The 72089-nt window shown below is 38.1% G+C and overlaps 1 protein-coding gene across 4 annotated transcripts; it reads right to left on the bottom strand.

Annotated features, from left to right (window-relative positions):
• Positions 1-43461: 43461 nt before the first annotated feature.
• LOC141500447 (peroxisomal coenzyme A diphosphatase NUDT7-like) lies at positions 43462-60910 on the bottom strand. 4 transcript variants are annotated; one of them, XM_074203621.1, is made up of 5 exons: positions 60829-60910; positions 60155-60219; positions 58652-58808; positions 52836-52994; positions 43463-47539 (listed from the first exon to the last, which is right to left on the bottom strand). In XM_074203621.1, exons 2-5 carry the CDS (start codon positions 60169-60171, stop codon positions 47171-47173), a joined length of 702 nt encoding a protein of 233 aa, XP_074059722.1. In that variant the 5' UTR covers positions 60172-60219; positions 60829-60910; the 3' UTR covers positions 43463-47170. The 4 variants fall into 4 exon arrangements, with proteins under 4 accessions (XP_074059743.1, XP_074059722.1, XP_074059734.1 ...); XM_074203633.1 differs by lacking the exon at positions 60829-60910 and adding an exon at positions 60687-60706; XM_074203625.1 differs by lacking the exon at positions 60829-60910 and adding an exon at positions 60419-60672.
• Positions 60911-72089: the final 11179 nt, after the last annotated feature.

Raw genomic sequence — 72089 nt, 5'->3', positions numbered from 1 at the left:
AAAATAGAAAAGCAAAATATTCTTTGCCTTCAAAGAGCTTAAATTCTACAGGGGAAGACAGCACATATAAGGGAGTAGTATTCGTAGAATTCTCAAGTTTGGTGAGTGGAATCAAGGGGCAATCAACATGTCCTCTCTAGGAATGGTAGTATTGACCTGAGTTTTGGTCCCAGAGATAGAAGTTAGAGAAGAAAGACAGAGAGAAAGGGTATTAATTACTTACTGTGTGCCAGACAATGTACTAAATATTTTACACATATTTTATTTGATATTCACAACAGTCTCAGGAGGCAGGTGTCTGTATTATCCCCATTTTATAATTAAAGAAATGAGAACTGGGAAAATAGAAATTAAGTAACTTGCCCAAAATCACACAGATAGTGTCTGAGGTCAGATTTGAACTTAGATCTCCTGAACTTCAAGCCTAGTGATCTACCCACATTCCATTTAGTTAACTAAGGAAAAGATATAGATGTAGCAGTATGGTAGGAAGACGGTCAGCAAGCAACATGGAAGGTAGGGGTCAGATTATATAGGCCTCATCAGTGAAAAGCTTAGGTCTTAGAATGGGAGCTAGCATGTTAGATTTGGAGATGGAAGAGAAGTAAAGTCAGTTTGGATCAGGTTAGATATGGAGAATGCTCTCAGGAATGCTTGTGAGCCCAGTGCTTTTCTCCCTTCACTATCCTCAACATTCTCATCATCAACTGGATGATCTATAAGGTCCCTTCCAAATTTAAATCTACTGGTCTGTCATCATTAGCAAATTGTTGTTGTCTGTCATTAGCAAATATTCACTTACCGAAAAACTATAGTTGGTAAAAGGTAGCAGTGGAAATAGTACTAGGCTTGAAATCAGGAAGACTCATCTTCATGTGTTCAAATCTGGATTCAGATACTTTCAAACTATGGTTCAGTTCCTCATCTATAAAATGATCCAGAAAAGAAAATGGAAACCCACGCCAGTATCTTTTTTCAAGGAAACTCCAAAATGGGGTCCGAAAAAGTTATATACAATTACAAATAACTGAACAACTGTTTGGTAATGTTAAAGGATACTAAGATGTATAAGACAAGGTCTCTCCTCTCAAGGGATTAATAGTTTGGTAATGAAAGACTCAAAAAAGACTCCGGAAATCCTAGGTTGCATTACCACTAACTTTATATGAAACTTGGACAAGTAATTCTTTCTAGTCTTAGTTTCCTCATTTGTAAAATATCGGAGTTGCATTCTAAGATCTTTAGCCTCCCTTTGATGCCTAATGTTTTGTGTTGTAAAGTGCATTACAGTTCCAACATTCTATGTTCTGGACTTTGATTGGAAAGACAGAATGTGTGCATAAAGCACAATCCAAAGTAATTCAATGCTAAATATATAACAGAGACATTAAGACCTTCAAGAATTATCTTAGAGATTGCTCAATGTGTGGTGGGTGGTCTGAAGAAGATGGGTCTTCAGTTGGATCTCAAAGAATAGGGAAAACTTAGTAGAGATAAAGAAAATTGAACAATGTGAATGGCTGCCATTCACACAGTATGATCAGAGGATGATACTCCTTGTTAACTCTTTGACTTTCCTTGTCTACATTCTCTACTTATTTTTACCCTGTTGTAAATTAAGACACAAAACTGAGATGTGGGAATAGGAGGACAACAGATGTCAGTGGCCCCAAGAAGGATCTCTCCTACAGCGAGGTTGCAAGCAGTTAACAGTAGAGAGCATCCAGGCCACTGAGTTCATCTTACTTTTTAGTCAAAGAGTTAAATGTGTTAGAAGGAGAAAGAGGATCAAATGAGTTTTTACAGGATAGAGCAGTTTGGTTCCAAGAAACCACTTGCGGGGCTTTCTTTGTGTATCTGTGACTAGGTTTTCCCGCAGGGCATGGCTCTCTGGTAAAATCTAGTAACTTTGCTACTGTAATATTCTAACTTCTGTTTACTTTCTTCTAACTTCCCTATTTCATTCCTTCTTCCATGTTTTCCTGATTGTGGACATTTTCCCCCAGGGTCCTGGTTTTCCTAAGGGTTAATTTGAAATATTAGAACTGTCCTGATTTCCCTCCAGAGAACATGTCAGAGAAGACTTGCTAAAGATAAGAGCTTAGACCCAAAGGAAGAGTTTGGGTTGCTCCTTCCTAAGAGAGCCCCTGTTCTCAATGCACACTTTTTTCACCAAAATGAATGGAACTTACATTCTTTTACAAGAACAGGTACCTCTGAACAGTGACAGAACAGCCAATTAACTAAGAGCTGCCAAAGTGAGATCCTTCCTATTCTAGATAATTTTACCCCCTGGGATTATGGAAATGAAAAAATTATCATAGGATCTCTGAGAGTATATAGACCTATTTACATCCCTCCCTTTCTCCAACTGAAGAAAAAATTTAGGCACAGAGAGAAGTAGTCTGTCCAAAGTCACACAGGAGCAAATCTAATCAGATCTAGGTCTGTCTCCTTTTTAATTTCATAACAATCAGTATAATTATTCCCAAGCATATAATTTTTTGTTTTTAATTTTAAAGAACTCTCATTTTAAGTCTATAGCACTTATCTGGGAGTCCTTTATATTTAGAATAATATGGTATCAACCTGTTTTATAGCTGCTGAAAATGAATCCCTGAGAAGTTAAGTGACTTGCTTAGAGGTCTGATATCTAATCAGGGGCAGAACTGGGATTTTTGATTTCACAGACATTTTGACTGAAAATTCAATGGTTTTTCCCCAGAGGACATTGCCATTTAGAAACCATCCCTTTTCTCTGTGGAGTTTCTATTTACAGATGAGAAAACTGATCACTAGAGATGTTAATTAGCTGACCTAAGGTTACATAGTTAATATTGACAAAGCTGGGAATCTTTTTTTTAAGTGATAGTTTCCAGATTTGGTTATAGCTCATCTCTAGTCTGAAATTAGCTAAACCATTAGCCATTTTCTCTCAGTCCAGAACTCAAGGAAAATGCTGCATCTGCTCAGAGACAGAGAAATAAGGCCCTAGAGAGGAAGGCAACAATTGCCATAGCAACAGAGATGTGTTATACAGAATACTAATGTTCTCAGAACGCCTTTCCTCCAGGAACTATAAGGGATTCAGAACAAGCACAATCATTACAGTTTAGGAATTTTAAATATTTTATACCCAGATTTTCTACTCTGCAGCCAATAACCAGGAATTCCATTTTCCAATTGCTTGATTAGAGAATAATGAATACCCTTTGAGCTCCCTCAGTCCACACATAGGTAATCTCAGTCTGCTTCTTTTCATCTGCACATGCCCTGGCTTCTAATCATGGAATCTCAGAATTGTAGCTGGTCTACTCTCTTTTCTGATACTGGAAACTCTTCTGAAAACACAATGCCACAGAAAGAATACTGCATTAAGTGTTGAGAGTCTAGTCTTAATCTTAAGTCACCACGTGACCTTAGATAAATCATTTCCTTTCTTCCTTTCTAAAACAACAAAATGGTTGACTTATGCTATTTCAGCTCCAAAATCCTTTTCATGTCCTTCTTCCTTCTCTTCTTCTATTTCTTTTTCTTCTTCCTTCTTCTTTTCTTCTTTTTTCTTCCTCCTCCTTTCTTCTTCTTTTCTTCTTTTCATCTCAACAAAAGAAATTCAGTCTCAACTTGAATGCTGCTTACTTGATATACACGTTACAGATATGCTACCATGGTATGAAAAATTACCCCAACTCATTTCTATTTTGTATATACACACTCAGTAAATCCCCTCCTGCTCTCTTGATCCCTAGATTTCAGATCTTTTCTAGAAAACTCCCTAATTTCACCCTATGCACTCATTCGGACTGCTCTAAGCTCTCAATAAGCTTCTTTGTATCTCTGAATTTCACAATTTTCTAAAGAGTAGTTGCTATACTTTCTGTTATTAGCTGTCCAAGACCCTGGGCACCAGAGAACATCTTTTATATCATTGTATAGACTCATGCTTGAACTCAATTATAAAGCATTTCTCATCCAAATGAAGTCAGATCTAAATAATTGGGAAAATGTCAAATGCTCATGATTAGATGAGCTAATATAATAAAAATGACAATTTTACCCAAATTAAATTACTTGTTCAGTGCCATACCAATCAAACAGCTAAGAAAGTTTTTTTTTGAACTAGAAAAAAATAGTAAAAAAATTCATCTGGAGCAACAAAAGGGGAAGAATAACAAGGGAATTGATGAAAAAAAATGTAAAGGAAGGTGGCCTAGCTCTACCAGATCTAAAACTATAGTATAAAGTGACAGTCATCAAACTCCCTGGTATTGGCTAAGAAACAGAATCAGTGGATTAGGATAGGTTTTAAAGAAACCACAGTAAATGACTACAGCAAACTACTATCTGACAAACCCAAAGACATCAGCTTCTGAGAACTCACTATTTGATAGAAACTGTTGGGAAAACTGGAAAATAGTATGGCAAAAACTAGGCATAGATCCACATCTCACACCCTTTACCAAAATAAGGTCAAAATGGGTACAGGATTTAGACATAAAGAGTGACATCATAGATAAATTAATAGATCAAGGAATACTCTATCAGATCCATGGAAATGGGGATAAATTTATAACCAAACAAGAATTAGAGCACATTCTAAACTGCACAATGAATGATTTTGACTGTATTAAATTAAAAAGTTTTGCACTAATAAAATCAATGCTGCCAAAATTCGAAGGAAAGCAGAAAGATGGGAAACAATTTTCACAACTGGAGTTCTTATAAAGGTCTAATTTCTAAAATATATAGAGAATTTGCATTAAATTGATAAGGTTACAAGTCATTTCCCAATTGATAAATGGTCAAAAGACATGAATAGACAATTTTCAAATGGAGAAATTAAAGCTATATATAATCGTATGAAAAATGCTCCAAATCATTATTGATTATAGAAATGCAAATTAAAACCACAATGAGGTATTATCTCACACCTATTAGATTGATCAAGATGGAAAAAAGGGAGAATGATCAGTGTTGAAGAGGTTATGGGAGGACTGACATTACTGATGGAGTTGTGAATGGATCCAAACTTTCTGGAGAGCAATTTGGAACTATGACCAAAGAGCAATAAAACTGTTCATAACCTTTGACCCAGCAATTCCAATTCTAGGTCTATATATCCAGAAGAAATTATAAAAAAAGGAAAAGTCCTACATGTTCCAAAATATTCACAGCAGTTCTTTTTGTAGTGGCAAAAGAATTAGAAATTGAGGGGATGCCCAATTGGGGAATGATTAAAGAAGTTATGGTACATGAATAAGTATGGAATACTATTGTTCTATAAGAAATTATAAATGGTTGGACTCTAGAGAAACTTGGAATGAGTTACAGGATCTGATGCTGAGGGAAGGGAGTAGAATGAAGAAAACAATGTACACATCAAAAACAACACTGTGAGATGAATAACCTTAATGGAAGCAGCTCCTCTCAGCAGTTCAGAGAGCTAGGACAACTGTATTGGACTGACTATGGACAGTGTGATCCTTATCCAGAGGAAGAAAAACAAAGCAAAACACATATACATAGGGGTGGCTAGGTGGCACAGTGGATAGAGCACCGGCCCTGGAGTTAGGAGTACCTGAGTTCAAATCCGGTCTCAGACACCCAATAATTACCTAGCTGTGTGGTCTTGGGCAAGCCACTTAACCTCATTGCCTTGCAAAAAAACCTAAAAAAAAAAGTAAAGAACACACACACACACACACACACACACACACACACACACACACACACACACAGACAAACCTAACCCCTTCATAATCTGATGAACAGTATATAAAAATGGTCTTCTTATGTATCTCTTTCCCTTAATCCTAATTCCTCATACCAAAATGCTAACCTGTTTGCCATTGAGGGGAGGGTGTTGGGAAAGGAGGGTGGAAGGAAATTTTGTAACTTAAAAATATACAGGTGGATGACAATAAATAAATAAGAAAAGAATGAACTCATGCTAAAGGGTTGGTTGGGCTAGGTAGTCTCTGAGGTCCCTTTCATTTCTGAGATTTTAGGATTTTTTGACATATTTATAGTATTCACAATCACAATTTTTTGACATATTTATAGTATTTACAATCACAATTGACTGGATTGATGAGGAATACACTGCACTTACTAGGTGTTGATTATAAAAATGTTCAATTGGGTAAAACAAAATGCTTCCTTAAAAGCATTCTTCCATCAAGTGTTTCCTATATTTATATCAAATTCATGCAAAATACTATAGTAAATCATAAATCCAGACCCTAAAGAGAACTCAGAAAATGCCTAGGCAATACTCTTATTTTACAGTTGAGAAAACTGGGTTTTAGGGAATCACAAATGTAATCTGTCAGAGGTAGTTTATGAACTCTTGACTCCTAATCAATTATTCATTCTATTGTATGTACCATGTTTCCTCAACAGAAGTAACAATATAGATAACATTAGAAATTTGAAGACTCTGATTATTAAGATCAAATGAGGCATAAAACAAAGATATATATTTACACAAACGGTGTTCCACACAATCATGAAGGTTCAGCATAGAGACTAATTAAAAAGCCATTTTTTATAAATGATAAGATCCTCCAAATGATCCTCCTATTTGTGAGTGACTCTAAGAAAAATGCAGAGCCTAATAAACAAGATTAATAATCATTCAAAAGTATTTGGATAAATTATACATGTAGGAAAAACCATCTGGATGAAATAAGCTTATAACCTAGATTATGTTATATAGTGTGATGGACAACCCCAATAATTTATCTATCAAGCTTATATATCTGGAAGAGATAGGGCTGGATTTCATTGGTAAATCATAGCATTTTCAATGACCAATTCTCCCTAAAACAAAGACCCATTTAAATAATACTAATATCATATCAGTCATATTGTTATAGACTTCTACAATCCCCAAAGAACTTAACTTGATTAATTTTCAAAGGACAATGGAGAAGTGCACGGTGGATGCAAGCAGGCTACAACACATTGCAAACAAGGAATTACAAAGACATGTTGTAAAGGATGTTATCAGAAATTTATGGCTAGGAGCGGCTAGGTGGTGCAGCGGATAAAGCACTGGTCCTGGAGTCAGGAGTACCTGGGTTCAAATCCGGTCTCAGACACTTAGTAACTACCTAGCTGTGTGGCCTCGGGCAAGCCACTTAACCCCATTTGCCTTACAAAAACCTAAAAAAAAAAGGAATGTATGGCTAAAAAAAATAATGGTTGTAATGTAGCAAGAGCAAGGAACAAGTGATGAACAGTTCATGTTTTCCATTGGTATCTGGGTAAGATTTTGAAGAGAACCTAAAACACTGATTAAACTTTTGGTAAATTCATCAGAGGATCATAGATTTAGGGCTAAAACAAACCTTTAAAGCTATTGAGTCCAAATTCCTCATTAGACAAATGAGGAAAGTGAGGCGTGAAAACTTAAGTGACTTGGCCAAGGTCGCACAGCTAATAGGTGTGAGAAGTAAGATTAAACCAGGTCTTCTTGATTCCAAATCCAAGTTCTTATCCACCACACCATCCTGCCACAAGCCTTGAGATTATGGATACATGGATAAGAGTTATAAAGGATTGACCTGAATGGATGAACAATTATACAGAGTAGAGAATATTTACATTGATAAGAAAACAAAACCTTTATAGTATTTCTCATATTAAAGTGTTGGTCCTTCTATCCTTGGTCACTTTTGGAGGGTTGTGTTCAGTTTCAGGACTATATTGATTAGTTGTAGCTTATCCAGAGGAAGGTGACCAGACTGATGAAGGATCAGGAGAACATGCCGGATCAGTTGAACAAAATGGGAATGTTTGTACAGAATCATTTATTCTGAATTGGGACTTCAGAAAACATGTAGCCAATTCCTTCACAAGAATCATGTCTGCCATTACTTTAATGTATGATGATGATGATGACCAGTGGTTATCTAGTTTAAGATAGACCACCTCAAGTGATAGGGAATCTATTATGCTTTTGGAGAGGAAAATCAATCTGGAGGAGACTATCTTCCTTGACTTCACCAATACCAATTGTTGTCCAGTTATGAGTGACAGGTAGGTATTCCTTGGGAGTGGTACTATCTCCCCCAGATCTACCCCCCCACTAGACCAATGGACTTCTAGCCCAGCCCATTATTGCAGGTAGAATTTTAGTAAAGCTATCCCCATGGTCATGTAAACTAGAACTATGTTTCAGCAAGTACTATAGTCACAGTTTCTAAAGACCCAGAAAAGAAAATTGTTGCAACCAATTTATGGCATTTTAAAATAATTCTACATCAGAGACTGCCCTGATTTTGTTAGTGGAAACAACATTCAAAACAATACATTACTAAATGCTTTACCCCTAAGGACTAAGGGACTTTTCCATTTGACTTTCAGCGGAAACCTTCCATATGGTAAATTTTGAACTCAGGTCTTCCTGACCCATGAGGGGTCTAAAATTGTCTGACTGCAAGTCAATGGTACTTTATTAAAGGCTCAATGGTCCTCTCTGTTGAAATAAACTTTTAATAGTCTTCTTGATCTGAGATGGTCTTCAAGGTCTTAGTTTTATGTAGTTTAATACCCAAACAATACAGATGAAGTAAACTAAAAAATACAGAACCTCATTGGTTGATAGACCTTGCCCTTGACTCCCCCAGAAGGGTTTACACAAAATACAGAATCCAATTGGTTGACAAATGGGCTAGTGATAGACAGACCTCTCTTTCAAGAGGTCCTACCTAGTTGATGAACAGATACATGAGCTGAGTTGAGGAATAGATGTCACAACATCTACATGGGCTGATGGACTGGAAAGTAGATAGGCAGGTCACAGGCTGACAAACAGGGCTACTTGTCAGGTGCTCATGCTCATCTCCCAATATTGGGCAATAGAGAGATGACTAGAGTTGGAGGGGCAACAAAAATAGCTGGGAAACTTTCCATGTAATTGAATCACCTCCACCATGTTAGCCTTGATCACTATAACAAGGAAAAACAAAAGTGGAGGTTTTCTAGTTAAACAAGTGAACTTAAAATCTCTAGTTCACAGCTCTGAGACCTAATATAAAGAATTTATAATCATTACTCCTATGGAATAATTTTAAACTGATTAATAGATTGGAACAAAATAGGGGTTCAATTAATCATGGTGCAGTGGATAGTGTTGAACCTAGAGTAAGAAGATGCAGGTTGAAATCTGACCTCAGATTCTACTTGTTGTGTGACCCTGGGTAAGTCATTTAACCCTGTTTGCCTCAGTTTCCTCATATGTACAATGAACTGGAGGAGGAAATGGCATACTATTCCAGGATCTTTGCCAAGAAAATCTCAAACGGCATCACAAAAAGTAGAATATAAAATAATGATTTCATCCATCGATAGAGGAAACTCTCCCAATTTAATTTGGATGGATAATTGATCTGCAATGTATAATCTTATAGAGTTGGCTTGAGCACTGAGTTGACAAGTGACTTGTCCTGGTTCACACAAGTAGTAGGTATCAGATGGAAAACTTGAACCCAGATCTTCTAGACTCCAAGGTCACCATATAATATTTCTATTATATAAATAAATATATATACATATATATATATATATATATATATATATGAATATGTACATTATGTATATATGGAAAGACACTGTGACTGGCCTTGGGGAATGTGTATGTGTATATGTGTATATTTGTATATAAATAACAGTAGTAGTCAGCTACCATCATATCTTTCCAAGTTGGCAAAGCCTTCAAGCATAGTCTGAAAGTCACAGAAATTAGAGTAGTTTGCTTCAACCTACTAATATACATTCAGGGCTGTGCTAGAGCCAGGTTGGGCTCCCAATGGATTAAGTTTCCAGTATAAGCATTTACACCTCAGAAATCAGCAAATATTGCATTGATTTATTGTTTTGTTGAAAGTGATGAAGAAAATATTAATAATATGGCTAAACTGTAATAGTGGGTTTTTGTATATTTTCTTTTAAAAGAATCGATTTGTATAGCATGGGAGACACTGGCAAAGGACTGCCCAGCATGGTATGCCCTCATCAGCAGAGGTGCTGTGCTCTACAAAGAAGGCAGAATTGAAGCAACTCAAAGGAAACATTTAGAGTAAGCACCTCGGGGGTTCACATAAACTAGTTGTGTCTGACCTGTGGCAGAGGATTCCGAGCTCCTATTGGTCTGATCAGCCACAGTCACTCACACTGTAATTTGTCTCAAGCATAGTGATGTCATTTGGACATCACTATGGACAAGAAATGACCAATCTTTTAAAAGCCAGTTGTTATACCATTACCAATACACAACTACATGTACATGCATATATATCTATATATTATCCATACCAAAGATAATAGATCAACCTTCTTTCTTTTTTTAATTTATTTATTTTTTCAACCTTCTTTCCTATGAAAACTTTCAAATTTAATTTCCTTGCTTTGGAATGGTTTAGAGCCACTGAATAGGAACTGGGTTTGAGTACCAGCTTTGCCATTTAGGACTGGTCTGGTCTTGTACAAATCATGTAACTTTAGGCCTCAGTTTCCTCCTTTGTAAAATGTCTTGTGACATCTCTTTCAAGGCTCTCTTTCAATTCAAGTCTCTGATGCTTCTCAAGACTATATTATCAAGCATGAGAAGGTTGGAGAGATCAAAACAAATCATTCTGTGTCAGAGCTGAAAAGGATTGCTTATTACAAGAAGACAAATTGATCCTCTTCTTTCATGCTGTCCATGGTAAACTGAAATGGGAGGAAGGAAAGTCACTGTGACAGCAGCTGGGTCCCAACAGTCAGTAGTTTTGATAATGAGGTGGTTTCTAAATTGCAGATGACATTACAGAATCATAGAATCTAAGAACTGGAAGGTGATTTTGAAATCCCTTACTCTATTTCCTTCATTTTCAGAATAGGGAACTGAGGCACACATATATAGGCTGGGAAAGAGTCTTGACTGAAATCACATGACAGTACTGGGATTCAAATCCAGCCTTTCTGATTCTAAATTCAGTACTCTGCAATACACAACAGACATGAAAGCTGAGACAAATAATTCCTAAAACCCCCTGAATTCAGAACACAATCTAAGGCACAGAAAATGAACACTTGTACCAAATGAGTGAGGAATAATTTATTGATGTCCAGCAAGGGGGTCACAGAGTCAAAAAGTTTGTTTGGTCATATCTACATCTTTGTGACTCATTTGAAGTTGTCTTGATAAAGAAATGGAGTGGTATGCTATTTCCTTCTCCAGCTCATTTTATAGTTGAAGAAAACTAAAAAATAAGGTTTTAATTCATATTTAAATAATATATAAATATAAATGTATATAAAAATAAAATTTTAATTTATATTTTGTTTGTACATCACCATAATATCCCATGTTCCTCATTTCCCTCCACCCCCTCCAACCCCCCCCCCCCCCCCCAGTCATCCCATATGACAGATAATATTTTTTGGCAGCTAAGTGGACCGGTGGAAAGAACACTGGGCCTGGAGCAAGGAAGACTTGAGTTCAAATATGACCTCAGACACTAACTAGCTGTGTGACCCTAGCCAAGTCACTTAACCCTGTGTGCCCTCATCTGTGAAATGAGCTAGGGAAGGACATCTCCAGTATCTTTCCCAGGAAACCCCAAATGGTGTCAATAAGAGTGGACATGGGGGCGGCTAGGTAGTGTAGTAGATAAAGCACTGGCCTTGGAGTCAGGAGTACCTGGGTTCAAATCCGGTCTCAGACACTTAGTAATGACCTAGCTGTGTGGCCTTGGGCAAGCCACTTAATCCTAATGCCTTGCAAAAAAAAAATCCTAAAAAAAAGAGAGTGGACATGACTGAAATGACTGAACAAAAGTAAATATTTTTTAGAGAGAAGAAGTCAATACAACTGATCAATACACTGAAAAAGTACAGAAACATATGCAATATGTATCCTTAGTGGCTCTCCCTCCTCCAGGTAAGGATAGATTAAGGATGTCTTCTCATAACTTTTCCTTTGAGTTTCTATCATTTTCTTTTTCTTTATATGTTATTTTATTTGCCATTTACATCTCAGCATCTTTTTGTTAATTTTGATTCCACATTTTTCTACCTCTCTCCCTTCCCCTTCCTCCCCAGGACAGCAAACAATCTAATATAGGTTATACATGTTCAATTATGTTTAACAAATTTCCATATTAGTCATGTTGTGCAAGAAGAATCAGAATCAAGGGGGGAAAACATGACAAAGAAAAAACATGAAAATAAGTTTTAAAAAGGGAAAATAATATGCTTTGGTCTGCATGCAGATTCCAGTTTTATCTCTGGATATGGATGGAAATTTTCATCACATATCTTTTAGAATTTTCCTTGATCATTGAACTACTGAGAGGAGCTAAATCTATCATAGTTGATCATCACACAATTTTATCAATGTGTACAATGTTCTCCTGGTTCTGCTCATTTCACTTAGCATCTGTCCATGAAAATCTTTCTAGGCCTTTCTCAAGTTCACCCACGTATGATTTCTCATAGAACAATAGTATTCCATCATACTCATATATCATAATTTGTTCAACCATAGTCCATTAATAAGTATTCCTTCAATTTCTAATTCTTTGCTACTATAAAAAGAGATGTTATAATTATTTTTGTATATGTGGGTCTTTTTTTATGATCTCTTTGAGATATGAGTCTGTATCATCTACTATTTAAATTAGCTTCTTTGGGTAGTGCTACCACACATCATATAACAAAATGTGATGGCTTAGTGGGCTTGAAAATATGACTAAAGTCAGAATGAAAGCTGCTTCAGATATCCATTGGGTACACTGGCTTCTAAGTTACAGTAACAAATCCTTATGTTTAAATCAGCTTCCAAGTTCTGCAGTGTTTCCTTCATGTTTAATAATAAAGAACTCTCAGTTTTTATTGCAACAGATGTCTGAGTCTTCTGAGTACAAGTCAATATGAGTGAATGAAAAATAAGGCTTTAAAATAAGGGTTTAAAGTACCAAACACTGTAGAATTAAAAGCAACCAAAATTTCCCCTTTCCTCAACTAGCTTATAATCTAATAGGGGAAGACAATACATAAAGAGGAGTAGAAGGGGATGGAGAATGCATTCTAAAGATTACTTCTGAGGCCCAGTTACCCAAGGCAGAGTTCAGGTGGTTCCAGTGAGAGGTTGCTGAAAAGGAGGGCCAGAGTACAAGTACCATGGTTAGCAAATGGCTGAAAAGTCAATACATAAATAAGCTATAGGTTATTAGAAATAACCTTAATTTCTGTCATTACTAGTCTACTTAGGTGTAGATGTAGAAAATTACATAAATACTTCAGATGGACATCTGAAGGAGCTTTCATCTTAACCAGTCATATTGTCAAGCCCACTAAGTATCCTAGATTATGATGAAGAAGATGATGATGATGATATTTATCCTTCACTCTTGAAGAAGACCATGACATAAGGGAGGTGATGTCATGACAAGTCCATGAATTGGATTTGAGTGAGGGGGGACTGTGCTGTCACCAGCCTCACTTTCTTCTCCAGAGCCATCTGGGTCTATTGACTAGATATGAATCAAGATGACTGGAGATGGCTCTAAATGTGAGGCAATCAGGATTAAGTGATTTGCCCAAGGAGACACAGCTAGTAAATGGCAAATGCCTGAGGCTGGATTCAAACCCCTGTCCTCCTGACTCCAAGGTCAGTACTTTATCCACTATGCCATCTGGCTATCCCACTTATCACAGATATTTTTGAATATTCAAATGATGGAATGTTTATACTACATTCATTGATAACAGAAACTTCAGTATTTTTTAATGTTTTCTTGTTCATTTTTTTATGCTGTTGTCAACTCCACTCCCCCGGTCCCCCCAAAAAAACCCAAACACTCACAACTCCAATAGAATCTTCTGTTGTAACAACACAACAACAAAATTATAGTTCAGCCAAATAAACCACTAGTTTAGTCAAATAAATGTTTTTTAAACATCTACTATGTGCCAGGGACCAAGTTAGGTACCTGATAATGAATGATAAATAAAAATATGTGTAGAATAATTTTACATATGTGTGTGTTTTTCTAATGGTAGCCATCTCTAGATGATGCCTTTATTATATATTTAAAAGAAATAGCAAGTTGTCCATAATAGAATTGTGGTTTCATGTACAATCATTTTTTAATTATACTATATTTTAGACATATTTGTTTTATTACATAAATTAAAAATAAAATTTAAAAATATTTGGAAGTTGGGAGATGGAGTACCAAATATAAAGAATAAAGAAGACCAGTGTCACTGGACTGTAAAGTATTTGATTGAGGGCGGGCAGGAATGTGAGATGTAAGAAGACTGGACAGATTGGCAGAAACAAGGTTATAAAGGACATCAAGCATTTTAACCATGTATGATAAATGTTTCATTCCTTACTTGGAATCTATCACTCCTCTATCCAGAGGACAATGGTATGTTTCATCATCAATCCTCTGGAACTATGATTGAATAGTGCCAGATCTGAGTTCTGATCACTCTGAAGGTTGTTTAGCTGGGTGGATCTGAATGTTGTTTTCAATTTCATTATTTTACTCTATATTAGTCCATATGAACATTCTTGGTTTTTTTCAATTCTTTATATTCCTTACTTATTATATAACATGATAAAATTCCATTCCATTTATATATAAAAATACATATATATATGTATATATACATATATATGTAAAGCTAATTATCCCCCATTTTGTTTCCAGGCTTGTTTTTGGCTTTGTTGTTGTTAGTTTGTGTTTTTTTGCTACCATAAAAATTATGTTGTACATTATGGGACTTTCCCCTTTGTCTTTGATTCATTTGGGATATGTGCCAAGTGCAGATGACCTTGAATTCTCCAAGGCTTCTAATAGAATGGCCAGTTCAGCCAAAGTGGAAAGATTTTCTGGCAAAATAATGCCTCGGATTAGGCTAAGTGTGAAGAAACTCAACATCCTTAGGTTGGCTGCAAGGTGATGAATTTTTAGGTCATATCATCCCATGTAAAAGCATAAAATACAAAATGACCTTTAGTCCTGGGCAAGTCTCTTCCACTCCCACAGTGACTAGTGAAGAGTGGTAGAAAAGGGGCATAGAATATGAAGAATCAGGTTTTTTTTAGTCATCCATAAACATGTATAATTTAAATTGCTGAAATTCTTGTCCAATGACAAAGTCAACATTCTTGTGAAGGAACTGAACCATATTAGTATGGACATTCTTTATATAAAAATCAGAATGAAATTGTATCTCATTAGAAAGATAGTACACAGGTTCTCCTTGGAGAAGCAAACAAAGAAGTTGGTGAATTTGATGACAGTGCATGCTCAAAGACAACAGGAAACATTTTGTAGTATAGTTGGGCATTTTGTTTTGCAGCAATCAAGATAATCATTCACAAAAAGAATATCACAACAGTTTTTGCACCACAACTTGCTTTAGTGGATAAAAAGGTAGAAAAACTCCATGAAGAACTTGAAAGGATCCTCTAAAATAAATCAACATATATTTTGAGACTAGGTGATTTTGTTACCTTTGAAAATATGGTCTGCCATTAAGAAATGAAATAGACCAAAGGAGACTACCAGAAACCTCACAGCTTTATATTTTATATAGGAATATATTTTCCTAAAAGAGAACCAGATTATTTTGGGCCTGGTGAACATCAAAGAACTCACAGAAAAATGAAAATAACTATATCTTTTTTAAATATATAAATTTATTTGTTTATTTTTTCCCAACTACATGCAAAGATTGTTTTCAACATTCATTCTTTGTAAGACTTTGAGTTCCCTTCTCCCTCCTTCCCTTCTCTACTCCCTCCCCTTAATGGTGAGTAACCTTATATATATTATACATACATAAATACATTAAATGTATTTCCATATTAGTCGTGCTGTAAGAGAAGAATTAAAACAAAAGGGAGAAAACGAGAGGGTAAAAGTGTAAAACATAAAACAAATTTTTAAAATGGAAAATAGTATTTTTTGGTCTACATTCAGACTCCATAATTCTTTCTTTGGATGTAGATGGTATTTTCCATCACAAGTCCTTTAGAATTGTCTTTGATCATTGTACTGAATTTAAGAAGAGCTCTCTATCATGATTGATCACACAATGTTGCTGGAAAATAGACAGAAAAGACTAATTCTGAATCAAATGTCAGACCATATACTAATTAGAACCAAGTTCAGAATCATTACTAGATTAGAATATGAAATAAAGATGAGAAGATTCTATCTGCAATTATAAGGGCACTGACCTAATCTATTCAAATAAGTTTTTGATGTTGACAAAATGAATTTAATATCTTTTTCCTCAAAATCATGTCCCTTCCAAACTTCTCTATTACTGTTGAGGACATCACCATATTCTATATCACTTAAGTTACAAGCTAAGGGCTATTCTCCACACTTCACTCTTTCTCACACATCACATAATCCAATAAATTGCCAAATTCTATCATTTCAAACTTTCTCATATCCTAGCCATATGCCCCCTTCTCTCTTTTGACACCAGCTGGAATAGCCCCTTATCCCCTCAAGGCTGGGCTATTGCTAGAACTTACTGACCGGTCTCCCTGCTTCAAGTCTCTCTCCATTCCAGTCTACCCCTCCCCATTCAACTATCAAATTAATCTTCCTAAAGTACAGATCTGAACCATCACACTCTCCCTTCCTCAATAAACCCCATTCAACTCACCATCATTTCTTCTATCTAATATTAAAAATCTTTTGTTTTGGCATACAAAGTTCTTAATAACCCATGTCTCTCTTTCAGTGGGAGTTGATGAGCTTTTCAAGGGGAAGCAGTCCAGAGGGAAAAGACATGACCCAAGCTAGCCCTTTGGAATATAACATGGATGAAAATATAGCAAAAGAGACTGAGAAAGCAGTCAGACAGGGAGATGGAGAACCAAGAGAGTTTTGTGACACTACTGTGCCACTGGGGAAAAAAGAAAGAAAACATCAAGAAAAGGAGCATCTTCAAGACTGTCAAAAACTTCACAGAGGTTAAAAAGAATTAGGATTAAGACATTAGATTTGACCTTGAAGAGATGATTAGTAACTTTGGAGACACCAGTTTCAGTCAAATGATAAGACTTAGATGTAGGAGAGTTAAGAAGAGAGTTACCTAAAGTTTAACTACAAAAGGTAGGAGAGGTATGGAGGGAGAGTTATAGTGAAGGGATGGATCAAATGAGAGTTTTATGCAGATAGGGAAGATATGGACATTTTTTTTAGCAGTAGCGAAGCAGTAGATCAGGAAGAGATTAAATGTAAGAGTAGGGAAGCAGTACCTTCCCTCTATTGATTATTTTCTATTCATTCTGTTTGCACATTTATATAGCATTAAATATACATGATAATTTTTGTATATTTGAAAGGAATATAGTAGATAGTTTCATTTATAATCATCTCTTTATTGTATTATATTATGGAAAGACTTGTTTTATTTCACATATTAAAAATAAAACATCATTGAGGCTATGACTGGAAAATTATCACGTAGGCTAGTCCTGGTGCTATATATTGGTATCCTGGTGCTAAGCTGGTATTTTAAAGGAAAAAGGAAGATCTTGGGAGGAAGTCTCTCTTCTGGCTCCAGGATCATGGATTAGACAAAACCTTTCTCTTCTTCAGTTTCCCTGACTCTAAAATGGGGATAATACTAACCTTTCTCTCACATGGTTGTGTGGTCAAATCTTAAGGAACAATAAAAATTTCATCTATTGTTAGTATTTATTGTTATTGCTGTTGTGGTTGTTGTTATTTCCTGTGAAGGATGAATGGAAAGTCCTGGATAGGCTTTGCACAAGATAGAAAGGTATGGACAGATGGTGCTGGTGGAGAGAACATCTCTCTCTATGAGATCCCAGATTTTATAAGCCCGAGAGAGGGGTGATTGATTGTTATGTATTGCTGCCCTCTGCTGGTTATGGGATAGAATATAAAAGTCAGTCTGGAGTAGATTTGTTTCATGCATTGAATTAGGAATATTTAAATACTATGAGTAACTATTTTAGTCTTTTTCAGATAAGGTCCTCAATGTATGATATGCTAACTGGTTTATAACAGGGAATATAGATCATAACCATAGTAGTAGTGCCTCTGAGATAATCTATGTCTATAATATTTGTCCTTCATTTTGAGGAAGACTGTGACATCAGGGAAATGATAAGCCCATGAACTGGATTTGAGTAAGGGAGGGGCTGTGCTAAGTCACCAGCCTCACTTTCTCCTCCAGAGCCATCTGGATCCAGCGACCAGATATGAACAGGGTGACCAGGATGGTCCTGGATGGGAGGCAATCAGAGTAAAGTGATTTGCCCAAGATCACACAGCTAGTAAGTGTCTGAGGCTGGAATCAAACTCCCACCCTCTTGAATCTAAACCAGTGCTCTATCCACTGCATCACCTAGAACAAGTATAGATGTTCTGTAATTGACTCAGAGTGTAGAGGAAGTTCTTTGACCATGTGGGCATTCAGACAGGTCTGTCAGCTTCAACTACTTTCTTTGTCCCATTTGTACTGGGGGACCTTGATGACTCTCACTCAACCTTGGGAGAATGAGCTACAAGAATTCAAGAATCAGGATTCAGGCTGGGTTTTTATAGCCAATGAAACATCAATGCTCTAGGGACTCAAGGATTGATTTTTGGGACTGACCTTCTGGATTCCAACCCAGCAAAAGAGTTATTAGGCTGTCCTGCCATATCTGGATATGAACTTGGTGGGACAATGTTGTATAGAAATTGAGTCACATTTGAACCCACTTCCCCAGAGACATAGATGGTTTAAGGGAGAATATGCCCTAGAGATGTTGGAATGAAATGATTGTATGTTTATTGTTGCTGTAGTTTTGAAGTAAAAGTTCTGTGCAAGAACTACCTGTTGTTGATTAAATGGAACCAGCAGAGCATATCCCTGGCCTCTAACAAATGGAGAGGATGAAGTAGGGGAAAGCCAAACCCCTCAGATCCAGGAGGAAGATGTGGCCTTGCCTGGCTCTGGGGGAGAAGACCAGAGCATACTTGCTACTAGTAATTGCTGGTATTTCTGAAGCACAATGCAGTTTACAGTGAACTTTTATCATAATAGTCTTGTCATATGGGTAGCATGAGTATGATTATCTCCATTATATGTCAGGAAACTGAGACCCAGAAAGGGGAAGTATCAGGCCTAAATTCACATAACTCTGGGAATCAGGACTTGTCTATTCTCTCCTGATTCCAACTTCAGTGACCTTTCCACCACCCTATACTGCCTCTTATTACATCAGTGGCTGTTAGGAAAGAGATAGCACAATGAGCACTTATCCTTAGCCCTGTTGTTAAAAGTGTGTCTAAAGACTAAGGACGCAGATATGAATGTGAAGGAAGCACCTGTAGGCAAATATTTGTCTTTCTCCTAACCAATCTTGCCTCTGAATATCTGTTCAATCATGAATGTGTGATAATTCCCTAAAGGAAGCTCCATAAAGTTCAAATCTGGCCTCAGACATTCACTAACTGTCTGATTCTGGGCAAATCATACAAGCTTGTCTGCCTCAGTTTCCTCATTTGTAAAAATGAGCTGGAGAAGAAAATGGCAAATCATGCCAGTATCTTTGCCAAGAGGATTCCAAATGAGGTCTCAAAATATCAGACATGAGTGAAGCAACAACAAAAGACCCCCAAGAAAGGCTTTAATGTTCATTCCTGACCTTTTAGCACCTTCATTGCTTTTATTTTCATTTGCAAATATATTTTATTTATTTTATTAAATATTTCCCAATGACATTACATTTTTTTTAGAATTTTTAAAAATTTTGAGTTTTATATCCTCTCCCTCCCAACTCTCCTCCCTCCTTAAGAAAGCAAACAATATGGTCAAAGGATATGGGTAGTTTTCAAATGAAGAAAATAAAGCTATATATAATCATATAAAAAATGTTCCACATCATTGATTAGAAAAATGAAAATTAAAACAACTATGAGGTATCACCTCACACCTATCAGAATGGCTAAGATGAGAAAAAGGGAAAATTATTAATGTTGGAGAGGTTGTGGGAGAATTGGGACATTGATACATTGCTGGTAGATTCAAGAATGGAACTATGCCCAAAGAACAATAAAAATGTTCATTCCTTTTGATCCAGCAATTTTAGGCCTATATCCAGAATAAATCATAAAAAAATGGGAAAAATCTCACATGTTCCAAAATATTCACAGCAGCTCTTTTTGTAGTGGCAAAGAATTGGAAATTTAGGGGATGCCCATCAATTGGGGAATGGCTTAAGAAGTTATGGTACATGAATACTAAGGAATATTATTGTTCTATAAGAAACCATAAATGGTTGGACTCTAGAGAAGCATGGAATGAATTATAGGATCTGATGTTGAGCGAAGCATCAGCTAGAAGCAGCTCCTTTCAGCAGTTCAGAGAACTTGGACTACAGTATTAGATCAGCTATGGACAATGTTAAGTCTATCCAGAGGAAGAAAAACAAAACAAAAAAAACCCTTCATAATCTGATGAAGTTTATAAAAATTCTCTCTTATGTATCTCTTTCCCTTAATCCTAATTCCTTACACCAAAAATGACTAATTTGTAAACATGTTTATCAAAAACATGTATGTACAATGTTAACTTGACTGTTTGCTGCTGAGGGGATTGGGGTGGGAAGGGTGGATGGAAGGAAATTTTGTAACTTAAAAATATACATGTGCATATGGATAAAAAAAGATGCTACTCAAAAAAATTTTTAAAAAGAGAAGGTAAACCATATGATATCAATTACACATGTAAAGTCACGCAAAAATATTTTCATATTAGCCATGTTTTAAAAGAAAAAACACATACAAGACAAGAAAAATAAGGTGAAAAAGTAAGCATCAATTTACACTCAAAATTCATCAGTTCTCTCTCTGGAAGTGGATAGCATTTTTTCCCCATGGGTCTTTTGGAATTGTCTTGGATCATTGTCTTGATCAGAGTTGCTAAGTCTTTCATAATTGATGGTCCTTATAATATTGCTCTTACAATGTTCATCTGATTATGTTCACTTCACTTTGCATCAATTCACATAAGCCTTTGCAGGCTTTTGTGATTTTTCTTTTTGGTTTTGTTTTGTTTCATTTTGTTTTGTTTTTTGCAAGGTGATGGGGTTAAGTGATTTGCCCAGGGTCACACTGCTAAGTAATAATTAAGTGTCTAATACTGGATTTGGACTCAGATCCTCCTGACTCTAGGACTGGTGCTCTATCCACTGTACCACCTAGTTGCCCCATCCCAGGTTTTTCTAAAACTATTCTGTTCATATTTATTGGACAACAGTAGTCTATAGCAATAAAATACCACAACTTGTTTAGTCAATTCCCAAATGGTGACTATCTTTTACATTAACAAAAGAACTACTTTACATAGTTTTATACAAATAGATCCTTTTTTTCCTTGATATTTTTGGAATACAGACCAAAAATGGTGGTATACTGGGTCAAAGGGTATGTATAGTTTTTTTTTTTAACTATTTGGGTTAATTGTTCTCAAGAATGAGTGGGACAATTCAGTTCTACCAACAGTGCCTTAGTGTCCTTATTTTTCCAGATCCCCTTCAGCACTTGTCATTTTTTCTGTCATGCTAGCCAGTTTGATAGATGAGAGCTATTTTAATTTGTAATTTTGTAATCAATAGTGATTTAGAGCATTTTTTTTTCCATTTTGATTTCTTCTGAAAACTTCCTGTTCATAGCCTTTGACCATTTATCAATTGGGGAATGACACTTATTTTTATAAATTTGGCTCATTCCCTATATAGATGAGAAATGAGGCCTTTAGCAGAAAAATTCACTGAAAGTTTTTGGCTTTCTAATTTTTAGCAGCACTGGTTTTGTGTAAAACCTTTTTAATTTCATGTAATCTTAATGATTCATTTTATTTCTTGTAATCCACTCTCTTATTTGGCTATAAAATTTTCCCTGATCCATAAATCTGGTAGATACATTTTTCTCATGCTCCCCAAATTTACTCATGCATTATCTTGATAAATACAGTTGAGATGTTGGTTTTTGCTAACTTTCTTCCAAGTTTTCCAGTTTTCCCAGCAATTTTTTTCAAGGTGAATTCTTGCCCCTAAAACTTCAATCTTTGGGTTTATCAACAATAGATTACTATGATCTGATAACTACTGGGTACTGTGTACTGATTCCACTAATACTTTATTTCTTAGCCAGCACCAGGTTGTTTTGATAATTATCCACTTATAGTTTGAAATGTTACTGTTGTTTGAAATAAATTACTAGCTACCTTTCTTCACATTTTTTTCCATCAGTTCCCTTGATATTCTTGACCTTTTGTTCTTCCAGATGTTCTAATTCCTTTTAGTAGTTTGACTGGTATTGGTATGAAGAAGTAGATTAAGTAGAATTGTAATTTTTATTATATTGGTTTGACCTATTCAGGAGCTATTATTTCTCCAAATTTCTCTTATATAGCTGTCATTATCTCTTATGTCTACTTGTGAGATGCAACCTAATTCTGTGATTATTCACTCTTACTGGTTTGAAAAGAGGAAGACAAGGAAAGATTATATAATATCTCACATTTATATAAAACTGCTTTCTTCATAATCTCTAAGATCTAATTGTGTGTGTGTTGGTGAGGGGAAACCAGACCTGTGATTTGATCAATGAGATGGGCAAAACCAAATGGAAGTTCCCTTCACCTATACAGATAGCTAGCAGACAACTAATGGTTTCTGAGTTTTCTTGAGGGCTAAAAGACTAGCCTGAAGTAACATAGTACTTCATCTTTCTACACTGGACATTTTCAATGGATGGTACTCTTATTGTCTCCTGGTTTTCCTGAAATTTCTAAGACCTCCCTTCTTCAAGAAGTCTTTCCTGATTCTTCTTGATGCTACTCCTTCCAAGATTGCCTACAGTTTGCCCTATCTATATTTTGTTTGTACAGTCATTTGCAGGCTGTCTCCCTCATTAGAAAGTAAACTCGAGAGCAGGAACAGTTCTGCCTTTCCTTATATCCTGAAGAACCAGCCCCAGTGCCTAGCAAAATCAAATGCTTAATAAATGATTATCAATTTGCACATTCTTGTTCATTGTTTTAATTAATGATTGTTTATTGTTATTATTACCCTACTCCTTCCCCCACCCCTGGTAGAGAACAAGTAGTTTATTCCTACATGGAAATTAATGTGAAATGAAAGACTCAGCACACCTTAACAGAATTAACAGGTTTAATCAGGTTCGGTATTTTCACTTATCACTACAGTTACATAAGTTGGGAGGTTAATATTTAAATATCGGAACATTAAAGCAGCTTTTCAAGAATACAAATTGATGTCATCTTGGTTCATCCGCTCTTGGTATTCCTTCGCTGGTAGCCTGGGCCAGGTCTTCCTGTTGGTGGCCCATCTGATGCAGAAGCCAGGAACCTTTGGACACCTAAAATTTACACTACTAGAGCTAGAGACATGCATTACGGGACACAGAATCCCCTAAAACTAGGTAAGAACAAACACAAAGACAGGGGCAGCCTCATTGTGATGGCCGCATGGAGGCCGGGGGAGAGGGAGGGATGATCATCCCTCCGTCTGTCCGACGCTGGGGAGCCAGCCGGGACCCCTGAGGACGGGGTTCGCAGCTGGAGAGGAAAAAAGCCCTTTTTCTTTCTGAGTCTGCTGAGCTCTGTTGGCTCAGGAGACGGTTAGGAGTCTTTAAAAATTGAATCAACAAGAATTTATTAAGTACTCACTATGTGCCAGGCACTCCTCTAAAGTGCTAGGTATGTAAGAAAATTAAAAAAAAAAAAGAGTCATTGTGGGAGATACATCTAGAGGACAAACCCTTCACGGATGAGTCACATTTGGCCAAAAGCAGGTTCTCAAAGTCGCTACACGGCTGAAGAAGCAGGGAAAGAATAACTCACTGGGCTCCAGTGGATGTATTTTATATAACATTAGGGACAGAATCACAGCATCTTAACAGTTCAAGCAGACCTCCAGCCCTAGCCACACCCTGAACAAATATCCCATCTACGCCAAGACCCAAGAAGGGCTCATTCAGTCTCCAGAACGGAGAGGAACCATTTTAGCTTCTCAGATGATCTCAGTCTTTGCTGGCAGTCTTTACAGGGGGTTACTTTATCACCTTCTGGGACAAAGCGCCCAGTTTGGAACCGCTCCGGTCAAGGGGCTGGCACGACGCGGCTCATTCGCTTCTTCTGCCTCGGCCTCCCGCGGTCTCCCCTCCGCGGCGTCTCCCGCGACCGAGGCCCCTGAGCAGCGGGTCCGGGGCGCCCCCGGGGGCAGGGTCCTCTCCTATACATGCGGGATACACGGACACGTGTCACAGAAACGGGGCGGGGGGCCGGAGCGGGCGTTTGTGGCGGGAGGACGGAGGACGAAGACAGACAGACAGACAGACGCCCCGGGGGGGGGGGGGGGGCCCGGCCCACCGGCCGCTGCTGCCCCGCGGGCGCCGTCTCCTTTCTGCCCCCGCGCCCGTCGCCAAGCGCCTGGCATTCTCTCAGTAAGGGCTTGCCGAACGGGGTCAAACGCGCGTGCGGAGGCGGCCACGGGGCGGCGGCGGGAGCGGGCGGTGGCAGGAGCTGGCGGGCGGGCGGCGGCGGGAGCTGGTCCGCGGCGCCGGAGGGCCGGGTCCTCGGGCAGGGCAGGGCAGGGCAGGGGGGGCAGGCGGGCGGTGCCCGGGGGCCGGAGCGGGGTCCCGGGCTGGCTCCGGCGGCGCGGTCCCATCCAAGGTCAAGATGGCGGCGGCGCGGCCAAGGGCGGCGCGGCGGGGGGGCCCGGGCCCGGGAAGCGGGGCCGCGGCGGGGGCGGCGGCGGCGGCGGCATCGTCCCGAGGGGCCGGCGGCGACCCCCGGCGCGAGGAGCGAGAGCGAGGGCGAGGGCGAGCGCGAGCCGGCGGCGGCGGGAGCGGAGCGGAGCGGACCCGCGCCGAGCAGCCGCCCGGGCACTGCGGACAGACTGCGGCGGCGGGGAGGGGCGCTGCGGCGGAGGCCGCGGAGGCGCTCCTTAAAGGGCCCGCAGCCCGAGCGCCGGAGGCGGCCGGCCCCGAGCCGCGCGGCGCGGGCCTCCGCGGCCACCGTCGCAGCACGCCCCCGCGCGGTCGCCCCGGAGACGGTCGCCGTGGCGACGGGCCGGCCCTGGGCCCCGCCTCCCGGTGAGTCAGGTTCGGGGGACGTCATCTTGACCCCTCTCACCTCTCACCTCTCACCTCCAGCCGCCGAACCGCGCCTGCGCCGCGCCGTGCCCGCCGGGAGAGCCGCCTGCCCCGGGGCCCGCACCCTCGCGGCCGGCCCACCCCCTGGGGCCCGGGGCGCCGACCCGGGCGCTTCCGCGCGTGGCGTGCGCCCCATTCCACAGACGAGGAGCCGAGGCCGAAAGGGGTGAAGGGCCTTTACCGCTGCCGCGCAGCGGGGGAAGCGCGGAGATTGGAACTCGCCGCCTGGCTGCCTCCTGTAGGGTCAGAAGGCAGGTGCGAGGGGCCGGAAAGGGCGCAGGAGAGGCCCCGGGGGCCGTGAACCTGCAAGAAAGCCCGGAGGCAACTACCAGCAATCAGAACACCCCCCCCCCCCCCAGTCTGCATCAGCTTGCAATAGTAGTTTTTTTAAGGTTTTTTTTTGCAAGGCAGTGGGGTTGCCCGAGGCCACACAGCTAGGTCATTATCAAGTGTCTGACGCCGAATTTGAACCCAGGTCCTCCTGACTCCAGGGCCGGTGCTCTGGCCACTGCACCACCTAGCCGCCTCTTGCAATAGTATTTTAACTGGTCTCTTTCTCTCTCAAGTTTTTCCCCCTCTACAGTCTAACCTTCAACAGTGTGATCCACCTGCGACAGAGCTGGTGGTGTTGGAACACAGACTGAAGCACGTTTTTTTAATTTTTAGTATCTTCTCTTTTTTATTGCTCATGAGGATCTATATTTTGGGGGGGGGTTATTATGTTTACTCTTAAGCATATTTTACTAATGTATAAAAAACCATCTAACCTTCATATAGCTGCCACTAAAATAAATTCCCTTAAATTCCAGGGCATCAGTCAATAAATACATTTACTTTTAGAATAACAGATCAAGTCCTCTTTTTGGCATTTAAAATATTCACACCTTGACTTCCTCCTACCTTCTTCCTCTCCTTACAAATTACTACCTGGCAAGCAGTAAGTTCTTTTTTTTTTTAGGTTGTTTTTTTTTTTTTTGCAAGGCAATGGGGTTAAGTGGCCCAAGGCCACACAGCTAGAAAATTATTAAGTGTCTGAGTCCAGATTTGAACTCAGGTCCTCCAGACTCCAGGGCAGGTGCTCTATCCACTGCCGTCAAGCCACCCCAACAAGCGCTCTCTAGCACAGACAAATGGGCCCTGACAAACACAGTCAAATGGGTCTATTTGCTGTTCTTTACATATGACACTCCAATTGCCAGCTCTTTGCCCTTGAATTGGCCATTGCACATGTCTGAAGTGTACTGTTTTCTCACATTCACTTCCTGGAGTTCATTTCACTCTTTTGACCCTTAGCTTTTTCCTCTATAAACCAAATGGCTTTGATAGATAATCTTGAAAATCCCTTCAGTCTTCTTATTTCTGTCTTCACCGTCAGATAATCAGCTGGTATTTATCAAGTGTCTACCACATTCCAGGCACAGGATTAGACCCCCAAAGATACAAGTTCATAGAATGAAACAATCTCTTAAGATATTTGCTTTCTTTTTAAAAAAATATTTTATTGATCTTTTTAATTACCAAAATTTCTCCCAGCAGTTCCTTTCCTGTATCTTTATAAAAAATATTTTTCATAGAAAAAGAAGAGAAAAAAAAATCAGTACATAGAAAAAGCCTGAAAATATGTGCAGTGAACTTCCTGCCTTTCTTCAAAGGATTAAAGTGAGTATGCCTTTTCATATCTCTTCTTTGAAGACATGCTTATCATTTGTACTTCTGTGACATTCACTTTTTTGTTATTTTGTGCTTGTTTCTTCCATTTATGTTATGATCATTGTATATTTTCATTTCTTAACTCTGCTTATTTCACTCATATCAGATTGAATAAATCTTTTAGTATTTAACTATATTTATGATATTTTTCATTTCTTACAGAATGGTAATATTCCATTATATTAATTTAACAAATTTTTCTTACTTATTCCTGTATTTATAATATTTCTCAATTCTTAGAGAATTTTAACATTCCATTACATTCACGTAACAACAATTTAGCCATTCATAGTTCAGCATCTACTTTCTTTTCGATTCTTTTCCCTTACAATAGTGCTGCAATAAATATTTTGGTCAATAGAAAAAGGCTTATTAAGCTCTTCCTATATTGTGCAAAGTGCTGGCAATACAAAGAAAGGGGAAAACACATTCCCTGCCTTCAAGGAGCTCATATTCTATTGGGGAAGATAACATACAAACAACTACGTATACATAATATATATATACATATATATATGTTATATGTGGAATATATACACATCATACATAATGTGTATATATATATATATATATATATATATATATATATATATATATTTATGTATACCATAAATGGAAAGTAATCTCAGAGGGAAGGCTCTAATGGGGAAAGGGGAGGACCAGAAAAGGTCTCTTGGAAAAAAAAAAAAAGGTAGAATTAGTTCTGAATCTCAAAGGAAGCCAAGAATCTCAGAAGAGGCAATGAGGAGAGAGAAGATTCAAAGAATGGGGATAGCCATTGGGAGATGGAGTGTGGTATATAAGAACAGTAAGAAGTCCAGTGTTGCTGCATGGTAGAGTATATGGAGGAGAGTAAAGTGAAAGAATCTTGGAAAGGTGGGAAGGGTCCATGCATGTCATGAAGGCCCTTAAAAGTCAAATAGAGCATGTTATCCTTGATGCTGCAAGTAGGAGGGAGTCATCAGAGTTTATTGAATGCGAGGGTCAAGGGAAGAGATAGGGTCATATCTATGCTGTAGGATGATTATTTGGACAGCTTTGTAGCAGATAGATTGGAGGAGGAAGACGAGAGGTACACAGATCAAGTCTATTCCAATAAACTTGGAATAGACTTGGACTGAGATGAAGGGGGTCTGCTCCAGGTTGTAAGTTCATAGGCCACAAAGTTGATTTTTTTTTCCAAAGGAAGCAGATAGTTGTACATATTCTTATAAACAATGCTTTTAATGTTGATGTACATATTATCACTGATGATTATAGAGTTCTTGATTTTGATGTATTAGATTTTCCCTTCCTTTGAATAGAGAATTGGGGCTCCCATAATGTCAATCAAACTGTATTTGGGGGGCTTTCTTCTTATCAGTGACCTCTTTGGGGTAAAATTTCTGGGTCAGAGGATATAGATACTTTAATTACTTTATTTGTTTAATCCCAAATTTCTTGTTCTGATTCATAGCACATATCTTGGATTTTTATTGGTGACAGACAAGACTGTATCTAAATGAGCCTAGTGTAATGAATAATTACAAATATATACAAAGCAATTAAATCCTGGAATCAGGAAAGACTTCCTATTGAAGATGGTGCCTGAAGCCAGTAAGTAGATTGTTTTTATGAAAATAAAATGTCCAGTAGGGGGAAGGTTTTTGCCAGAGTTTTTAACACTGTAAATCCTGAAGCTGCGATTAGCTCCCTAGTGGTTTGGTTTTTTTACCTGTGTATTTTTGGGGGTCTTCAAAAACTGCCTTCACTCTTCCTTATAAACAAAAGGTTAATGATGGAGTTGAGGAGAACCAGAACAGATGGTAACTATTCTGCATGTTGTGGAGCTTTGTAGGCTGAATTTACAGGCCCCTTCCCATAAGAATATCAGCATATGGCAGGGACTGCCAACAACTCTGACCTGACCAATGTGTCTGATAGGACTCACTGGAGCGTTGAAAACTTGAGGGGAAGGAATGCCACTTAAAAGTGTTTGCTCTTAGACAGTTCAACCAACTGCTGATTTGTTTAGTCAAGGAGATTATTAAGGAAACTCCAGTGGCTTTCCAGGAGCTCCTAGGGTAGCCAGCTAGAGAGGCTGCTTGGCACAGGCAAATGGAGTGGGAAAGTAAACATCCCCTCTCTGGTAGTGATATGACTGTGAAAGATCCATAATAATAACATAGCTCACATTTCCTCAGCTCTGTCTGGTTTACAAAACACTTCAGTTCAATTCCACAAGTAATTGTTAAGTGTTTATTATATGATAAGTACTTTCTTCAATAACAAGAAGAAAGTAGTATAGATATTCCTGGGGGATGGAGGAGTTCAGACTTGTGATTTAATAGTAATTGCTAAAAATGAAAATATGTTTTCCATGACTTCCCATGTATAATTGCTTGCCTTCTCAATGGGTGGGTGAGGGCTGGAGGGAGGGAGAGAATTTGGAACTGTAAATTTTAAAAAGTGAATGTGAAGGGGTGGCTAGGTGATGCAGTGGATAGAGCACCGGCCCTGGAGTCAGGAGTACCTGAGTTCAAATCTGGCCTCAGACACTTAATAATTACCTAGCTGTGTGGCCTTGGGCAAGACACTTAACCCCATTGCCTTTCAAAACCCTAAAAAAAAAAGTGAATGCTTAAGAGGTTTTTAAAATTATAGTTAACATTTATAGAGTGCTTTAAGATTTACAAAATACTCTGCAAATGTTTGATCCTCATAACATCCTTGGGAGTTAGGTGCTCTTATGTTAAAAAAATGGAAACCAAGGCAGACATTACATGACTTGTTTGGGTTATACAGGTAGTTAGTATTAAAGTTTGGATTTGAACTGAAGTCTTCTTGACTCCACCCTATCCACTGTACTATCTAGCTACCTCAAAGGGAAAGCAACCCAGATGACAGTTGACCATTTGTACTTTAGAGTCCTAGAGGATTGTTTACTGCAACACCAACATTGAATGATTTGCTTTTGGTCATATAGCAAATATGCTTCAGGCAGGTCTTGAATCCAGTTGTTATTGACCTCCAGACCTGTCCTCTATCTGCTACTTCATGCTGTGTCTCAGTTCAAGAATTATCCTTGCTTTAAAGATAGAGAAATTGAGGGTTCATGGCCCATAACATTCCCAAATGCTGCCCCAGTCAGATTAAAATATAATTAGAAAACATTTTATGAATTATCAAAAATACAACAGATCATAAACAATGTTAACATGCAATTTTCCATGTCAGTATGTCACCAGGATGTATAATTATGCACAATTTAGTGATGGCCATTTGAGTTTGACATCATGATCTAGTCCATTCATGCAATAGATGAGGAAACTGAGACCAAGAGAGCACAGAGGATTTACCTAAGTATCTTCTGAGATGAAAAACTTAGCAAGGTTCACATTGCAGTTCCACTATTTAGTAGTTTTGTTACCTTGGATAAGTCATTTCCTCCTTACAGTTTATTCATTTACAATATAGGGATGAAAATATTTGCAACTATACTTCACATGGCTATAGAAAAGAAAAGTGTCTTGTGAATTGTTGAGCATTTTTTACATTAACTTCTTCTGTCATCATTCAGCAGATCACAAATGTAAATGCACTAGCTGTCAGTTCAATCCCTTTCCTGAAGACTAGAGTCATAAATATATGAAAAGAATGTGTTTTGCCTCTGTAGATTTTGTGAAACATGAGCAGCATTTTTAAAACTTCACAATGTTGTTCTTTGCCCTTAGGAACAGATTCCATTCCCTTGACTGGGATAGCCCCAGGCAGGATCAATTGTTACACCAACAGAGACAGTCTTCAGGGCAACAGGGCTATATTAGAAACTTGGGCCCACTCTGGGCCCTTTAAACAGAATAGGCATGTGATCCATTTTTAAGTTTATATTCTAACCCTTTTCTACTCGGTAATAATAATAATAGTACTATTACTACTACTACTAATAATAATGATGGGTTAAATGTATAAGACCTGGAATCAGGAAGACTCTTCTTTCTGAGTTCAAATCAAGCCTCAAGCCAGATTAGTAGCTGTGTGACTCTGGGCAAGTCACTTAACCCTTTTTGCCTCAGTTTCCTTGCCTATAAAATGAGCTGGAGAAGGAAATGAAAAAGCACTCCATTATATTTGCTAAGAAAATGCCAGATGGGGTCATAAAGATTTGAACATGACTGAAAAACCACTAAACTAAAATAATAATAGTTAATAATTGATAATAAATCCAGGAAACATTTTGGTAAATTGCAGATAGTTTCCTTCCAGATAGAGATTCTTAGACAGAGAAGGTCAGGGGAGTTACCTTAAAACATTGAATACCAGAGATAGAACATTCCTTAGACCATGGCATGTTAGAAAAGAGAGGGAATATAGAATTTAGCATCTAGAATATCAGAGTTGGAAGAAACAGTCATCTAGAGTGCTCCCAAGGTGAACCCACAGCAGAACTTTAATTTAATGGATCATTTCACTTCCTCTCTTAATGTGTCAAATTATAAATGGATCTCAAAGATCTGACTGCCATAAGCAGAATTTATTTTTTATAGGGAACTCCAGGTCATGCAGTTTCTTCTACCACAGCAGACCGATGGCTATTCCATAACTCATAATTTTAGAACAGGGGTAGGGAACTTTTTTTCTGCTAAGGGCCATTAGGATATTTGTAAACATCATTCATCTGCTAAAGTTGATTTTGGCTATCCCCAAATCCTTTCAAGGGAGTGGCATCCATCACTTGATTCATGCTCTGCACAGTCTGATATTCCTTTCTGGCATCCAGACAGTTTCTCCATCTGTGAACAAACAGAAGCAGACCCTTGACCCCAGGTCAGTAATTGATCGGGTCCTTTCCATTGTCCATCGGTCCTTCTACCTGACCATGCCCTTCTCTTCATGTTGCATAACCTTCTTAAAAATCTTTCTGTAGGTTTTAATTGTTTATCATTCAATGTTAAAAGAGTCATGGTATATAAGGCAAGATTTCATAGGGTCAGCTTTAGCATGGTGGTTCCTTTGTCAGTGCATTCTTGAATGGGTGCTCTGGCACTGTGACCCCTGAAGGGTTTGAGCCTCGCATTGGGTGCTAAATATCGTGGTCCCCTGTCCAGCAGGGAGAATGACACGGCTCAGGAGAGAAATGGGTGGGAATGCTAGCAGGACAACTAGCAGAGCCATTTATTCACAATATCAGACAGACAGAACAAATCAATGATGTTTCTCAAACTTGCACAGAATGTAACCTAGGTCAAGAAGTTTGGGTACAAGGCTATTACACAAAGTGAGGTCATGCATTGACGCAGCTGTGTTATTATAGCAGAGTTCTGTGGAAAGCCTTTTGCATGAGAGTCACCTAAGCCTGGACTTTAGTCAGCTGACCTTTCACCCAGACTTTCTCAGGCATCTTTCAACAATATTTAATCTTTGAGATAATGAGAAGTCATTGGGTTTATTGGAGAAAATGACATAGTTGAGCTTGTACTTTAAGAAAGCACTTTAGTGGATTTGTGGAGGAGGAACTGGAATGTGGAAAGAATTGAAGCAGGGAGACCAAAAAGAAGGATATGGAATTGAGTCAGTGAAAGCTTGGTTTAGAACTGGGACTATATGAGCAGAGAGAGGGGAGAGATGGTATAGAGATACAAATGGCAGCATTTGAAATATATATGAGATGACTGAGCATGAAGAGTTGAGGATAGGAATCTAGGTTTCTAGGAAGAGGAAGAGAGAAAAGAGTTGGGGCAGATTGGAAGAAAAAGGAAGATTCTGGACATTTCTGAAAATAACCTTTTTGAAAAAAGTTGTTTAGTCATAAAAAGAGCCATTGTCTTGGAGTTAGAAGACCTAGATTCAAACTTTGGCTCTGTCACTTGGCTATTTATGATGCTTTAGATTCAAACTTTGGCTCTGCCTCTAGTGGCCTTAAGGAAGCCACTATTCCCCCTGGGCTTCAGTTTCTTTCTTGGTAAGATGATGGAATTAAAAATTATTTTTAAATGTCCTTCTAGGGATGGCTAGGTGGAGCAGTGGATAGAGTACTGGCCAGAGTACCTGGGTTCAAATCCAACCTCAGACACTTAATAATTACCTAGCTGTGTGGCCTTGGGCAAGTCACTTAACCCCATTGCCTTGAAAAATCTAAAAAAAAAGAAAAAGAAAAAATGCCCTTCTAAGTAGATTTAGAAAAAAATAGAAAATGGTCCTTTATCTATCTAGAGGATTTAGAAAAATAGAAAATAAAACTAGAAAGATAGATAGATTATTGAAGTTTTATTAGTTAGCCCTTTACAATCCAAAATGTCATGGCAATAAGAATAACCAGTATAAAATTAGGGGCACTGAGATATAACAGAAAGATAGAGTCTGGAGACCTAGGGTCACGTCATGGCTCTGCCACTTGTTTACTGAGTGACTTTGAGAAAGCCCCTTTTTCTCTTGGGACCTATTTCCACCTCTGTAAAAATAAAGGTGTTGGACTAGCTGATCTCCAAGATTCTCTCAAGGTCTTGAATTACATGATGTAGGGAACCCAGTGATCAGTGTTTTAATTGAAAAGAAGGCTCTCATTCATTGACCTTGGAGAAAGTTAGAGTTTTTATAGAGTGAGATGGATACATAAGTAAATTCTATGGCATATGGCAAATGGATCCTGAGACAACACATGCACACACACACACACTCACACTTTTTTTTTTATTTTGACTATCTCTGACAATGAAAGATGGCAGGTGGGTATAAGGAAAAGAGAATTGGATTTGGAGGCTGGAAAACTTGGTTTGAATCCTGGCTCTGACACATATAAGCTATTTGAACATGTATATTCACCCTTTCAACTTGTTTGTCATCTTTAACATGGGGATAATAACAACATGTGATAAAGATGTGGTAAGGAAAAGTGCTGAATAAATATTTTAAAAATATTATATAAACATGAGCAATTATTAAATTCTCCTATCTGGGCTTCATTGCCCTCATCTGTAAAATGAATTTTTTAAGTTCTCACATTGTTAAAGAATCTAAACTAATTTGTACCTGGCAATGCCTGGAAATTAGAAAGATAGACAACTTTAAAAAATAAAAAATAAAATAAAAAATATAAAAAAATAAATTTAAATTAAAAAAAGAAAGATAGACAAATCAATACTATGGATAAATTTCTTTAAATCTATTTGCTATCCAGAAAAATGCTCATTTGACCCTAATTTTCCCAATTTCTACCACTAGTAATATAATAAATCACCTTTCCATAGTGCAATCTGACTCTCAACCAAGTTAGGGAGGGGAGGGGAAGTAATGTGCTGCATGCTGCCTCAAGAACATGACTCTGAATTAGTGTGGTGATAGAGATAGAAAATGCAGATGTGATTAAATGAAGACAAGAGTTAGTATGAGAGCTTGGGAAAGGAGAGACATGCTTGCTTTGTAAATCTCAGTCCTCTTGAAAACTGAATTGAGATCTGTGGAGTTAAACAAACTTAGAAAGAGACATAAAGATAAAGTTGGTTTTTCAGCATGTCCTTGATCTCCAGTTTACTTCACTAGAGACTTCTGGGAATTTCCCTTGGGTGAGAAAAAAACTCTCATTCTTGACTGGGAACAAGAGTTCATCTTGCTCCCATACAAGAAGTTCATTCACTTCTGTGCATTTTCTAATATATTCTAATCTGCAGAAGTTATCACATTTCTGCTTTTTTAATCTTAGATAAATGGTTTTACTCAGTATTCATTTGCATGATGTTCTTTTGTATGAATAGCATTTGGTGAGAAGTCAAGTTTGCAGATGTAAACATGGGATATTTTTTCCATTAAGAGATGAAAACCAAGGAAACTAGTAGCTTTTTCTTTGAACCTAAAAAAAAAACCCCTCCAAAAACATTCCACTAGATCAGCAATATTTGGATGGGCAGATTGATATAATTTCAATGGTATCCCTCTCTCTCTCTCTCTTAAAGGATAACAGCAATCTATCTCATTGTCCCTTCTCTTGCTTCCTTCCAAGCAGAAATCCTAGTCTCCCGTGCAGAGGGGCAGAGAGTTTTCAGAGATATCTATCAATATATCTCTGAGAACTATTTAGATATCCTTTGTAGATATACCCATCATAAGTGGGCAGCACCATATCTTACACAAGGCTTTATAAAAACATTTATCTAAATTCTCTAATTAGATCCTCATGATATCCCCGAGAAACAGATAGCATTAAGTAACATTGTCTTCATTTTACATATGTGAAAACTGAAGTTTTCATGGAGAAATGCTTTGACCAAGGTCATCCAGCTACTAAGTTGTGGAGCAAGATAGAAAGTGAGCTCACACTGAGGGGCTATTTATGATACTTTAGACTTCCCAGAAGTATTTGCATTCATTTTACTCTCTCCAAAATATCTACTATCACATTAAAAACATTCACCCTCCAAAGTCTGGATACGTAGCAGTTTAAAAAAAAAGTTTTATTTATGCCATTGCTTGGATAGAGGTTGATCAAATAATAGTTTTCTTCTATGATCCTAGGAAGTTTCCTTCTCTATTCTAATAAAGCATAATACAGAGTATCAATAAAGAATGAGTGACTTCTTTTTCTGTGAACCAATCTTATAACATAATTGAAGCTAAAGGAAAATGAATGAATGGAGATGTGCCTTCTTATGCTTAAATAGAAGCTATTTTAAAGATGGAATCACTTTTTTTTTACATTTTTTAAACTTTTTCCTCAATTACATATAAACTGAAATTTTTAACTTCAAAAAAAATTTTGAGTTTTAAATTTCCTTCCTCCTTCCCTTGAAAAGGTAAGCAATTTGATATAGGTTATACATATACACTCCTACAAAACAATTTAATATTAGTCAAGTTTCAAGGAAAGACATAGACCAAAAAAGGCCCCAAGATAATTTTTAAAAAGATTTATTTAATATTTATTTATTCTCATTTTATACAATTTTTTATACATTAATAAAATATTCTTGTTTAAGAGTAAACAAAATACCCCCCTCAAAATATAGACTCACTTGAGCGATAAAGTAAAGGGGAGAGAAAAAAATTAAAATTAAAATAAAAAAATAATAATAATTGTAGTTATGGCTAGGTGGTGCAGTGCACAGAGCACTAGCCCTGGAGCCAGGAGCACCCAAGCCCTTATCCGGCCTCCTACACCCAACAATCACCCAGCTGTGTGACATGCAAGCCACCCCAACCCACTGCCCTGCATAAAACAAAAAAAAGAAAAAAAAAGACCTAAAATAAAATAAAATAGTAATAATAGTAGGGGCAACTGGGTGGTGGACAGATCACTGGCCCTTGAGCCAGGGGCACCCGGGTCTGAATCCGGCCTCAGACACCCAATGATTACCCTATGTGGCCCCAGGCTGGCCACCCAGCCCCATTTGCCCTGTACCCCCCCAAAATAATAATAATAATAATAAAAAATGTGCTTCAGTCTGTGTTCCAACATCACCAACTCTGTTGTGGGTGGATCACATTCTTTATGATAAGTCCATCACAAAAGTTACTTCCATATTTTTCCACCATTGCCATTGCTGATTGCAACTCCCTCCTTTCATATTTCTCCACTACCATGTACTATATTTTCTCTCTCCTTTCACTCTGACTCTGCTGTAGGGTAGCTGAGTGGCACAGCAGACAGATCCCTGGCCCTGGGGCCAAGAGGCCTGGAGCCCCCTTACCAGCCCTTAGACCCAGCATCCACCTGGCCCCATGGTCCTGGGCAGGCCTTCCAATCCCAGCCCCTTGCAAGAAGTAAAAAAGAAAATGTGTTATATCTGACCACTCCCCCCCCCCCCCATGGTCCGTCCTTCATTCACATCCCCACTCCTTTCCCCTGCCCCCCCCTTCTTACTCCAGATGCCTATACCCCATTGAGTATATATGCTGGTTCTTCTCCTAGCCACCTCTGATGAGAATGAAGATTCCCTCATTTCTCCTTGTCTTCCCCCCTTCCATATCATTGCAATAGCTCAGTAATAAAGAAAAATCTTATTATATGAAATATCTTGGTCTATTCCCCCTCTCCTTTTTCTTTCTCCCATTACATTTCCCTTTTTTCTATTGACTCCATTTTTACACCATATTTTATCTTCAAATTTAGCTTTCTCCTGTGCTTCATCTATAAAAGCTCCTTCTACCTGCTCTATTAACTGAGAAGGTTCATATGAGTATTATCATTGTCATTTTTCTATACAGGAATACATCCTCATTAAGTCCCTCATATTTTCCCCCTCTCCTTCAATCTCTATGCTTCACCTGAGTCCTGTATCTGAAGATCAAACCTTCTGTTCAGCTCTGGCCATTCCAACAGGAACATTTGAAATTCCCCTGGTTCATTGAAAGTCCATCTTTTTTTCCCTGGAAGAGGACATTCATTGCTGGGTAGTTGATTCTCGGTTGCATCCTAAGCTCTTTTGCCTTCTGGTATATTATATTCCAAGCCCTATGAGCTTTTAATGTAGTTGCTGCTAAGTCCTGTGAGATCCTGACTGCAGCTCCACTGTATTTGAATTGTGTCCTTCTGGCTGCTTGTAATATTCTCTCTTTGACTTGGGGGTTCTGGAACTTGGCTATAATATTCTTGGGGGTTGGTTTTTTAGGATCTCTTTCTTGGGGGGGGATCTGTGGATTCTCTCCATTTCTATTTTGCCCTCTGCTTCTAGGATATCAGGGCAATTTTCCTGTAGTAATTCTTTGAAAATGATGTCAAGGCTCTTTTCCTGATCATGACTTTCAAGTGTTCCAATAATTTTTAAATTATCTTTCCTAAGTCTGTTTTCCATATCAGTTGTTTTTTCAATGAGATGTTTCACATTTTCTTCTAATTTTTCATTCTTTTGGTTTTGAAGTATTGAGTTCTGATTTCTCGTAAATTCATCCATCTCCCTGAGTACTATTCTTTGTCTGAAGGATGTTTTCCTCAGAGAGGTTTCTTATCTCTTTTTCCATCTGGCCAATTCTGCTTCTTAAAGCATTCCTCTCAATAACTTTTTGAACTGTTTTATCCATTTGACCTAAGCTGGTTTTTAGCATGCTATTTTCTTCAGCATTTTTTTGGATTTCCTTGACTAAGCCTGAGCCCAATTTCTTTTTCTTGGAGTCTTTAGATGCAGGAGCTTGTGCTTCCTCATCTTCAGACTGAGTGTTTTGATCCTTCTTGGGCTCACAGGCAAAATATTTCTCAATGCTGTTCCTCTTGTTTCTCTGCTTGCTCATTTTCCCAGACTAAGCCTGTTTTGGGGGTGCTTCCTGAGCTTTTGGGACACTCCCACTACAGTCTCAGTGTGTGAGGCTCTGTCCTCCCTCCTGGTCTGTAAATGACCACATGTGCCCCCCTCTGCCACAGGGCTGAAGTGGGGGGTCCTGCTCTTCTATGGGGGGGCCTAGACTGCGATCAGAATCTGAATGTGGTCAGAGCCCCAGAGTCGTGTTCCAGGGACAGAGCTCTGCAGCCTCTCTCTTCACTTCCCTCCCTAGGTTCAATGGGCTCATACCCTGTGCGCTCCTGTTTCCTGGCTCTGCCTGCTTCTGTTTACTGGATTTGGACTCTTGGCCACACTGCTGGCTGTGTGCCCTGAGGGCTGGGCTTCATGTACTTGCTCTAGCAGAGGTCCCCCGCTGTTCCCCCAATTTGTGCCTGGTACTCCACGGGGCATAAGTCAGGAAACTCCCCCACTGCTGTGAGCCATGGCTCCCAGCGCCCTGGGACTGCCTCTGGGAGGCTAAAGTTTTTTGCTCTGGCGGGCCACCCCTCCAACCCCAGGGATCAGAGCCTTTCTGCTCTTTTCAAGGTTACCTTGAGTAGAACTGCCTCAGTGGGTCCCTCTGTGGGTTCTGTCTCTCAAATATTTAGTTAGTCCTTAGTTTAGAAGTTTTATGAGAGAGCACCTAAGACAGGATCCTCTCTTGTCACCATCTTTCCTCAAGATAATTTTTTTAAAAGTTTAAAAAGAATGCTTCAATCTGCATTCAGACTCCATCAGTTCCTTCTCTTGAGGGGGATAGCATTTTTTAACATAAGTTCTTCAGAACTGTCTTGAATAACTATTTCTGAGAATAGCTATATCAATCACAATTGATCATTGTTCTGATTCTGTTTATTTTATTTTGGTTCAATTTATGTAAGTCTTCCCAAATTTTCTTGAAAGCATCCTGCTGTCCATTTCTTACAGCACTATATCAGATGTAATCCCTCTTGTTGAGAAAACAACAAGCCCCCCCCCCCCTTGTTTCCATACTAGAATCAAGGAACATTGGAACTAGAAGGGAACTCAAAGATCACCTAATCCAGTTTCTTCATTTTGTAAATCAGGAAATTGAGACTTAAGAGAGGAAAAAAGAACCTGCTCAAAGTAACAGTGAATTAGTGATATAGTTTCTAGATAATAGGCCTCCTCCATCCCAAGCAGGGTTTTTCTTACACTCAAAGCTGACTCCTATCTCTGTTTATGTAAATTAAAAAAAATGAACTTAACACACAAGAGAAAGATCATTTTTGCACATGCACAGAAGAACACAAAATAGGACTATATATGAAAGCATAAATCTCCATTTCATGCCACATTTTAGAAAGTATATAATAAATTTCTTTGATTACTTTCAAAACTGTCCTAGTCTCTGCTTCCTTAACTTCCTTCTGTTCACTTCTGTGCATTTTAGCAAAAAGTTTCAATGGCCCTTTTTTTGGCATCAGTACTACTAACTTTCCCTCTCCCTGTAATGGTACCCCTTCCCCAACTAAAAATAAAAGGAGAAAACAAACTTGCAACAAATAAATTCAGGAAGCAAAACAAATTCACATAGTAGTTAAGTTCAAAAATGTAAGTTTCTTTTTGTCCCTAAAGATCTGTCAGCTCCTACTGTTCATCATAATCCTCAGAAATAAGTTGACTATTGCAATGATCAGAGTTGAGTCTTTCAAAGTTGCTTTTTCTTTACAATGTTATTGTTCTTGTATAAAATGTTTTCTGAGTATTGCTCACTTTACTCAGCTATTTTTTGCAATTGGGTCTTGTCATTTCTTGCAATGCAATATTTAATTACAATCATATATCACTATTTGTTTGGCCACCTGCAATCAATGGGTATCCTTATAGATTCTCATTTTCCCCATTTTAATCTTTCCCTTCCAAATCAAAGTTTTTGAATATTTTTGGGTTTGTTTTTATTACCTTCTAAGTATTATCCTTTCTCAATACTACCCCCTATTTTCATTCATTTCCCTATTGGTTTTGATGTATTTATACACCAAACTGTCAATGTGTTCAGTCCTCATTTGTTCATTTCAGATAAATGATGTTCATCTGATGCCTGTTCCTCCCATCTCAGGGTTCTTGACTCAGTAAGAAGACAGATTAAATTCAGTTTTGTGCGGATAGTAACAATCCAAAGTGCTTTTATGATACCCTGGAGTCTATTTATGGGACAATGGATCTTATCCACTCAGTGTGGGGAGCCCCATTGATTAGTGATTGAGACAAGATCCTAGAGAAATTGGCTGAACACTTTCATGGTGTTCTTAACAGACCATCAGCAATTAATATGGAAGCCACTGACCATTACCTCAAATTGAAGTGAATCTGTTCTTAGCTGAAGCTCCAACTGAAGAGGTTTTGAATGCTATTAGGCTCCTTTCATGTAGCAAAGTGCTGATTTTATTCCAGTTGAGATTTACAAGGTGGGGGGGGGGTCCACTACTCATACAAAAGCTGATTGAAATTTTTGTGGTTATAGCTCATGAAGATGTCTCCATGAGTCTCCTTTCAAGAGGCAAAGCACCTGGAGCTGATTCTATAAGGTGAGGGATCCATTGCTCATCCAAAAGTTGGCAAATTTTCCAGGTTAGAAGTTTGTCCCCCAAGAATTCAAGGATGCCCCCATCATCCATCTCTACGAAAGATTGTTCTGTGACAATCCCAGGGATATTTCTCTTGGAAGTCTCCCCTACCTTCAGTGGACTGAGCACTCAGGGCTCAGTTGCCTGGAGGCTCTTGCTTGTGGGCTTTGCACTGACCTTACTGACTCCTGTAACCACCCTGAGGGCCTGGGCTTCGTGCTCGTTCTGGCAGAGGTCCCCCGCTGATCCTACAAGTTGTGCCTGGTGCTCCCCAGGTGTAGATCAGGAAATTGCCCCTAGTGGCCATGAGCTGTGGCTCCCAGGCACCCTGGGGCTGCCTTGGGGAGGCTGAAGTTTGTTCACTCTGGCAGGCCGCCACTCTAACCCCATGGAGAGTAGCCTTTCCACTACTTTCCAGGTTACCTTGATCTGGAGAATTGCCTCACTGGATCTTTCTGTGGGTTCCATCTCTGAAAAATTTAGTCATAATTTTAAGGTTTTTGAAGATTATGGAGAGAACACCTAGGAGAGGCTCTTCTCCTGTCACCACCCTCCCCAAATACCCTTTGAAGACATTAATGTATTGAAGAGACTTTTATTTCTTTTCTCCCTAATAGAATGTTAGCACTACATCATCATACAGTCCTTTCCAATTCCTAAAATAAATTTACCTTCTTAGGCTTCTCCTGAATCTTGTATTTGGATTTCTGAGTTCCTATTTAATTCTGGTCCATACATCAGAAATGCCTGAGAATCTTCCATCCCAGGCCATATGGTTTACACTCAGCTTTTCTGAGTAAGTTACTCTTGGTTATAAGTGTATATGTTTTGCCTTTTGGAATATCATGGAGTAATATCTCTCATTTTTAGTAGAAGCTGCTAGGTCTTATGTGACCTTGATTGTTATTCTTTGGTACTTAATATTTATCTCCTTCATCTCCTTTATCTTCCTTCATTTTGATCAAAACGTTTATGCAATCTGTGAAGAATTCATATTTTCCTTTGAGACTCTGCTTGCATTTGTTGTGGAATTGCTCTCCTTTTGGGAGACCTCTAGATTTGCAATAATATTTGATACAAGATGATGTTATCTTTCATTTACATGTTTCTGAGTTTCTGTGCTGGCACTACTTTCCATGTTAAGGCCTGCCTTGCATCTTTGAATAGTATTTTGAGCAAGAAAATCCAAAGTCCTAGATTTTCTATGTCCTCTCTGGCATCACAGAACAGAATGGGAGTTCCAAATGACTGATCTGTTTGTTTTGTTCCTTAGAACTGACATGAATCAAGCCTCTTGACAGATTTTGGAGCAACAGAACCCACCAAAGAACATCTTTAGCAAGGTCTGTTACAGGAGTGTGAGTGTGAACATACCCAGGGCACAGAACAAAAATCCACAGTGCTGGTAGCAAGGTAAGGTAGGCACTAACCTGAGATCCTCAGCTGTGGGAGTAGAGGCTTTTTGTAACTCAGAATCAGTGAGTTGGTTGTGCATTGGGTAGGCTGGGATAGCTCAAGTGTGGGTGCCCAGGACCCCCATCCAGTTCAACCCTGATAATGAGCCCCTGGCATTCCCAGTCTGGGGGACAGATGGCTCAGAGATAGCCCCAGGTATCCCTACCTTTCCCAATCACCCAGGGGGGTGGATGGCTAACATCTTTAGTGCAGACAGTTCAGACAGAGTCTCTGATGTTCCTTACCAGTTGGTCCACTGAGCAACCCCCTGGAGTTCCTAACATTGACAGTCCCAGGCCAGAAAGCAAGTCTCTAGGGCTCTCAACACTGAAGGTTTACCAGTGAGCCCCAAGAACCTTGGGATAGTGCTCAGGAACAAAGCCCAAAATGAATAAGATTGATTAGAGAAAAGCAGGGTCTATTGAAAGTCACCCTGGAAGGGGCGGCTAGGTGGCAAAGTGGATAAAGCACCAGCCCTGGAATCAGGAGTACCTGGGTTCAAATCTGGTCTCAGACACTTAATAATTACCTAGCTGTGTGGCCTTGGGCAAGCCATTTAACCCCATTTGCCTTGCAAAAAAAAAGTCACCTTGGAGATAAGGTTGGGCAAAACACTATCTCAGAAAAGGACAGAAGAGGTGCTACTTGTGAAGCTTTGGAAGAGAATATGAATTGGTTTCCAACCCAGAAAGATTTTTTATAAGAGCTCAAAAGCTATTTAAAAATCAAATTTGGGAAAAGAAATACAAAAGAAAATTAACATCTTGTAAAAGGATGATAAAAAGAAAAAAATTGCTATTCACTAATATTAAACAGAAAATATCCCTACCAGGGAGGAAGATTTTCATAATACTTGAGAATTACAACTCTATTAGAGGGAATGTACTTGGGTTGAAGGTATGGACATTAGTTGATTTTGATGGGATGACTGAAAAATTGACTAAATGGAAAAGAAGATGAAAATGCTAGCTGATGAAAATATCTCCTTGATCAATGAATTGGTCATGCAATTAAAAAAACTAGAAAAAGAACAAATTAAAAATCTCCAATTAAATATCAAATTAGAAATTCTGAAAATCAAAGAAGAAATTAATATAATAAAAAGTAAGAAAATTAGTGAATAATAAAGCTAAGAGTTTGTTTTATTAAAAAAGCCCAATAAAATGTATACATAAATCTTTGGTTAATTTGATTAAAAAAAAGAAAATCAAATCACCAGTATCAAAAAAATGAAAAAGGTGAATTCACCACCAATAAGGAGGAAATTAAAGTAATAATTCAGAGCTATTTTATCCAACTGTTTGCCAATAAACTTGACAAATTAAATGAAATGGATGAACAGTTAGCAAAATATAAACTAGCCAGGTTTAAAAGAGGAAACTAAATACTTAACCCATTTCAGAAAAAATAAATTGAATGAGTCTTTAATGAATTAATTCCCTAAGGAAAAAAAATCTCCAAATACATTCACAAGTGAATTCTATCAAACATTCACGGAACAATTATTTCCAATTCTATATAAACTATTTGAAAAAAATGGATGAAGGAATTCTACCAAATTCTTTCTATGTCATCAATTTGGTGTTGATACCTAAACTAAGAAAAGTCAAAATAGAGAAATAAAATTATAGACCAATTTTCCTAATACATGTTAATGCAAAAAATTTAAATAAAATATTAGCAAAGGGATTACAGCAAGTTATCATTAGGGTAATACACTATAATCAAATAGGATTTTTCCCAGGAATGCTTGGTTCACAAGTTGGTTCAATATTAGGAAAACTATTGAATAAACCTAAGAGAAATCAATTCAAGAGATATGGAAAAAAACTTTAAAATATAGCACCCATGCCTAGTAAAAACACTAGAGAGCACAGGAATAAATGGAGTATTCCTTAAAAATGATGAGTAGTATCTTTCTAAAACCATCAGCCAGCATTATATGTAATGGGAATAAGCTAGAAGCATTCCCAATAAGATCAGAGGTGAAACAAACATGTCTATTATCACAACTATTATTCAAAATTGTATTAGAAATGTTAGCTTTAGCAATAAGAAAAAGAAATTGAAGAAATTAGAATAGGTAATGAAGAAACAAAACTCTCTTTGCAGATGATATGATGGTATGATTAGAAAATCCCAGAAAATCATCTAAAAATTACTTGAAACAATTAGCAACATCAGTAAAGTTGCAGGATATAAAATAAACCCATAAAATAAATCATCAACATTTTTATATATTACCAAGACAGAGCAGCCAAAAATATAGAAAGAGAAATTCCAACTAAAGCAACTGTAAACATCACAAAATACTTGAGAGTCTATCTGCCCAAGTAAACTCAAAAACCGTATGAAAACAACTATAAGGGGCAGCTAGGTGGCACAGTAGATAAAGCACCAGCCCTGGAGTCAGGAGTACCTGGGTTCAAATCCGGTCTCAAACACTTAATAATTACCTAGCGGTGTGGCCTTGGGCAAGCCACTTAACCCCGTTTGCCTTGCAAAAACCTAAAAAAAACAAAACAAAAGAAAGCAAAAAAACCAACAACTATAAAACGCCTTTCACACAAAGAAACTTTCAACTAAATAATTAGGCAAATGTCAATTGCTCATGGATAGGCTGAGCTAATATAATAGAAATGACAATTTTAACCTAAATTATTTATTCAGTGCCACACCAATCAAACTACCAAAAAAGTACTTTATTGAAATAGTATCTAAATTTATATGGAGGGATAAAAGTTCAAGAATATTAAGGTAATTAATGAAAAAATTGCAAAGAAAGGTAGGCTAGCCATACCAGATCCAAAATTATATTTTAAAACATTAGTCATCTAAACAGTTTGGTACTGATTAAGAAATATAGTGGTTTAGATTGTGGAATAGATTAGTTGCAAGAGAAACAGACTAAAATAATCTGCTGTTTGATAAATCCAAAGATTCCAACTTTTGGGATAAGAACTCACTCTTTGATTAAAAATTGCTGGGAAAACTAGAAGAAGCAGAAACCAGGCATAGACAACATCTTATACTCTAAACCAAGATAAAGTTGAAATGGGAACAGGATTTAGACATAAAAGGTGATATTATAGCTCAAATTAGAAAAAAGGAATAGTTTATCTGACAGAGCTATGGAAAGGGGAGCAGTTTATGATTAAAGAAGATTTAACATTATAAAATACAAAATTGGGGCAGCTAGGTAGTGCAGTGGATAGAACACCAGCCCTGAAGTCAGGAGTACCTGAGTTCAAATCTGGCCTCACACTTAATAATTACCTAGCTGTGTAGTCTTGCGCAAGCTACTTAACCCCATTGCCTTGCAAAAAAAACTAAAAAAAAATAATAAAATGCAAAATGAATAATTTTGATTACATTAAATTGAAAAATCTTTTGCACAAATAAAACGAATGCAATCAAGATTAAAAGGAAAGCAGTAAGTTGGGAAACAATTTTTACAATTAGTGTTTCTGACAAAGGACTAGTTTCTAATACACACACACACACACACACACACACACACACACATGGACAATGGATAGAAAAATGCAACTCGCATATGAAGAAATTAAAGTTAAATCATTATTGATTAGAAAAATGTAAATTTAAACAACTCTGATATACCACCTCACTTCTTAAAAAGGAAAATAATCAACACTGGAGGTGATGTGGGAAAACTGGGATACTAATGCATTGTAGGTGAAGTTATGAACTGATCTAACCTTTCTGGAGAGAAATTTGAAATTATACCCAAAGGGCAATAAAATTGTGCATAACCTTTGATCCAGTAATACCACTATTAGATCTGTATCCCAAAGAGATCACAGAAAAGGGTAAAAAACTCACATATATGAAACTATTTATAGATCTTTTTGTAGTGGCAAATGGCCATCAATTGGGAAATGGTTGAACAAATTGTGGCATGTGAATGTGGTAGAATCTTATTATTTTAAAAGAAATCAAAAGAGGAAGAATTTCAGAATAGCCTTGAAAAATATGCATGAACTGATGCTTAATGAAGTAAGCAGAGCCAGAAGAACATTGTACACACTACTAACAACATTGTTTGATGATTAACCATGATGGCCTTGTTCATTGCAGCAGTACAATAATCAAAGATAAAAAGACTTGTGATGTTAAATACCATCCACATCCAACGAAGACCAAAACTCACCATTTTCAATTTTTAAAAGTTGTCTTATGTAATATATTTTTTCTAATTTTTTCCCGTTTGGATGTTTCTTCACAACATAATTTATATGGATTTATGTTTAACATAGTTATACATGTATAACCACACATGTATAATCTATTAATTAGAGGGAGGAGGGAAGGAAGAGAGGGAGAAAAATGTGAAATTCAAAACCTTGTAAAAATGATTGTTGAAAACTATCTTTGCATATAGTTGGAAAAATAAGCAAGTAAAATATTTAAATGGAGGCTGGATGGCTGGATGCTTTTCAAAGACACAGAAGGTATTCATGCTTTAAGCGGGAATTAGATGACCTCAAGGATCTTTGCCAGCTCTGAGATTCTGTTTCTAATTGTCCAAAATCATAATAGGCTATAATAAAGCTGATAAGAATTATGAGACTGGAGTTCAACAATTTTGTCTTCTTTTATATTTACTCATATACTTTATAAGTATATTAAAATGGAACATGTCAGAAAATTGATACTGATTAAAGCATAACCAAGTTAGTTCAGTGGTATAGACAACCTGTCAAGAAAATACATTTTTCAGTTCAATAAACATTTATTAAGCCTCCATTTGCAAGGCTCTGAGGTTGGCACTGGGGATACAAAGATGAAAAACAATATAATCCATAAAGCTCAACCTAGGCTTTCAAGGAGCCTACTGTATAATTTAATCCAAACATCAAATCTGGTGCCAGGAGGAAGAGTCTTTGTCTGAGAATCAGTCTGGTACATGAACAAGTACTTGGATGTATTCATGTTTAGATCATAACTTGCTCTTGACGGTTCTGTGTATCTTGACAAAGAATCTCTCAGAGGATGAAATGAGATCATTTAGGTCATATTCAACATCAAAGGAAGGTCTCTTTTGCAAAACAATGAGAGCAGTCAGTAGTGCGAACCTTGCTGTCAACCCCCAGATTTGATAGATTGCTTGATTTTGGGGATTTTTGTAGTCAAAGCAATGAACAAGACAATGGTGACCAAAAATATTTGAGTGAAAGGAAAAGTGTGTGCGTGGATTCAGGAAATACTCCAGAGGCATCAGGAACACCTCGCTCACTTCATGTGGATTAGGCTGGGCCTGGAAGGAACTGTCTATAAATCCCACAACTGGGGTTATCATGGCACCATTCTGAAAGGGGAGCATAGCCAAAGAAAAATTAGGACAAAATGAATCAAAAGTTCTTTCCAACTTCTATCAAGTCCAATAATGAAACACTTTCAAATATGCTGAAGGAAATTATAAAACTGTGCTGAGTCCACTATATATTTATGCTAATGTCTATACAGCAAGCCTTTCATCTTTGATTAATTCTAATACATTCTTCACAATGCCTATTTTAAACCTTTGTTTTTCTCCTCAGGTATCCAACTCTACCCCTTTCTCACAGCATATGATCTGTCATAAAAAAGACCATCCAACATGAGCTTTCCCACCTCTGCTCATATTTCACTCACATATTTTTCAATGTCCTCACCCAAATCAAAGGGAGTATTCCTCTTTCTTGCTAAACTCCCCTTCATGTGTACTATTGATTCCAGCATCCCCTTCCATTCTTCCAAGACCTTTCTTTATCAATCATGATGCATTTCCCAGGAATCTTCACTTTCTTCTTATCTACTGCCACCATAGAGGCAGTTAGATGATACAGTGGGTGATTCAATGGGCCTGGAGTCAAGAAGAACTGAGTCGAAATCTAGCCTCTGACATTTACGTGCTGTGGGGGACCCTAGAAGAATCACTTTGCATGTATCTGCCCCAGTTTCCTACCACCCACTCCCAGGTGTTTCATAAAGCAAATATTGTTCAATGCCTGACATGTAGTAGATGCCTATTAAACGCTTGTACTCTCCATCCTCCACCCCTCCCAGTCCTAGTTTTGACCCATCATTAAGTGATTGTCTTTTCTCCTTATAAAACCTGCCAAAATTCTAGTTTGACTCCTCTTGTGAAATAATTTTCTCCAAGCTTCTCCAGACTCTGTATCACTAAATCCAATGAGGTTTTCCCCTTGCCTCTCTTTTGTGATTAAAGATTTAGAACTAGAGGTCATCTAAATAAACTTCTTCATTTTCTATATGAGAAAACTGAAGCTGAGAAAGGTTAAGGGATATGTCCCAGGTCTGGTAAAAGAAGTCTCTTCTTCAGTTTTAGTTTTTTTCCTCTGTAGAATGATGGGTTAAGAAAAAAAATACTCTAAGGTCCCTTCCAAATTAAAATTGTCCAATATGACTTTTTTCCCCTAGCATTATATTATTTCCCTCCATATATAAGTACTCTCTTGTAGCCAAACTGAATTACTTGCATGTTATGTTTCTTAAATAATGTGAGCTTCCTCTGTGTATTTGCTTATGCTATTCTCTCTCTCTCTCTCTCTCTCTCTCTCTCTCTCTCTCTCTCTCTCTCTCTATATATATATATATATATATATATGAATAAAATCATCTTTTCACTTCTGCCTGCCACCACTCCCTTATATAGATTGCATTCCTCTGGTAGAATTAGAAGCAACTTGAAAGCAGGCCTTTTTAAACTTAGTTTTTACTAAAAAAAGGCAAGTTTGCAAGCTTCTTCACTTCTGAACTAAGCACTTAGTATAGTTCTTGGACATAAGTACTTGGAGGATGTTCTATTTCTTTCATTCTCTCTCTCTTCCCCTCCTCTGTTTTTCTGTCTCTCCTTCAATCACTCTGTATCTTTCTCTCTCCCTCTTCTTCTTTTCTCCTTTCTTACTTCTCTCCTTTCTTCCTTCTCTCCATCCCTTCATGTGCTGTCATTCTACTTTTTCTTCAGGGATCACACTAGTTCAAACCACCTCTACCATAAAGACTTCTCTATGCCAAATGGAATCTAGAAGTTCTCTCCTATTCCTTTGGGTTTTCAGAGTAGTTTTTATCTTTTCTTATGCAATATATTTATTTTGTATTAGAGATCTCCAAAAATATGTTCCTTACTAAACTGTAAGTCAGAGACCAAGTCTTACTCAATTTTCTGACATTCAATACTAAGCAGAGAATCCTTTACAGAACATATTTAATATTGAACCAAATCTGCCTTAGCTCTACTTACCCTTCTCAGCAGTAAAGGTAGAAAGGGAAGGGAAGGTTTTGTACTAGGCAGTAAGCCTCATGGGGCTCCCAATCTGGTATAGAGACAGACGTAAACATATAAAGTGCAGTATATGATCAAGAGGAGATCAGTTGAAGGGGAAATCATTTCTACTTATACACTATAGAAGGTTTCAAAGAGACAGAGGCATTTGAACTGGGCCTTGAAAGATGAATAGGATTTTGATAGAAGAGAAACCATTTTAGAAACAGGAATAAAATCAATAAGATCACAGAGATTTGTTTGGGTTGGTGAATAATCTGCTTTGGAAGAAATAAAGATAATATATTGTGTAATATATAGAGATAAAGTTGGAGATGTTTTAATTAACTGTGAAAGATACTGAATGCTAGATAAGGAAACATTTATTTTGTAGACAACAAACAGTAAAAGAAAAGTCTAGTTGGAAGAATAATGCCTTGATCTGTCATGTATATGAGGAAGCCTGTTTGGCTAGCATGTGAAGGATAGGCTGGAGGGAAGAGAGACTAGAGACAGAAAGATGACCGAGAGGAAGTGATTACAATAGTACAAATGAAAAGCAATGAGAACTTCAACATACTGACAATGTGAATAGATGGTTAGACCTGTTAATTGTTCTCTCTTACCAGGACATTGGCTGGCTTCCATTTTCCAGACAAGATATGATTCTATCTGAATATTTTAAATAATACAAATATTTCCTTTTAACTAAGATCCAGAAGGCTGGATGTCCAGGGTAAAAGTGGTTGTATAACCAAGTCCTCACAGAACTAATTTTTCAAGAGAACTTCCTTGGAATTGGTTTGTTCCCTGGGAGTCACCTCAAATATCTGACAGCCTGCCTTGCCTTTTCTCCTACCCCTTCTGTAGAAGGACAAAGGCAGTATGATTAGGAACCAGGATAACGAGTTCGAGACCCGGATGAGACTGTTGTGTCATGCAACTTGAAATGTCCTTTACCCTCTCTGGGCTCATTTCTTTTTGAGGGCATTGGGAGAGATATTCTCTCACATTTTAGTATCTCTGCTGTCAGGTTTCTTTAAGCTTAGATGTTCTGTGTTCTGATTTTCTTTGCAGCTCTGACATTCTATGAATATACAAAACCATGTAACTTATGAACATCTTATGGGTTTATAGAGTTATTTGTGCAATAGCAATGCTATGAATGATTGGACCATTCTCAGAGTGAAGCTTTATTTAATTACTGCCTGAAAATAATCAGAGATCTGGGTGGTCCCCTAGTCCAGTCCCTACCTAAAATGTAAGTCTCTTCTATCTTCCTCACATATAACCTCTCAGCCTCAACTTGAAGTCTTTGGATAATAATAATTAGCTATGTGACCATGGGAGGAGTCACTTCCCCTCTTTGGGTCTCAGCTTCCTAATATATTAAATTAGGGCATCAAGCTGTATGACCTCCACGATCCCTTCTAGTGTTATGGTTGTAATACTGGGTTTGGAGTCAGCGAACCTGGTTCCTAATTTTGACTATGATACCTAATTTTTTATGTCATGTTGGACAAGTTATAACCTTTCTAGGGCTCAGTTTTTCCATTTGTAAAACAAGTAGAGGCGGAGTGAGGGGACTGAGTAGATAATCTTTAAAATCCCTCATATAAATCCTGATTCTCTGAATACTTCATTTCTACTTCCCTTAGAATTCTGGTTTCCTTCTTCTGGATACATTCCTATTAATGTCCTTTCTAAAATATGCTGCTGAAAACTGAACACTGTTCTCTCTATATGAATGATCTTAACAAGACAGTATGAAGCAGGACTATCACTTCCATACCTCTGGATACCATGCTTTTCTTATCACAGTCTAAGAATATGTTAGTCTTTTTATCCATCACAGTATTGCCTTGTAATAAGCTTGGAGGAAACTAAAATCCCCAAGCCATTTAAATATGACTTTTTATCCATCACAGTGTTGTTTCATAATAAGCTTGGAGGAAACTAAAATCCCCAAGTCATTTAAATATGAACAATAGCACATCAGATCTTATTGTTAGAGAGATCTTATAGTTCATTTAATCCAATGAGGTCATTTTATGGTCCAGAGAATTTAAATAACTTGCTAGTAAATGCCAGGACTCAAGTCCAGATCTCCTAATTCCGAGTCTGAAGAATTTAGATGTTTTATTATATGACTTCCAAGTCTCTAAGTTCTCCTTTGTTGCCCAACTGTAATGGAGAGGTGACCCTCGGAGTCTTGAAGATTCTGCCAGGAATGAAAGTTCTGACAGATCGTGCTAAGTTGTAAATAGGAGCAACTGAACTAAGTGTGGAAAGAGCTGGCTATCTAAGAAATAATCTTTCTCAGTGGATATCACTCATTAATGTTATCTAAGGGGAAGTTATGATCTCTATTGACTAAAGGAATAACCACATCAGTAAAACAAAGAATTATTTAAAGTTTTAATATATACCTTACATTTACTGCTACCACATTTCACATTTTTGGTACCCACCCAATTAATTCTGTCATTCTTCCTTTCTAGCTCCATGTCATCTTAAAATATTAGGATATCTTATGATCAGGATACAACTGAGGACAAAACTATTGCTTCTGGTCCAGAACTTTTTTCCCAAAGGGATGTAAAGATTTTACCAGAAACAAAGGAAGTAGAAGCATGCAAAACCCAACAAATTTAATTGTGACCAATGAAATGGGAAAATGACAAATGATGAAGGCAAAACAAAAATTTGAGAAAAAAAGGTCTGATACAATAAGATCTATAACAACAAGGGAAGGGGATGCTAGACATAGTGTCAGTTAAGAGATGAAGTCCCACACTGTCTCAGAAAGGCTTAGCTCTTACAAGAATATAGATTTCTTTCCTTTGAGTGAATTCTTTGTGGATGATAACACTGCTTTGATCAGAGACACATCAGAACCATGGTCAGTGATTCATTCAATGGTTCAGCACTGAGGCAGTGGACAGTGCCATGCAGTTGATAACTGAGAAGCTAGCTCAGCCTTATTACCATTGGCTGAAGGAGGACCAAGGCTATATAATATTTTAAATACTTTAAATGCCAAGAAAACTACTCTCTAAGTCTTTTCTCTCTAGACTAAGCATAATCAGGTCCTTTAACCTATCTTCATATGATTAGAGGTCTCTAATCTCCTCATTATTCTGGTCATCCTATGGATGTGCTCCAGTTTGTCAAAATCTTAAAAAACATGCTACTCAGAGCTTAACTAAAATTCTAGATGAAGTTTAACCAGGGTAGAGACAATAGGGCTATCATCTCCCTCATTCTGGATGCCATGTTTTTTGGGGAAGGGGTATCACAAGAGAAAGTTGGAAAAACATGAAATTTTAGCCTATACCTTGCTTACAGTAGGCACAAGACGACAGATGACTTCTACTTGATTTGGCTGAAGTCCAACCTCCTCCTGAGCTTCCCGGAGAGCTGTGGCTATTTCATCTTTGTCTCCTGGTTCACTCTTTCCCCCTGGGAAGCAGACTTCCCCTGGTGAGGTACGTAACTAAATATTAAATGAAAATTACTAGATTATTTAGCTATGTAGTTATTCATTTGGCAGAAATTAAAACTGTCTATCAGTCAGAAGTGCACCAGATAGTTCAATGTGGAAAGTTTAATCACCAGAGACCTGGACACCAAGCTCTTGAATATTTTTAGTCAATATTTATGAAAACTGACTGATAAGATGGCTAAATTTGGTGGACAGGGAACTGGAACTAAAAATATCATTAGCCTTACGAAATGTTCAAAAAGAACAGAATACTGAAAAATCTAAGATTCATTAAGTGACTTAGTTAAAAAAGACTTAAGGAATTGCCTAAAGCACACAGATGTCAAATTACTTATCCAGGGTAAGACAGCTATAATATGACAGAGTAGGATTTGAAGCCAGGTTTTTCTGACTTCAGGTTTAGCACTCTATTCACTGTGTTTCTATTAATCTAAGGCAGGTTAAAGAAAAATACTTTATAAATAGTGCTTTCCTCGTAATAAAAGATGAGAATGCAAAAATGATGATCCTTTCCTTTGAAAAAGGACAGAAAAAAAGTTAGAAATTAGATAGTAAGAAACGGAAATTTTCAGGTAACAAGTATTTATGAAACTTCTACTATTTGCAAGACTTTGGGGAAGATTTTTTTTTTAAATGTGCATTTCTAGAAAAGTTTCTATTTTCCAAAACTTTCCTAAAAAAAGCAATCCGAAGGGGCAACTAGGTGGTACAGTGGATACAACACCAGCCCTGGAGTCAGGAGGACCTGAGTTCAAATCCAACCTCAGACACTTAATAATTGCCTAGCTGTGTGACCTTGGGCAAGTCACTTAGCCTTAAATTTAAAAAAAACCAAATCAATCTGAGCTAAGTACTGTGGTATGATTATACCCATTTTCCAGAGAAGAAACTGTATTTAGAGAGGACAAGTGTCTTGATCAAAGTCAAAGGACTATAAGTGGCAGTGTCAGAACTTAGATTCAAATCCACTGATTACAAAGTCACTAGACACCATATCATTTTGCAATTTCAAATTTTAATGTATGCAATAGCCACATCTTATACAAGGAAGTATATATTCTTGCATAAGATGTGGTCATTACACCTGTGAAATGAATTCAGGCAGAGATGTATCAAGGCGAGTATTATTAGGTCAAGCTCTAAGATCAGTTAGGTGGAACCCATATTTGTAGAGAACCAAGAATTCTGGTTAATCAGTTTGGATTTGATTAAGTAGAAAGTAGAAAGTCACTGAAGGTCTTTGGGTAGCAAAGTGACATCATTAGATCTGTGCATTACAAAGTTATTGTTTTTAAATTTTTATACATTTTCTTTTTACATCAGTTATTTCTGCTTGTCTAATCCCCACTAGCCCAGTAAGCTTTCCCTTAAAATTGTGGGCCAGGGGGTGAGGGGAGGAACACTAAAAGATACAGTAGCTAAGTCTGACAGTGTTTATCGTATTAGGAAAATTATCTTTGCAGATTTGGGAAGGATGGGAATATAGAAGGAGGCTGAAGGCAGAGAGACCAGTAAGGAGTTTATTGTGATAATCCAAAAAATAGTCTAAATGGTGTGGCAAATGCTCTGACTCTGGGACACCTTTAGACTACATGATCCCTATGTTTCTCTCCAATGATTGTTTTCTGTGACTCTTGGATCATCAGCCTGAGATAGAGAGTGGAGAAACAGTTATAACAGAGGAGGTTATTATAAATATTCACATAGTTTATAAATTTATAGTATTTGAAAATGGAAATATGAAATCATATAATCAATCTCATTTTACACATAAAGACACTGAGGCCCAGAATTAGATAATGTTCATAAAGTCAAACAACTAGCAGGTCATTTAATTTCAGATGCAGAGATTTTCCCACTAAACTACAACAATTTATAAGATAATTAATTTAAACATTTTCATCAATCCATTTAAAGATTCTTCTGGGGACTTTTGTGCTAATAACTATGAGTTTTAAAATGTAGTTTAATGAACTAAACTAGCAGTGTTCCCTTTACCCCTTTACTAACAATAATAGTTTATATTTACACAATAATTTAAGACTTTAGAAAGTACTTGATATGCATTATGGCCTCTATTCAATATAAAAATATAAAGGTTATTTTGTGAGGGAATGAATTTCCCATACTGGAGATCTTTAATCAGAGGCTGGATGACCACCTGAGATTTTATGGAAGAAATTCCTACTTCAGGTAAGGGTTGGATTAGAAGCTCTCTGAGATTCTACAATTCTAAGTACTTAATTGCCTATTACATGCAGGAAGTAGATGTCTAAAATGTGGCCTCCTACCTCCTGAACCTTAGAGATTGGGAGGAAAGATAGATGTAATGGCAAGAAAGCAGATCTAACAAGAATGACCAATCTAATTAAATGCTATAGGTTTTGTAAGAATCAAGGTGGATTGGAATACTTAAGTAAAACTTGACAGAAGAAGAGAGTGTAATTACATGTCCATAATGAAACATATTAAATTTCCCCCAAAACCCTCTTTACATTTAAATTCTATTACTGGCACTGCCATCTCCCAATCACTTGGTTTCACACTGTAGATGTCATTTTTGACAACAGAGTAATGATTTGCTCTAATTTTCACAGCTAGGGGAGGCTAGGTAGTGCAGTGGATAAAGCACCAGCTTTATCCTGGAGTCAGGAGTACCTGGGTTCAAATCTGGTCTCAGACACTTAATAATTACCTAGCTGTGTGGCCTTGGGCAAGCCACCCCATTTGCCTTGCAAAAAAAAAACAACCTAAAAAAAATTAATAATTTTCACAGCTAACAAGAGTCTGAAATAGAAAATGAACCCAGGTTTTCCTGTTGTCAAGTCCAATGTTCTATCCACTATCCTATATTGCTTTATAGAAGAGGCACAACTTAAACTGATCTTGAAAGATGGATAGGGTTTCAATATACAGAGACTATCTTCAGGATAGGATTTTCAATATACAGTGTATATTGAATAATAGAGCACTGGCCTTGGAGTCAGGAGGATAGGAGTTCAAATCTGGTCTCAGATGCTTCACACTTACTAACTATATGACCTTAGGCAAGTCATTTAAACCTGATTTTCTCCCATCCACAGGGCCATCTTCAATAGTTCTGATTCATATCTGGCCCCTAGACCCAGATGACTCTGGAGGAAAAAGGGGAGGGGGGTGCACCCCCTCACTCAAATCCAAGTCATGTGCTTGTCATGGCATCACTTCCCTTAATATCATGAACTTCTTCAAGAATGAAGGACAAAAAAAAAAAGACAAAAAAAAAAGAATGAAGGACAAAACATCATCTTTTACATGACTTTTCCCTTGACCATGCCACCACTATAGTGTAGGCCCTTAACACCTTAAGCCTGAATTATTGAAATACTTTTGTTTTTTTGATATTCCTGTCTCAATGAATCTGTCCATCCTCTGTTCAGGTTTTTTTTTCTTTTTTTAGGTTTTTGCAAAGCAAATGGGATTAAGTGGCTTGCCCAGGGCCACACAGCTAGGTAATTATTAAGTGACTGAGACTGGATTTGAACCCAGGCACTCCTGACTCTAAGGCCAGTGCTTTATCCACTATGCCACCTAGCCACCCCTCTGTTCAGCTTTCAAAGTGATATTCCTAAAGTGTAGGTCTGAGCATGAAATATATCCCCTCTTCCTTACCCCACCCCCCTCAACTCTCTTCAATAAAGTTTTAGATGCTCTCTATTACTTCTAGGATCAAATATAAAACCTTCTGTTTGGCCTTTAAAGCCGCTTTTTGTAACTTGACTCCTTCCTACCTTTCTAGTGTTCTTACACTTTATACCCTATCATGTATTGTAAAATGCAGTGACACTGGCCACCTTGCTGTTCTTCACATCATTAATGATTAGTATTAGTCTGAACATCTAAATAATGCTAAATTCACTGAACAAACATTATTGAGATTTGAGATAATCTAGATCATGTTGCTTTATCTTGTTTAATTAGAATAGCATATAACATTTTATTAATGTTTTGCTAACATCTAGATAAATTATATCTTTAGCAGATTTACTAGTCTAGGGACAAAATTAAAAAAAAAAACCCAAATGATATTAGCCTGATGTGATGTGTTTTTGATGCCATACTAGCTCTTGGTGAATTCTTTTCAAGATATTTAGAAACTATCCTTTTAATAATACATTTTAGAATTTTGCCAGCAATCAAAGTCAAGCTTATCAGATCATCATATTTCTTTTTTGGAACTAAAAGATTTCTAATTATCTTCCCTATGTGAATTAATAGATCTCTTAACTATCTCAAATTATCCTTAATCTAGGAAAAAAACTATTACTTAAGACCTGTCAAAGTTATTTATAACAACTTGAATGAAAACTGATTTTTTCCACTTATTTAAATATTAGAACTGAAAGGGAACAATCTCTTCAGTGAGCACTGAGTGTTACCTGCAATAGAATGCAAGCTATTTGTGGCAAAAATGGGTTCATTTTTATATTTGTATTTCAGCACCAGCACAGTGCCTGGTACAGGTACATTAATAAATGTTTATTGATTGATTATGGAAATGGAAATCTCATCTCCAAAACACCTCAGGTCTCTGGGCCTCAATTCCCTAAACGATAAAATAAAAAGACTGGACCAGATAATCTCCTTTTAGTCCTAAATCCAATCATTCATTCAGCTTCCACTTGTAGACATCCAATGACTCACCTAGGAAATTCACCTTCTCCTTAAGTTGCAAATAATGTATTTTTGATTACTATAATTATTGAAAAAATCTATTATTTTGTGCCTAACTCTATAAATTCCATCTAGAAACTGTTGCTCTTTTCATTGGGGCCCAGGAAAACTAGTCTAATCTCACTTTTTATAAAACAGTCTTATACTGAAAGTAATGATCTAATCTTGTTTAAATCTTCTCTCCCCAGGATAAACACCCCTTGTTCTTTCAATAAATGCTCATATGTCTTGGTCTCTACTCTCCTCATCAAGGTGGTCACACCAATCTAAACTCAATCCTGTTTGTGAATGTACTCCAGGTGGTATCAAGTACATAGGTATACCATAGGCAGTGTGCAATTGTTTATGGCTATTTAAGAGTCTTAATTCATTAAACAGATATAGAATGAATGAGTGTTTTAGCCTGGACTGTTTTCAATAATTCTATAAAGAGGCAGAGTAGGGTAGTGTGTGGTATAAAAAGGACCAGGTTGTTCTAATTATTTGTGTTAACTTGTAATTCACTTGAGTAATTCATCTGAGCAACATAACCCTGGACAAGGCAACTAGCTTGCCAAGGTTTCAACATTACAGATTAAATGTTGCCACTTTGCTCTATGTGAAGAATTCATAAGAAAAATTACACCAACCTAGCAGTTAAAGGGAGTTCCACAGAAAGTAAATAAGGGGTCAATGAGCAAACAATGAACTGAATTGATATGAACTCAAGATATACAAGGACAATTTATTGTGTTAAAGTGCCAGCAGCAGCACAATAGAAGAAACCCGAGCCTTTGTGGTTGTGTCATAATCTGAGTTTTCTCTCTAAAATGGGTATAATAATAAGTGGTGCTGCCTCCCTCCCAATCTTATGAATAAAGTGCTTTATAAACTTGATGTTAGTTATTATTGTTATATTCTTAAGATCACTCTGACGGGGAAGATGCTTCACCTACCTTCTTAGACCGGACTGTGAAGAGCAGATGAATCTTTCCTTCTTTAATCAACAAAGGTAATAGAACTGAGTATTTAGTTGATAAACACTGGGAAAACTTGGTTCCAACATCATGCTTTCTTAAGCGGGCCTTAGCAATATCCTTGGTCAAATTGTTGCTAAGATAAAAACAAATTTATGAATTTTAGCACAAAACTCTTCTTAAAAAGGTCTAATTCTGGACAAATCCCTTTCCCTCTCTGGGTCATAATTCCTTTATGTCAAAACATTTAATAAAAGATTTAATCCAGCTCACTTCTAACTCTTGACATTTTATGTTCTAAGCTCCCTTGAAAACGCACAGAAATTGAAGCAGTGATCACTAAGTACCCATGTGAGTTTGAGAACAGGTATTTATTGATTTATTGCTTTGCTTATTTATTTATTTATTTATACTTGTATTTGGTTACTAGACTGGTAGATCAGAGGAATGCTATAGCTATAGTATACCTGGATTAATAATAAGGCATTGAACAGTGTCTCATACTATACTTCTGAATAAAATAAGATGTGGTTGGATTAGATGCTCCCTGTCTGAGGCCAATTTCTTTCAGTCAAAATTCTAAATTAGAGGTTCTTTCCAACTCTACTCTTCTTTGTTCTGAGGTCTTCTTTATGCCTTATACCTATATTTTAAGGTCCTTTAAAACTCAAAATTCCATGATCTGGGAAAACATCCAGGTGTGGGTTTTTTAATGTTCTCTAAAGGCACCTTAGTTATAAGATCCTACTCTTAGTGGGGAATGTTTTTAGAAATCCAATTTTTAAAAGATGTTAAAATCCACTTTCACAAATAAAATTAGCTATATGAGAGCCCTTGAGCAGTAGAATTGAAAACAGGACCTTCAACAGCAGAATCAGATCAAAATGTAATTGGGAAATATTTGACAAAATAAACAAAAATATCATAGAATATAGACAATGTTAATATAGGGTTTTCTAAGTCAATATGTGGCTCATGGGAATCCTCATCTACCTTTATTCAATGAGTTAGACAACACAGACCTAGATGGGGTCAGATAAGTACTAAGAATATTTTCCTTGGATAATTCAGTCAGTTTTAGTTTGCACCTACACTTGTTGTCTTAGTAGCAGTGGTCAGCTCTGAAACATGTGTCTCCCAAATTAGCTATTTGAGCACAAATTCTTTTACATAAGCTATCTTTAGTGTCTTGACCAGCCACTAAGAATTCAAGAAAATAACAACAAGCCTGAAAATAATTATATAAGAGCTGCGCTGGACTTTGGAAGTGGCAGAGTTGCAAGGGACCTTTTATACTCCCTCTAACAGGTTGTTTATCTTTGATAGCAGAGGGTTTTAAAACTCTCTGTGTGTCACCGATCCCTGTCCAACCAGATCTGGTGAAGTTTGTAAATCCCTTCTCAGAATAATTTGGAATCATGAAAACCTATGTTTAAATCAGGACTTGTGGACACTACCCCTGTGACCCTGAGTAGAACTCACTGTTTCAGTTTCCTCATCTGTAAAATGGGGTAATATTATTATTATCATTCAGCCTGTTTCCTCATCTGTAAAATGAAGCAAAAATATTATTATTCAGTCTTTTTCCTCATCTGTAAAATAGGCAATATTAGTAAAATGAAGCAATAAATGCTATTATCATTCAGCCTTTTCCTTATCTGTAAAATAAGGTTTATATTATCATCATCATCATTATTATTATTCAGCCTGTCCCCCCATTGGAAGACGGGGATAATAAGCACCTACCTACTAAAGTTACTGTCAGGATCAATTGAGATAATGATAACTGTTTAGCATCACAGTGTGTGGCACATGGTAGGTGCAATATAAGTGCTAGCTATCATCATCATCATCATCATTATTATTGTTATTATTATTCAGCCTCAGTTTTCCCAAATAATCACCAAGCAAGCATCCAGCTCCCAGGGCTGCTGTGGAAGCCGACGGGCGCTATGGAAACGCTGGTTGTGATATAAACTACACAGGGTTAACAGAATTTTCAAAATATATTAACCAGGAGATTGGAACGTTCCGGGCCTGGCGCGGCGGGGCCACGGTGGCTGGATCACGGACCGGGCCGGCCCGCGGGCACCCGCGCCGCCGCTCCCGGGAGCGACCCCCCAGCCTGAGCCTCGCCCGGCCAGCTCGGGCCTCACCGTGTGCGCTCCATGGGCTCCGGCCGCTCCCTCCGGACAGGCTCGGACGCAGCGGGCAGCGGCTCGGCGGACCCACGACCCGAGCCCCGCCCCTCCCCGGCCGGCCCGGCGTCTCCTTCCGCCTTCCGGTGGTCCGGTGAGCATGCGCAGGGCTGACTCGAGGTCGGGCATGCGCGGACGGGCATTTTTGATTGGGCGACTCTAGGATTCCGTCTCTTCCGCTCCCAACATCCCCCTCCCCCCCCCCCGAAAAGTGCGGCCAAACGCGGACTGAGGGCAGAGCCGGAGAGTGGGCGGAGCCAGCCGGAGCCCGCCACTCCATTGGCCCTTCCCGGCCCCGCGAGCCCCGCCCCTGGCCCTCCCTCCCCAGTGCCCCCCGCACCTTCGCGGGTGCCTGGCGTGCACTCCTCCAACCCCTGCTTGGACCCAAGCAGCCCCCGACACGAATTCTTTCCTGATTTTCCTCAAAAGCTAGGGCTCTTAATCAAGAAGCAATTTTTAAGCCCTTACTATAAGCCAGACAAGACGGAGGATAGATGGATAACAGCTATTTAACTGGATGTTACCTAGGTGATGGACGGATGGATGATAAATAGATGAGATATGTGTATGTGCCTCCACAAGGAGGGCCTTCAACGCACATATGTACTCCCTCAAATCCCCTGTTTTAGTCCTTCAACCTGCTCTCCTCCAGTGAGCTACTTCCCAACCCCACATCAGGATGCTCATACCCTCTACCTTGCCATCACATACCAACGGATTTCTCAACTTTCTTTATCCGGGCGTATTCTTTTAACTTTTCACATCTTCCTCTGCTTTCCCTTACAACATCTGGATCTTCATCCTAATTGTGAGCTCCAATCCTTGGATCCCTCAGTTCTCTTCTAAGCAGACTCACCTTTCACTAGCCATTCTGTCCTTCCTAACATCACTATTCGTGAACCAGTTTAACTCTATGTTGTCCCCCTCTCTTAAATCCCTATCACTGATTATGCCTAGCCAAGTCTCAGCCTCCTTTCATTACCTTCATTCCTACACAAATGCTGCCAAATAAAGCTGGAGAAAATCATGCGACTCTTCTGACTGGATCCAAACTTAAGTTACACAACTTCTATTGGGCCTTCATTTCTGCTAGGCAATCCTATTCTACTTCCCTTATAATTTTTTAAGATTTTTTGCAAGGCAGTGGGGTCAAGTGGCTTGCCCAAGGCCACACAGCTAGGTCATTATTAAGTGTCTGAGGACGGATTTGAACTCAGGTCCTCCTGACTCCAGGGTGGGTACTCTATCCACTGCACCACCTAGCCGCCCCTTCTTCCCTTATAAATTAACTGTCCCACTCTCCACAGCAGTTCTTTATCCTTCTTCAAATGTTCTTTGGGCTCACCCTCTTCCCGCTCTCTCAGCTGAGACCCTTGCCTCAAAAAATTGAGGCCATTTGCTGTGAACTTTCTCTTCTCTTCTCTCCTCTTCTCAACTCCCATCATTCAGATGCCTTTTTCTATTTTCTCCTCCACTTCTATATCACCTGATGAGGTAGCCTCACTCTTTACTAAGGCTAATCCTCTACCTGTTCAAACCCCATTCTACCCCATCTTCTCCAAAACTTTGCTCCCTGTCATTGCCACTCTTTCACTTCTTTTCTTTTTTAATTTTTTTGCTTTGTCTTTTATTTTATTTTTTTCAAATTACATGCAAAGGTACTTTTCAACATTCATTCATTTGCAAGCTTATGAGTTCCATATTTTCCTACCATTCTCCCCTCCTTCCCCCACCCCACCATGGCAGCAAACAATCTGGTATAAATTGTTCATTCACAATCTTGTTTAATATAAGGGGAAAGGAAAAAAAACATGAGAAAGAAAAAAATAAAAACTTTTTAAAACTTATTTTCAATCTCTCTTTCTCTACTGGTTCCTTTCTTAGTTCCTACAACTGTGCCTATATCTCCCCTATTCTAAAAAAAAACCCCAAAACAAACCCTCACCTTTTTCTTCTATCCCTGTTATCATCCTATTTCTCTTTTGCCTTTTGTAGTTAAATTCTCTGAAAATGCTAGCTACAATATGTGATTCCATTTTCTCTCATCCAACTCTCTTCATAACTCTTTAGAATCTAACTTCTGACCTTATCATTCCACCAAAACTTCCATCTCTGAAATTGCTAATGCCCTCCTAGTTTCCAAATTCAATGGCCTTTTCTCAGTCCTCATTCTCCTTGACCTCTCTGCAGCCTTTGACACTATTGATCACTCTCCTCCTTGATACTCCTTTTTCCCCCCAGTTTTCAGTATACCACTCTCTCCTGGTTTTCCATCCACCTATCTGACTGTTTCTTCTCTGTCTCCATTGCTGAATTCTCCTGCAGATCACACCCTCCTATAGGTATCCCTCAAGGTTCTCTCCTGGGTCCTCTTTTCTTCTCCTTCTATACTCCTTCCCTTGGTAAACATCCATTTTCATGGATTTAGTTACCATCTTTATGCTGATGATTCTCAAATCTACCTTTCCTGCCCCAATCTCACATCTTCAACTTCTTTCGGATCTCTCAAACTAGGTGTCCAGTAGAACTCTTATACTTTTAAAATGTCCAAAATAAAACTCATCATCTTCCCTCTTAAATCTCCCCCCCACCCACACATACCTTCCCTGTTACTGTAGAGGGCAACACTATCTTCCCATTCTGTATTCCTATCTTTCACCCCCATATCTAAGCTTTTGCCAAAACTTGTTAATTTTGCCTTTGACATCTCTCAAATATGCCCCCTTCTCTCTCTCTCTTTTTTAAGGTTTTTGCAAGGCAAATAGGGTTAAGTGGCTTGCCCGAGGCCACACAGCTAGATAATTATTAAGTGTCTGAGACCAGATTTGAACCCAGGAACTCCTGACTCCAAGGCCAGTGCTTTATCCACTACGCCACCTAGCCGCCCCTACCCCCTTCTCTCTTCAGATATTGCCATCACTCTAGTGTAGGCCCTCATCACTTCATGTTTTAATTACTGCAATAAACTATTGGTGGGGCTCTTCAAGTCTCTTCTCCACTTCAATCCATTCTCATTCAACCACTAAAGTGATTTTTCTAAAATACAGGTCTAATAACGTCTTTCTCAAAAAACTACAATGTCTTCCAGAAACAAATACAAAAATGGTCTGTTTGGCATTGAAAGCCCTTTATAACCTAGCCCCCTCCTACCTTCCCTGTTTTCTTACATCTTACTCCTCTTTCTGCCTTGACATGTACTCTCTGGGCAAAGAAAATTGTCATTTTCTCTAGCTGATCCCCATGCCTGGAAACTACTGTCCTCCCTGGTTTGCTTTAAGTCCCAACTAAAATTTCACCTTTTATAGGAAGTCTTAATTCCAGTACCCTCCCTCCTTTAATTACAGTCATCCCTTGACATTCATGGATTTTGAGGTACATGACCCCTGCAAATGTGAAACACCAAGAGTAATTATAGGCCCCTTCCCAAAACTTTCATTTTCAATAATTCTGACCAAAATTTTTATCACAAAAAATAAAATATTGCAGTTTCAATGGAGAGAAATTAATATCTCGTGTACTATTCAGTCTTCTCAACCATCAGTGTAGCTATAGCAACTGCTTCATACGATTTCCTTCTATAAAAAGTACAAGATACAACAATCAGCTAGGTGATGCAGTGGATAGATGGCTGGGTCTAGAGTCCATGCCTGACCTCAGACACTTAATAATTTTGTGGCCATTGGTAAAGTAACTTAACTCTGACTCAATTTCCTCAACTGTAAAATGATGTGGAGAAGGAAATGGCAAACCCCTTCAGTAGTTTTGCCAAAAAACTACAAATGTGGTTACCAAGGCTCAGACATGATTGAGTAACAACAACAAAAATTAAGATTAGAAATGAGACATTTATCCTGCAAGGAGGCAGCTTGTATGAAATTGAATATCACCTCTTCTATAATGTAAGCTCCCTGGAATGGTAGTTGTTTGGTTTTTTTTTTTTATTTGTATACCCCTTCCCCCAGCCCTAGCATTTACTTTTTTTTTTAGGTTTTTTGTAAGGCAAATGGGGTTAAGTGGCTCGCCCAAGGCCACAGAGCTAGGTAATTATTAAGTGTCTGAGACCGGATTTGAACCCAGGTACTCCTGACTCCAGGGCCGGTGCTTTATCCACTGTGCCACCTAACTGCCCCTTCACTGCGCCACCTAGCCGCCCCTCAGGCCTAGCATTTGAGGCACTACAAACATGCTTATGGATAGATTGCCTAAAGATAGCTTTAGGAAAAACCTTCCAAACAGTTAAAATTATTCGAAAGTGAAGTGGACTGCTTTAGAAGGAAGTGGGTTTCCCCTCAGTGGAGATCTTTCATCCAAGGCTGGATGACCAGAGTGTTCTCTTCCATGTCACAGAAGGGTTTCCTGCTGAGATACTGTTTGAATGGTATGTCTCCAAGACCCTTGGAATTCTGAGCTTCTGAGAAGCAGTCTAACCTGCTTCCCCACCATGTCTTAGCTTTACATATGAAGAAACCTGGGTGCAGAGAGAAGAAACTTCCCCAAGGTTGTTCAAGGGAGCAGTGGCAGAGCTGGTACTGGAACCTGTCAATCAATAAGAATTTATTAAGCACCTTCTGTTTGCCTGGCACTGTTCCGGGAAGGCTCCAAGTATAATAGAGTCACTCCATGTCTCCCTGGCCAATCTACTGCCACTTCTATGAATTTTCAGACTCTAGGAGCAAGGTCATGGAGTGGATCTTAGTGGTCAGAAAGATTCACCGTGTATGGGCTCTGAACATTGAGTGAAGAATAACTGCCTAGTTCTCAGTGGATATTGAACTGAAAGCAGGGTGGCCTGTTCTCGAAGAGGATCCATGACATCAGGAAGGTGATGCCCTGACTTGCAAGTGAATTGGATTTAAGTGAAAGAAGGTTGTGCAAGGTCATCAGTCTCTCTCTTTCAAAACCATCCAGGTCTAGCAGCAAGGTACAGATCACGAGGACTGGAGATGGCCTGATGCAGTGAGAAACCTTGGCCATTTTAAGCTAAGGTCTTTCCCAGATCTCAGTTTGTCTGAGGCATTGAGTGATTAAGGCTAGGTAAAAAACAGGCAAAAATGGCTTCTTACCTAGTCCAAAAAAAAATCAGTCTGGGAGGGGAAGACCCTCAGGGTTTCAGACCAAAACAGAAACAATTGCTACTTATACTTAGAGCTGTCAAAACCCAAATAAAGACCAAGTGAAGCTTGGTCTGGGACCTATTGTTGATCAATCAGTGAGAACCAGAGAACCAGATTTGGGCTTAAGATTTAGATCAAGGTGTGGTGTAGTGGCATAGTGGATAAAGCACCTGCCCTGGAGTCAGGAGTACCTGGGTTCAAATCTGGTCTCAGACACTTAATAATTACCTAGCCCTGTGGCCTTGGGCGAGCCACTTAACCCCATCTGCCTTGCAAAAACCTAAAAAAAAAAGACTTAGATCAAGTAGCTCCAAATGAAAGAAACTCAATGCCCTTTATCAAAGCCTCTTTTTTTATTCTGTAATTTAAGAAATCATAAATGAAACTACATGGGGCAATGAATTCATGAGAATTTATCATTTTTTCATCTATAAAAACAGGAAGCAAGGGCAGCAATGAAGAAATTTAAGCTTTAAAAGCAAAGAGTGAAATTTACATTTTAGGAAAAATGTAAATAATTGAAAGTTATCCAAATGTGAAAAGGGCTGCTTTGAGATTTAGTGGGTTCCCCATATCTTGGATAGCTTCAAGCAGAGACTGTATGACAACTTGTTGGGTATGTAATTGTGGGGTTTCCTTTCTAGAAGGAGTTAAATTAAATGGCTGCTGAGGTCCCTTTCAACTCTCATGTTATAAAATGGTTTCTGAGATCCCTTTTAACTTTGCTTTCTATGTTGTCACAAATGAGGCCAGGAACCCAGAATATAAACTGCAGAATTCTGGAATGTCTGTGGACAAGGAATAGCAAGGTTGTGAAGCAGCCTTAAATCATTATTTTAAACTTGCCTATGGATATTATCCTGTTACTGGAAGTGTTTTAAGAAGAGATAAGATGTCAGGATGTTGTAATCTTGACCAATTCTTCAGATAGGGATTAGACTAGATACCCTGGTCTGGCTCTTGAGATTCTCTGGCTTTACTTTTCTGGACATGAAGACACCTACGGAAATTATCTCTAAGAAAAATACTCTGAATTTATTTCTAGTCAGTACAAATGAGTTTATGGGGATTTGGGAACTTGGATGTGCCTGGCAAATATCATCCATTTTACTTTCAGTGTTGAACAATAAAATAGATTTATGTTTGGAGAGTAAACAAATAGTTCTCTAAATTCCTGGGAACCTGACAAACCAGAAAATGGCCCAAATGAAAGGGACTGTGGGACAGAGGAAGAGGAAGCAGTGAGAAATTTACTGTATATCATAAAGTTACTATAATGACAATCTTTCTCACTGCTTTGAAGCTTTGTAATCACAGTGTATGTCATATGTATTTCATTTGAGGTTTACCATAGTTTGTGAAGAAAACAGAAGAATGATTATTATCTCCATTTTACAAAGAATGAGGCTCCCCTTTTTAAGAGAGGTAAATTGCCTGTAAAACTGTGACTCCTAACTCCAAATTTATGATTCTTTTCACCATTTCTCACTGCCTCATGTTTTGTTTCTCAGAACTCCTAGAAATGAGATCTAGATTAATTATGTTTAGGTCCTTCATGTCTGTAAGTTTCCTGGAATAGTAAGATCTGTTAGCTTCAATTACTGGGAACCATTACCCTGGAAAATGTTTTTATCTCATTGATTAGTCACAGTGACAGACCAAGGAGAGAAACCAGTGTTCTGCACTTTCTTAATTGGAGGCTGTGTGATGTGCTAGAAAGAACCCTATACTGGAAGTCAGGCTGGATTCAAATTCTGATTTTTAGATGAGTAATTTTTCAACCGTGAAGTGAAAATCATAATACCTATCCTACATATCTCAGAGGGAAAATGTTAGAGTATATGAGTTAATGAATGGATATCTAGTATGAATACATGATATTTGTTCTTCATTCTTGAAGAAGACTCAGACATCAGGGAAGTGATGTCATGACATGCATGAACTGAATTTGAGTGAGGGGATGCTGTTAAGTCACCAGTGTCACTTTCTCCTCCAGAGCCAGCTGGGTCCAGTGGCCAGATATGAATCAGGACCCCTGGAGATGACCCTGAATATGAGGCAATCTGGGAAGCTAGGTGGCCCAGGGAATAGAGCACTGGCCTTGGAATCAGAAGGACAGGATTTCAAATTTAGCCTAAAACTAAATTTAATTACTTACTAGCTGTGTTGCCTTAAGCATGAATGCAAAATGATCTGTCTAAAATAGCATTTGTTTTTATTGAGTGTATATATATATATATATATATATATATATATATATATATATACATACATATGTATATATATCAGAATCTCAGGTTTGGAAAAAGGTTTAGAAATCATCTAGTTTAACCTGCACCTTAACATGCATTCCCTCCCTGTCAGTTCTACAAGTAATTGTCCAGTTTCTGCCCAAAGAATTCCAGTGTTGGGGTACTCACTATCCAATAAAAGAGCCCATTTTGTTTTTTGAGCAACTCTGATTAATAGGAAGTTTTTCCTCTCTTCAAATCAAAATCTATGTCCTTGTAAATTCAATTTGCAATTGACCCAGAGAGATTGAATTATTTGCTTCTCCCTCATCTTTCACATAGGTAGCAAGCAGCTTTAGAATTTAGCTTCTGAGGCCCTTGATTCCAAATCTGGTATTCTCCCCATTATACCTTCTGCCTTACTGATATAAGCTGAGTCCCCAAATCCATTGGCATGTGACTTTCTCCTCATTGGTGGAGATCAATACCCTATGCATGTATGATCTCCACCAATGAGTTGGTGAGTTCAGGAAATAAAGGAGGCCCTCCTGGATTGCAGTTTTTAGGGAAGAAGTTGGATAATGCCAATCTCACTTCCAGGTTGCTGAAGGGAGAAAAAGACTGGGAAGAAGCCAACCTGATAGGAGCTGGTAACCTCTATTATTTGCCTATCTCTAGCTTGTTATTAGACACTTTAGGAAATATTGAGTGAGATTTAGTTCTTTCTCTCTTGGTTAAACTGAGATATCTCCCAGTGGGAGAGCCCCTTCAATCTATATTATTTGATCTATATTCTCATATGTATACTTTCTTGTATTTCTATTTTGCTGTTGAGTTGGACAAATAGATTTCTTTCCTGTTTGCTATATGTGCTCCTTGTGGAACTGCTACCTGTTGGGAAGGGAATCAATGTGTTGAATATCAAGCCTGGAGTCCTCCTTTCTCTATTAAGAAATAGCAGTCAGGATATTAGCTTGAATCTAAAGATCACATCCCTTAGACTAACAATATATAAGGGAGCAGATAGGATATAATTATAGCCTGATACCCCACCCCCCAGGAGATGAGAGCAAACAGTTTCTTTGAGAATAACTTAGAGACCTTGAAGTAAAGAAGGGGGGAAGAGATGTTATAAAGATGTCTATAAGTCATATTGAGATAGTCTATACCATGTGTCAGATGAAGACAGCATTGCTACACTTATTTTGAACTTGCAATATAATTTAACAAGAAATATTAAACACTTACTGTGTGCTTAGTGCTAGTCACCATTCTAAGCACTGGAGCATGCAAAGGCAAATGGTCCCCCCCCACCCCCCAGAAGCTTGCATCCTGGAGAGTTTCAAAATGCATATAGATCAGGAAGTATGCTAAAAATATGGGATGATATCGTTGGAAGCAATGCTGTAGTTGGTGTGGGAGGTATTTGTTCCCTATCCACTCTTTGCATTCTAACCTGTTACCTCTTCCAGCTTCAAGGAAATCTTTGGATTTGGTCCTCAACCTACTAATGATGAGCTCCACTGCTCTTTGTTAGAATGGTCTTCAATCTATCTCTGACATTTTATTCTTTGAAATTTAGCCCATTATTCTATTTTGTTGAGATAGTATATTTATTTTGGGGTTCATATATCTTTATCATCTAGCCTTTATTTATCTCTTCCAAGCTTCAAGGAAATCTATAGATTTAATAAGAATAGTTTCTAGTGTCATTCAAATAACTAATGAAAATGTTGAATAGAACACAGAGAAGGACTTGTTTCTGGAACATTCAATTAAAGATCCCCATTCCTAATTGATCTTTTTATGTCCTTTCATTGATCTAGTTCTAAATACATATTCACTGTCCCGTTGCCTATGTGATTCCTTCTTCTATAGTAGCAGAATGGGATGACAATTGTCCAGTGCTCTGCTAAAACTTAGGCATACCATACTGCTTGCCCTATTCTCTCACTATAAGTGGTAGTAGAATCAGGACAAGATTTGAGGTATTCTTTCTATCTCCATGTCCAAGGCTCTTTCTTCAATTCTCTACTACCTCTGTCATAGGGTGTTATAAATGTAGAATGTTTGGTTGAGTGACCCCTTCATCCTAAGAAAAGGGACTGGGGAACCCACATATGAAACATAAAATCATATGTTGAAAGCTGGGCGGGACCTTAGAAAGCAACTAGTTTTGTCCCCTATATTTTACAGATGATGTAGCTGTGATCTTAGAAGTAAGGAGGCTTACCTAAAGCCATACAGATAGTAAGTTTCAGAGCCAAAATCATGCCTTCTAATTCCAACTCTTGTGCTCTTTCAACTGAACCAAATTGAATCTTTTCTCTTTGTTTATGGACCATGATAGCAATCCTAGCGATGCTGAGGTGCCACAAATAAGAGATCACTGAATATAGGAGTTTAAATGTAGGACTTGCTCAACACCTACATGGCAAAAGATAATCTGATTTTATTGACTTGCCAATTATAGCTTCAAAAACTCTTCTAGTTGACATTGCAATAACTATAATAATTCATATCCATGGACATTCTAAAAGTAGTACCTGAAGAACTTCTTCTCATACATGAACTCTAGGAAAAATGTCCTCAGATTCAAGTCACTGTGCTGGGTCAGCACCCATTCAAAGGATTAGCTCACAAACCACCACTGATATGTTTCATTTTTACCAACTAGCCATAGAATTTAGTGCAAGCGAAAGACAATTAATCTAAAAACATAGCTATTAAAATAATAAGATATTTTCATTCACAAATAGAGTATACTCTTCCATGAATAATTTCTCCTACTAGAGGGAGAGACACACATGTAAAGAATATTTTGACCAAGGAACATTCGAGAATGACACACATATAGGGAATATAGGTGAAAAAGTATTTACTTGAAACCATGTGGGCAAGAAACACATAAGGCTAGATCCACTGAGGACTCTGATATTGCAGGGCTTTTGATGTTTTTTGGTGATTACACTATTATCTGTTGAGTGCAACATCTTTCCCAGACAACTCCACCAATCCCATGGTCACAAAGTTTCTCTCTGCTGCCTGCCCTTTTTTGTGTTTTAGCTCTTTAAGATTTTCTTCTAAGATCTGGGCTTTTATCTGATATGATGTAGTGACTAGAAAGACTTTCCCTAACAAAAGTAGACAAATTCTTTAGCACAAAAGACAAGGCTGTGAACCATAGCACATAGCAAAGGACAGTCAACAAAACTAGACTAAGATTCTCTTTTCTTTTGGATTCCTGGTTCTAGTGGTGATTTAGGGTTTATGGTTCCTGAATTACAGTTTGAAAATTCCATATAAATCTTCTTTAATCCTTGAAGATCCTGTATCCTTGAAACTGATTTTTAGACATTCTTTTAAAAAAATTTCATAAGCTATTTAGATGCTGAGTCTATGAAGTCCCCTTTGCTCCCAACAACTCCACAGATCAGTATACAAATGAAGTTGAAGAACAATCTGGGTACTTAAATACTTGTTAAATTGAATATAATTTGTTAAATACTGGTCAGACCATTGTTTTCATTTTGGGGGCTACATTTTAAGAGGGACATTGTCAATTGGGGCATATCTAGAAAAGGACAGGATATTAACATGATTATTTATGGGTACCAATTGAATGATTTTATTTATTTTGTGTTTTACAATTTTTTCCCCCAATCTTACTCCCCCCCACCACAGAAGGCAATTGTCAGTCTTTACATTGTTTCCATGGTATACATTGATCCAAATTGAGTGTGATGAGAGAGAAATCATATCCTTAAGGAAGAAACATAAAGTATAAGAGATAGCAAGCTCAGACAATAAGATATCAGGTTTTTTTTTTTCCTAAATTTAAGGGAATAGTCCTTGGTCTTTGTTCAAACTCCAC

The sequence above is a fragment of the Macrotis lagotis genome, chromosome 1, assembly GCF_037893015.1.
Source record: "Macrotis lagotis isolate mMagLag1 chromosome 1, bilby.v1.9.chrom.fasta, whole genome shotgun sequence".
Taxonomy (NCBI): Eukaryota; Metazoa; Chordata; class Mammalia; order Peramelemorphia; family Peramelidae; genus Macrotis; species Macrotis lagotis.
Note: the sequence above shows the minus strand (reverse complement) of the source record. Positions and strands in the feature narration are given on the sequence as shown.

Coding starts and splice junctions, on each gene's coding strand:
- LOC141500447 (XM_074203621.1), bottom strand. Junction 52,995..58,651: donor TCACAGTCCGGTCTAAGAAG/GTAGGTGAAGCA, acceptor TTTAATATTTAG/TTACGTACCTCACCAGGGGA. Junction 47,540..52,835: donor TTGTGCCTACTGTAAGCAAG/GTATAGGCTAAA, acceptor CTCCCCTTTCAG/AATGGTGCCATGATAACCCC.